Source organism: Puma concolor, chromosome B4, assembly GCF_028749965.1.
Source record: "Puma concolor isolate L17-30 chromosome B4, mPumCon1.1.hap2, whole genome shotgun sequence".
Taxonomy (NCBI): domain Eukaryota; kingdom Metazoa; phylum Chordata; class Mammalia; order Carnivora; family Felidae; genus Puma; species Puma concolor.
Genome location: NC_141673.1, coordinates 67,451,037 through 67,523,125, shown reverse-complemented (window position 1 = coordinate 67,523,125; position 72,089 = coordinate 67,451,037). Strand labels below are relative to the sequence as shown.

General features: G+C 37.3%; 2 protein-coding genes across 2 annotated transcripts; both read right to left on the bottom strand.

Annotated features, from left to right (window-relative positions):
- Window positions 1–47,622: 47,622 nt before the first annotated feature.
- Window positions 47,623–48,720, bottom strand: LOC112867512 (olfactory receptor 8S1-like). The gene has a single exon (XM_025930503.2). The coding sequence runs from the start codon at window positions 48,652–48,654 to the stop codon at window positions 47,623–47,625; it is 1,032 nt and encodes a 343-aa protein (XP_025786288.2). The 5' UTR covers window positions 48,655–48,720.
- A 21,747-nt stretch (window positions 48,721–70,467) lies between these two features.
- LOC112867509 (olfactory receptor 8S1-like) lies at window positions 70,468–71,802 on the bottom strand. The gene has a single exon (XM_086711837.1). The coding sequence runs from the start codon at window positions 71,779–71,781 to the stop codon at window positions 70,846–70,848; it is 936 nt and encodes a 311-aa protein (XP_086567963.1). The 5' UTR covers window positions 71,782–71,802; the 3' UTR covers window positions 70,468–70,845.
- Window positions 71,803–72,089: the final 287 nt, after the last annotated feature.

Genomic DNA, 72,089 nt, shown 5'->3' with positions numbered 1-72,089 from the left:
TTCTCAACAGAAACATGGCAAGCTAGAAGGGAGTAGGATGACATACTCAGAGTGCTGAATGGGAAAAATCTGTAGCCAAGAGTATTATATCCAACAAGTCTATCATTTAGAATAGAAGGAGAGAGAAAGAGCTTCCCAGACAAAAACTAAAGGAGTTCGTGACAACTAAGCCAGCCCTGCAAGAAATATTAAAGGGGACTCTGAGTGCAAAGGAGAGACCACAAGTGACAAAGAATCAGAGAAAATCTCCAGAAACAATGGAAAACAAGTAATAAAATAGCAAAAAGTATATATCTATCAATAATTACTTTGAATGTAAATGGACTAAACACTCAAAAAAAAAGATATAGGATGTCAGAATGGATAAAAAAAAAAAAAAAAAAACAAGACCCATCTATATGCTACCCACAAGAAACTCATTTTAGACCTAAAGACACCTGCATATTGAAAGTGAGGGAATGAAGAACCATCTTTCATGCTAATGGATGTCAAAAGAAAGCCAGAATAGCAATACTTAATATCAGACAAATTAGACTTTAAAACAAAGACTGTAACAAAAGATAAAGAAGGGCACTATGTCCTAATAAAGACACAATCCAACAAGATCTAACAAATGTAAATATTTATGCACCCAACATGGAACACCCAAATATATAAAATAATTAATAACAAACATAAAGGAACCCATTGATAATAATAGTAGGGGACTCTAACACCCCATTTATATCAATGAACAGATTATCTAAACAGAAAACCAATAAGGAAACAATGGTTTTGAATGACACACTGGACCAGATGGACTTAACAGATATATTCAGAACATTCCATCTTCAAAGAGCAGAATACACATTCTTTTCAACTGCACTGGAACACTCTCTAGAATAGATCACATATTAGGTCACAAATCAAGCCTCAACAAATACAGAAAGACTGATATCATACCATGCACCTTTTCTGACCACAACACTATGAAACTTGAAACTAACCACAAGACAAAATTTGGAAAGACCCCAAATATATGGATGTTAACAACATACTACTAAAAAATGAATGGGGCAACCAAGAAATCAAAGAAGAAATTAAAAATATACATGGAAACAAATAAGACTTAAAATACAATGGTCTCAAATCTTTGGGAAGCAGCAAAAGTTGTCCTAAGAGTAAAGTATATAATAGCGACACAAGCTTACCTTAAGAAGCAAGAAAAATCTCAAATAAATAAACTAAACTTACATCTAAAGGAGCTAGGAAAAAAACAACAAACAAAGCCTGAAGCTCACAAAAGGAAGGAAATAATAAAGATTAGAGCAGAAATAAATGATATAGAAACTAAAACAAATAATATAACAAATCAATTAAACCAGGAGCTGATTCTTTGAAAAGGTTGATAAACCTTTAGCCCAACTTACCAAAAGAAGAGAGAAAGGACTCAAATAAATAAAATCACAAATGAGAGACAAGAAATAACAACCAACACTACAGAAATATGAACAATTATAAAGGAGTATTATGAAAAACTACATATGCCAACAAATTGGACAATGTGGAAGAAATGGATAAATTCCTAGAATCATACAAACTATCAAAACTAAAACATGAAGAAATAGAAAGTTTGAACAGACCAATAACCAGCAAAAAAATTGAATCAGTAATCAAAAAACTCTCAACAAACAAAAGTCCAGGGCCGGACGGCTTCACAGGCAATTTCTACCAAACATTTTTTTTAAAGTTTATTTATTTATTTTGAGAGAGGGAGTGCACAAGCAGGGGAGGGGCAGAGAGAGAAGGAGAATCCCAAGCTCTGCACTGTCAGCACTGAGTCCAATGGTGGACGTGATCTCACAAACCCTGAGATCATGACTAGAGCTGAAACCAAGAGTCAGATGCTTAACCAACTGAGCCATCCAGATGTTGCTCTACCAAACATTTAAAGAAGAGTGAATACCTATCCTTCTGAAACTTCTCCAAAAAACAGAAAAGGAAAGAAAACTTCCAAATTCATTCTATGAGGCCAGTATCACCCTGATACTAAAACCAGACAAAGACTCCACTAAAAAAGAGAACTACAGGCCAATATCCCTGATGACCATGGATGCAAAAATTTTCAATAAAATACTAGCAAACAAAATCCAGTAATACATTAAAAATATTATTCACCATGATCAAGTGTGATTTATATCTGGGCTGCAAGGGTAGTTCAATATTTTCAAATCAATCAACATGTACACCACATTAATAAAAGAAAGGATAAGAACCATATGATCATTGAGGCACCTGGGTGGCTCAGTCGGTTGAGCATCCAACTTCAGCTCAGGTCATGATCTCGCCGTCTGTGAGTTTGAGCCCTGCGTCAGGCTCTGTACTGACAGCTCAGAGCCTGGAGCCTGCTTCAGATCCTGTGTCTCCCTCTCTCTCTGCTCCTCTCCCCCTTGCTCTCTGTCTTTATTTCTCAAAAATAAATAAACATTAAAAAAATTTTTTAAAAAACATATGATCATTTCAATAGATGCAGAAAAAGCATTTAATGAAGTACAACACCCATTCATGATAAAAACCCTCAACAAAGTAATTTTTGAGAGAATATACCTCAACATAATAAAGGTCATATACAAAAAACCCACAGCTAATATCATCCTCAATGGGGAAAACCTGAGAGGTTTTCCTCTATGGTCAGGAACAAGACAGGGATGTTCACTCACCATTGTTACTTAACATAGTACTGGAAGTCCTAACCACAGCAATTAGACAAGAACAAACCAAAAAAAAAAAAAAAAAAAGAGAGAGAGAGAGAGAGAGAGACAGAGAGGAAGGAAGGAAGGAAGGACGGAAGGAAGGAAGGAAGGGCATCCAAATTGTCAAGGAAGAAGTCAAACTTGCCCTATTTGCAGATGACATGTTACTCTATGTAGAAAACCTGAAAGACTCCACCAAAAAACTGCTGAACTGATAAATGAATTGGGTAAAGTCACAGGATACAAATTCAACATACAGAAATCTGTTGCATTTGTATATACCAATAATGAAGCAGAAAAAAGAGAAATTAAGGAATCAATTCCATTTACAATTGTACCAAAAACAATAAAATACCTAGGAATAAACTTAACCAAAGATGTTAAAAATCTATGTACTCTTGAAACTATAAAACACTGATGAAAGAAAGTGAACATGACACAAAGAAATGGAAAGACATTCCATGCTCATGGGTTGGAAGAACAAATATTGTTAAAATGTCAATACTACCCAAAGCAATATACACATTTAATGCAATCCCTATCAAAATGCCACAAGAATTTTTCACTGAGGGAGAACAAACAATCCTAAAATGTGTATGAAACCACAAAAGACCCTGAATAGCCAAAGCAATCTTGAAAAAGAAAAGCAAAGCTGGAGGCATCATCATTCTGGACTTCATATTATATTACAAAGCTGTAGTGATCAAGACAGTATGGTACTGGCACAAAAATAGACATATAGATCAATAGAACAGAAAACCCAGAAATGAACCCACAACTGTATGGCCAATTCATCTTCCACAAAGCAGGAAAGAATACCCAGTAGAAAAATGACAGTCTCTTCAACAAATGGTGTTGGGAAAACTGGACAGCGACATGCAGAAGAATGAAACTGGACCACTTTCTAACACCATATACAAAAATAAATTCAAAATGGATGAAAGACTAAATGTAAGACAAGAAACCATCAAACTCCTAGAGGAGAAGACAGGCAGCAACCTCTTTGACCTTGGCTGCAGCGACTTCTTTCTAGATATGTCTCCTGTGGCAAAGGAAACAAAAGCAAAAATAAGCTATTGGGACTTCATCAAAATAAAAAGCTTCTACACAGTGAAGGAAACAATCAGCAAAATGAAAAGTCAACCTATGGAACGGGAGAAGGTAACTGCAAATGAAATATCCGATAAAGGCTTTTTACCCAAAATCTATAAAGAACATCTAAAACTCAACACCCCAAAGAACAATCCAATTGAAAACTGGGCAGAAGACAAGAATAAACACTTTCCAAAGAAGACATACGGATAAAGCAGAAGATGCGCAACATCACTGACCATCAGGGAAATACAAATCAAAACTACAATGAGATACCAATTCACACCTCTAAGAATGGCTAAAATCAACACAGGAAAGAATGGGTGTTGGTGAGGAAACCCTGTTGCACTGTTGGTGAGAATTTAAACTGATGCAGCCACTCTGGAAAACTCTGGAGTATGGTGGCTCCTCAAAAAGTTAAAAATACCAATATTGCACTATATGTTAAATAACTAGAATTTAAATAAAATTTTGAAGAAAAAAATAAATTTCCAGATAGTATTTAAAAAAAGTTAAAAATAGAAGTACCAAACAATCCAGCAAATGCACTACTACTAGGTATTTACCCAAAGGATACAAAAATACTGAATCAAGAGGATACATGGGGATGTGTGTGTGTGTGTGTGTGTGTGTGTGTGTGTATAGATATAGATAGATATAAATAAATATGCATATAGATATATAGGTATATAGATAATATCGTGCTATTTGCAATGACATGTATGGAACTAGAGAGTATTATGTTAAGCGAGATACCTGAGAGAATGGCAAATACCATATGATTTCACTCACATGTGGAATTTAAGAAACAAGCAAAGGGAAGTAAAAAGAGAGAGAGAGGCAAGCAAGAAACAGATTCTTTAACTATGGAGAACAAACTGATAGTTACCAGAAGGGAAGTGGGCAGGGGGATGGGTTAAACAGGTGATGGGCAATAAGCAGTGCACTTTTTGCTATGAGCACTGGGTGTTTTGTAGAAGTGTTGAATGATTATATTGTACACCTTAAACTAATATTACACTGTATATTAACTAACTGGAATTTAAATTTAAATTTAAAACTTTAAGAAATAGAAAAAAAAGTCTGGTTTCTGGTCTTAATTCCAACAGCAATTGGTTTAGCTTAGGAACCTTAGATTAGTCAATTCACCACAGAGAGGTTCTGTTACACTGTTGGAAAAAAATAGGGATAATAACATACTCTTAATGGAATAAAGTTAACTGCAAAACAAAAGTAATTTGGTCATGTATGAATGCTGTATTTCTGATAGGAACTAGACTAACTAGCTTATGATCGTTAACAAGTCAACTGATTTTTCTGGGTCTAGTCTAAACATGGTGCAAAGCACAGGGTAATCTCCCTGATTTCTCCCTAACATATTTTGTTACTCTTTTGTCTCCTCACTATTTTAAAATTTCTCTTTTAATAATCTTCTACAGTATTTACCCTTTGGGATCATCATAAAGCGTTGAATGACTTCAGAAACCTATTAGTGGCCTGTCTGTATGCAAGTTTTCCCCTTCTGTGATGACCTGCAGCTGCTGTAATTCCTTGGGCGAAATTAAAGTGACGGCATGAATGCCTGAAATCCTATGCATATACGATAGATAGATAGATAGATAGATAGATAGATAGACAGATAGATAGGGAAAGATCTCCACTCTACTTATAATCAAAGACTTCCAAACTAAAGCCAGATGATGATACTGCTCAGTATCTATTTATATGGAGATAAACTTTTTAACTAAATAAATAAAACTTGCCAGTGCTGGCAAGATTTGGTGAGACTTCTATGCCCTTGTACATTGTTGGTAGCATTATATGTTGGTACGATACTTTTGGCAATATGAAATATAAAATGTCTCTTTTGGAAATTTATCTTAAACGCATACTTCAAAAGAAGAGAAAAACAACTGCGGGAAAATGTATATTCCAGAATTCTTTTCTTTTTTTCTTTTAGTTTTTTTTAATGTTTATTTATTTTTGAGACAGAGAGAGACAGAGCACGAACGGCGGAGGGTCAGAGAGAGAGGGAGACACAGAATCCGAAACAGGCTCCAGGCTCCGAGCTGTCAGCACAGAGCCCGACACGGGGCTCAAACTCACGGACCACGAGATCATGAACCAAGCCGAAGTTGGATGCCCAACTGACTGAGCCACCCAGGCACCCCAGTATTATTTTCAAGATAGTAGCACTAGGATCAACCTAAAGATCTAATAATTGGAGAACAGCTGCTACATTTTAGTAGAAACACATAACAGGATATTATGTTATGATGAAAATGATAATTACAGAGAGGCAGAAACTATAGTTCAGTAAAAAGATCAGAATATACAATTAGTACAAATTCATATAATGTAAAAATATGCACACAATAGGAGTTTATAAGAAATTAAAAATGGGGAAAAATCGTTAAGCTGGTAACAGAATGGACAACTGTTTTGATTTTACATTTAAAAATATGTTTCTTATACTTTCAATTAAAAATATCTTTTGGGGATAGGTAACATATGAGCCACACTGTACCCTTTGCTTCAAACTCAGCAATGAATTAAATCTAACTCCAATAAAGAGTATGTACCTCTTTCTTTTCCCATTCTGTGTCTGCCCTGCCTGTTCTGTAACAAAATTGAATTTGGTCTAAAAAGCCATTTCTTGAAGGAGTCTTAGTTGCTCAGATGGAGAATGGAAAACTTTTCTTTTAAAAAAAATCTTGTTTTATAACAATAATGCAAAGCAAATTTACAGATTTTGCTTCATCTCTGAAAAATTCTAAGGAGCTGCACAATTAGGCTATGCTTTCTATATATTTGGTCTTGCTTGGAGATGAGGCCAAGAACTAACTGAGCTCTGAAATTAATTTCAGCTTAAGATCTTGGCATTTAGCTAGGAAATTCCCCACCGGAGAAAATGAGAATACTCCAAACTCACTGTCACCCATAAATCAGGAATGCTCCATCCAGCTGCTTACCTGGTAGCTGTAGCTGCACCCTCCCCATTTAATCCCAAAAGAATCTCAACCTTTTGTCTAGAATCTGATGAAGAAAAAGGACAGATTATGGATTAATGACGTGACAAACTACTCAACCTCCTAAATATTTCATCTCAGCCCAGTCATGACCTTCTTTTGTGAAATTGGAAAGGCATTTTTGCTTCTTCCTGGGCTCAGTTCCTCTGCTGTGCAATGAAAGGTTTAGAACAGCTGTCTAGTAAGATTTCTCACACCTGGTGAGATGGGGAAGATTGAGAAGGACTATGAAGTCTAGTTTTCCTTGGAGACCTGATTTGCTGCCTTCTGCCTCCTTTTGAGAGATGAATGATGTGGGGTACTCAAAGAACTCAGGTCTTAGGAAAAACTTATTTTCCCTCCCAACCAGTTGAAAGCTGTGTCCAAGTGCAGTTAAGCAAGTCACCTTATGTTTAGTTTAGATAAAGGATTAAGTGTTGACATGCATGGGCTCTGGTGTGAGCCAGTACCTGTCAAGAGGCTTTGGCCATCCTTTTTTTCTTCCTGTCTTCTTTCTTTATCTCTTCTGGTTCTGAGGAGAGATGCTGGCCAGTTTGTAAGAATTTTATCATTTTTTTTAGTCTTTTTCTACTTGGTACCCATATGGCAGGATCGCCCTTAGAGAGGGCAAGTGAGTAATGAGGGCCCCAGGGAGCCTGGGCTAATCTGTACTTATGGGGGAAGTGATATTAGTCAGTTACCTCGGCCCCTGGCACTCTTGCCTCTATTGTAGTCTGAGGAAGGGTGGGAGAATAAGGAGTGGGCACTGAGGGCCTGTAAATGCTTCTCCTAGCCAGGGACCAGCCTGGGGCTTCCTCAGGTTTGGCAGAACTTGATCTTCGCTATACATTTCCATGCACACACACTCCTACCACACTCTCTCATGTACATGCACACAGTTAAGCCTCCCTTCTAGAATCACGGGATTCTATGGAGCACAAAGGATCACACAGATCATTTTATTTCAATCTCCAACCTGAAGCACGAGCCCTGTAAAGCATCCCCCAAAAGCGTCCGTTCAGCCTGTTGGAACTTCTTCAAGAATTCCCCTCCATCAACTATTATAGAACGGATTTAAGGTTTGTCTCCATCCTGCCTAAAATCTTGATATTATATTATCTACGTGACCATTTCCATGAACACCTAAATAAGCTTTAGTCTTTCTCATCTTAAAAACAAAACAAAACCAAAAACAACAAGCAGAAATAAACAAAAACCCCCTTGACTCCCTTTGCCCTAAACCTGTGGCCCCATTTTCTCAATCTCCTTCACAAGAAAACTTCTCAAAGAAGTTATCTGTGGTTGCTCTTTACTTTTTCACCTGCCACTCTCTCCTCATCTTACTCCAGCTAACTGAAACTTCTCTTGTCAATATTATCAACTACTTCCAAAACCAATGTTGCAAGATCCAATGTAACTTTTCTGTTTCTTCTCACTTGAATTTTCAGTGGATTCAATTCAACACAGCTAACTTCTCTGTCCTCCTTGAAACGCTCTTTTCTTGGCTTTTGTGATACAAAAATTACCCGATTTTCTCCCTTACTCAATGGCTGCTGCTCCTGTTTCTCTTGTTGGATCATCCTCGACTTGAATTAGAAATGCTGAAGTGGGGCGCCTGGGTGGCGCAGTCGGTTAAGCGTCCGACTTCAGCCAGGTCACGATCTCGCGGTCCGTGAGTTTGAGCCCCGCGTCGGGCTCTGGGCTGATGGCTCAGAGCCTGGAGCCTGTTTCCGATTCTGTGTCTCCCTCTCTCTCTGCCCCTCCCCTGTTCATGCTCTGTCTCTCTCTGTCCCAAAAATAAAATAAACGTTGAAAAAAAAAATTAAAAAAAAAAAAATAAATAAAAAATAAAAAAAAAAAAAAGAAATGCTGAAGTGCTCCAGAGCTTATTCCCAGGACTTCTTCCCCACTTCATTTTCCTTAGACGTTCTATGCCAATCATATAATATTTCCTAATACCACATATACCCCAAATACTAGCCCTGACCCCTCCCTAGAACTTCAAAATAATATATAAAACTAGATACTTGACATTTCACTTTGATGTCTAAAAACCATCTTAAACAGTTCAGTTAAAATGCAAATGACCGACCAGCCAATCTAATAAACAAAAATCAAATCCTTAATTTTCACCCTCATAATGTGCATTTCCCCCAAATATGCTGATTTCAGCAAATGATGCCACCATCTCCCATTTGCTCAGGTAAAAATCTGACTTACCCTTGAGCCTTCTCTTTCTTTTCCAGTTTATATCTAATGTGGGAGCAAGTCCTATAATTATACTTCCAAAACATACCCCAAATTTCTCTACTCTTTCTTTCTCTGAGAAACTTTAGTAAAAAAACTGCCATCATATTTCACCTGGAGTACTATAATAGCTATTAGTCTTTTTATCACCAATTTCAATCTTGTCCCTCTATTAGTTCTCCATAGAGTAGCCAGAGTAATCTTTCAAAGCTCTTCTGCTTAAAAATCTAAACATGTAAAAGTTACTAGGGGACCTCTGACAGTCTTCCTAACCCCTCTCACACTGAGCTTCAGGTCTGCAGTTTCTTTCTGTCCCCTGTTAACTCAAGCTCCTTCTACCTTAAGGCTTCTGCACTAACTGTTTCCTCTGCCTGGAACGTCCTTCCTCCTGAGCATGGAGGGCTTCTCTCGTCATTCTATCTCAGTTCAATGACACCTACTCAGAGAGGTCTTCCATAACAACCCAATCTAAAGTAAAGAACCAGACAGTATTTACCATGTAAGCCTAATGTCATTCTCCACACAGAACTTATCATTGTTTGAGATTTAATTATTCATTATCCATCATTTATTTGTTTCTTTTATTGCTGGTTTCACCTCACTAAGCTGTGAATTGTATGAGAGCAAGGACATTGACTATGTCTTTCACCATGAATTCTCCAGTATGAGGAACAAAGCCTAACAATGTGGATTTTGTTAAATAAAGAGTAGGTCGGGAAGCTCTTGCTCTTAGACACACCAGCCCACATTTTTTACGCTAAAATATTACCTTTTAAATACTTAGTACTCAATGATTAGGAGGCCAGAGAAATTTTATCAATTTTGATTTAATATTTCCCATTCTGATGTGTTTTCCTACTGTGTCTTCTAAAAACTCCCAAGTGAAGCAAACAAAGATGATCTCAGTTTACCTGCTTAACTGGTTCAATCTTGTCCATGAAGCTCAGTATTAAAATTTCCTTATCCTACTATTAGAGATTTTTTTTTAAATTGTGGTCTGTCTCTTCAGCAAATGGTGTTGGGAAATCTAGACAGCAACATGCAGAAGAATGAAACTGGATCACTTTCTTACACCATACACAAAAATAAATTCAAAATGGAAGAAAGACCTACATGTAAAATAGGAAACCATCAAAACCCTGGAAAAGAACACAGGCAGCAACCTCTGGACCTCGAATGGAGCAACTTCTTACTAGACATGTCTCCTGAGGCAAGAGAAACAAAAGCAAAAATGAACTACTGGGACCTCATCAAGATAAAAAGCTTCTGTACAGCAAAGGAAACAATCAGCAACACTAAAAGGCAACCAATGGAATGGGAGAAGATATTTGCAAGTGACATATCATATAAAGGGTTAGTATCCAAAATCTATAAAGAAATTATCAAACTCAGTATCCAAAAAACAAATAATCCAGTTAGAAAATGGGCAGAAGACATGAATAGACACTTTTCCAAACAGGACACATGTTTGGACACATGTTAGGTGGCTAACAGACACATGAAAAGATACTAAACAACACTCATCATCAGGGAAATATGAATCAAAACCATGGTGAGATACCACCTCACGCCTGTCAGAATGGATAAAATTAACAACACAAGAAACAACAGACGCTGGCGAGGATGTGGAGAAAGAGGAACCGTCTTACACTGTTGGTAGCAATGAAAACTGGTGCAGCCACTCTGGACAAGAGTACGAAGGTTCCTCAAAAAATTAAAAATAGAACTACCATATGACCCAGCAATAGCACTGCCAGGAATTTGCCCAAGGGATACAGGAGTGCTGATGCATAGGAGCACATGTACCCCAATGTTTATAGCAGCACTTTCAACAATAGCCAAACTATGGAGAGAGCCTAAATGTCCATCACCTGACAAATGGATGAAGAAGATACAGTTTATATATACAGTGGAATAGTACTTGGCAATGAGAAAGAATGAAATCTGGCCTTTTGCAGCAATGTGGATGGAACTGGAGGGTATTATGCTAAGTGAAATAAGTCAGGCAGAGAAAGACAGATACCATATGTTTTCACTCATATGTGGATCCTGAGAAACTTAACAGAAGACCATGGGGGAGGGGAAGGGGGAAAAAAAGTTACAGAGAGGGAGGCAGGCAAACCATAAGAGACTCTTAAGGACTGAGAACAAACTAAGGGTAGATGGGGGGTGAGGGAGAGGAAAAAGTGGGTGATGGGCATTGAGGAGGACACTTGGGATGAGCACTGGGTGTTGTATGGAAACCAATTTGACAATAAATTATATTTTAAAAAAAGATGATGTGGTGTGTGTGTGTGTGTGTGTGTGTGTGTGTGTGTGTATGTGTGTGTGTGTTGGAATATTACTCAGCCATCAAAAAGAATTGCAATTTGCAACATCATGGATAGAACTAGAATGTATCATGCTAAGCAAAATAAGTCAGTCAGAGAAAGACAAATACATGATTTCATTCATATATGTAATTTAAGAAACAAAACAGATGAACATAGGGGAAGGGAAGGAAAAATAAAGTAAGATAAAAACAGAGAGGGAGGCAAACTAAGACTCTTAGATACAGAGAACAAACTGAGGGTTGCTGGAGGGGAGGTGGGTGGATATTGAGCTGAATGAGTGATGGGCATTAAGGAGGGCACTTGTTGGAATGAGCACTGGGTGTACATATAAATGATGAATCGCTAAATTCTATTCGTGAAACCAGTACTACACTATAGGTTAAATAACATGAATTTAAATACATTTTTTAAATGTGGTAAAATACACAGAACATAAAATGTATCATCTTAACCATTTTTAATGTACAGTAGTGTTAAGTACATTCACACTATTATATGACAAGACTCCAGAACTTTCTTCATCTTGCAAAATGGAAACTCTTTACCCATTAAATAACAACTCCCATTCTGCTTTCCTCCCCAGCTCTGGCGAGCACCTTCTACTTTCTGTCTCTATGAATTTCACTATTCCAGGTGCCTCATATAAGTGGAATCCTGCAGTAATTTCTGCACCTGGCTTATTTTACTTAGCATAATTTCCTCATGGTTCATCCATGTTGTAGTGTGTGTCAGAATTTCATTCCTTTTTAAAGCTGAATACTATTCCTATTAGAGATATTTAGCCTTGCATTCGTATAAAAGCCATAGATCACAGAATCTCTTTATCACAAAACTTTATATTTCTTCATTTTTCCTTGACACTTTAAGGTCAAGGTTGTTGACATTTCAAGGTCAATTTTATTTCCATCAAAGCACCATTTCCTGGATGTCCTGAATTGGATGAAAATGTCTTTAATTCACTGAGTATGGCTGCTCTGTTTTCTACCTGAAAATTCCATAGTCTCCTTATTCCTGAAGATGTGTTTGCTCTCTCACCATCCTTTGAATGCATTTCTTCTCAGGCTGCTGGGAAGAATGTTCAGCTTCAGTTTCCACTCAAAGAACAACAGCAATCTGGTGAGGGAACTCTAGGTCAGGAAGCCTCATTGAGATACTACCATTATGTTTACTCAAAACCAACTCTCTTCTGCTCTTTATGTGTTTAAAAGACATATTCCAAGGAAAGATATCCTGAAGCTTAGCTTGGGTCTCATGTATTTATCTTTGGCATTTACTCTGTCACATCAATTGGGTAAATAACTGTCACATCTTCATTTCCTGAATACCAAAGGACACTCTAATGGTACCAGTTGTCCATGTGGACTAGATAAGTGACACTTTTTGAAAGGAAGTATGGATTGCTATAGACGAAGAAACTAGAAAACATACTGTTTAGGAAAAAACAAAATAAAATCCACTACATTGTGAATAGTAAATAAACATTACCTCAAAACAGGGATTATTTGACCATCTTGTTTCTTCTGAGAAAATTAAGACTGTGTCATCACCATAAAATAGTTCTTTAACCTATCCTGGTCCACATGGAGATGATGTTACTTTATTTTTTAATTTATTTTTTATTTTTTGTATTAAATATAATTCATTGTCAAATTGGTTTCCATACAACACCCAGTGCTCATCCCGACAGGTGCCCTCCTCAATGCCCATCACCCACTTTCCCCTCTCCCCCACCCTCCATCAACCTTCAGTTTGTTCTCAGTCCTTAAGAGTCTCTTATGGTTTGTCTACCTCCCTCTCTGTAATTTTTCCCCCTTCCCCTCCCCCATGGTCTTCTGTTAAGTTTCTCAGGATCCACATATGAGTGAAAACATATGGTATCTGTCTTTCTCTGCCTGACTTATTTCACTTAGCATAATACCCTCCAGTTCCATCCACATTGCTGCAAAAGGCCAGATTTCATTCTTTCTCATTGCCAAGTACTATTCCACTGTATATATAAACCGTATCTTCTTCATCCATTTGTCAGGTGATGGACATTTAGGCTCTCTCCATAGTTTGGCTATTGTTGAAAGTGCTGCTTTCAACACATGTGGGGTACACATTGGGGTACATGTGCTCCTATACATCAGCACTCGTGTATCCCTTGGGCAAATTCCTAGCAGTGCTATTGCTGGGTCATATGGTAGTTCTATTTTTAATTTTTTGAGGAACCTCCACACTGTTTTCCAGAGCGGCTGCACAAGTTTGCATTCCCACCAACAGTACAGGAGGGTTCCCATTTCTCCACACTCTCGCCAGCATCTATAGTCTCCTGATTTGTGCATTTTAGCCACTCTGACTGGCATGAGGTGGTATCTCAGTGTGGTTTTGATTTGTATGTCCCTGAAGAGGGGTGACGTTGAGCATCTTTTCATGTGTCTGTTGGCCATCTGGATGTCCTCTGCAAAAGTGTCTATTCATGTCTTCTGCCCATTTTCTAACTGGATTATTTGTTTTTCAGGTGTAGAGTTTGGTAGGTTCTTTATAGATTTTGGATCATAGCCCTTTATCTGATAGGTCATTTGCAAATATCTTTTCCCATTCCGTCGGTTACCTTTTAGTTTTGCTGATTGTTTCCTTTGCTGTGCAGAAGCCTTTTATCTTGATGAGGTCGCAACAGTTCATTTTTGCTTTTAATTCCCTTGCCTTTGGGGATGTGTCAAGTAAGAAATTGCGGCAGCTGAGGTCAAAGAGGTTGTTGCCTGCTCTCTCATCTAGGGTTTTGATGGTTTCCTGTCTCACATTCAGGTCCTTATCCGTTTTGAGCTTATTTTTGTGTATGGTGTAAGAAAGTGGTCTAATTTCATTCTTCTGCATGTTGCTGTCCATTTATCCCAGCACCACTTGTTAAAGAGACTGTCTTTTTTCCATTGGATACTCTTTCCTGCTTTGTCAAAGATTAGTTGGCCATACATTTGTGGGTTCAAATCTGGGGTTTCTATTCTATTCCATTGGTCTAAGTGATTCAATCAAATGGAACAATACCCATATCACAGGAATTCCAGAAGAAGAAGAGAGAGAGAAAGGGGCCGAAGGTGTACTTAAATCATAACTGAGAACTTCCCCAATCTGGGGAAGGAACCTGGCATTAAAATCCAAGAGGCACAGAGAACTCCCTTCAGATGTAACTTGAATTGATCTTCTACACAACATATCATAGTGAAACTGGCAAAATACAAGGATAAAGACAGAATTCTGAAAGCAGCTAGGGATAAACGGGCCTTAACATACAAAGGTAGACACATAAGGGTAGTAGCAGACCTATCTATTGAAACTTGGCAGGCCAGAAAGGAATGGCAGGAAATCTTCAATGTGATGAGCAGGAAAAACATGCAGCAAGAATCCTTTATCTGGCAAGCCTGTCATTCAGAATAGAAGGAGAGATAAAGGTCTTCCCAAACAAATAAAAACCGGAGGAATTCATCACCACTAAACCAGCCCTACAAGAGATCCTAAGTAAGTGAAATGTTGCAAGGACCACAAAGTACCAAAGACATCACTACAAGCATGAAATCTACAGATAACACAATGACTCTAAACCCATATCATTCAATTACAACACTGAATGTAAATTGACTAAATGCTCCAATCAAAAGACATAGGGTATCAGAATGGATAAAAAAAACAAGACCCATCTATTTGCTGTCTACAAGAGACTCATTTCAGACCTGAGGACACCTTCAGATTGAAAGTGAGGGGATGAAGAACTATCTATCATGCTACTGGAAGTCAAAAGAAAGCTGGAGTAGCCATACTTATATCAGACAAACTAGACTTTAAATTAAAGGCTGTAACAAGAGATGAAGAAGGGAATTATGTGATAATTATAGGGTCTATCCATCAGGAAGAGCTAACAATTATAAATGTCTATGCACTGAATTCGAAAGTACCCAAATATATAAAACAATCACAAACATAAGCAACCTTATTGATAAGAATGTGGTCATTGCAGGGGACTTTAATACTCCACTTAGAGTGATACTGTTACTTTAAAAAATCTGGGTACTAGCAAACATTTCTTTAACTGCTATAATCTCCCATCTTAAAAAAAACCCTGGTGGGGCGCCTGGGTGGCGCAGTCGGTTGAGCGTCCGACTTCAGCCAGGTCACGATCTCGCGGTCCGTGAGTTCGAGCCCCGCGTCAGGCTCTGGGCTGATGGCTCAGAGCCTGGAGCCTGTTTCCGACTCTGTGTCTCCCTCTCTCTCTGCCCCTCCCCCGTTCATGCTCTGTCTCTCTCTGTCCCAAAAATAAATAAATGTTGAAAAAAAAAAAAAAAAAAAAAAAGAAAGAAGGTCAACATGGATGGATCTTGAAAGCATTATAAAAAAAAAAAAAAAAAAAAAAAAACCCTGGAAAAGTAGCTGCAGAGAGAATCAAATCAAGAAATCTTTCATCCTAGGCAAAGGGTCCACATGAACCAATTGTGAACAGACAGGTTACACAGGTGGTTTTAAGGATAGCACAAATAAAACCTTCCTCCTAATATCCCAAATATGGATGCACTCACACCCCTGGGTGTACAGAATCTACGAATTGTAGAAAGGTTTCTGACCTTGGAACTGAGGCTCCAAATTGAAAAATATATATATATTGCTAGATTATTTTCTCACAGCCTGTGCTAAGAGTTAATGTCACTAGCCAGAGGCTTGACATCTATAAATGAAACAGTAGGTTTTTGTGTTAGAGCTATTAAAATGATCATGAATGATATCCCTAAAATAAAATATTCACTTCCTTTCTCCTGCAGCTAATGCTGAAAATTTCTTCAATGAGGTTTTATTTATTCAGATTGTGCATGCAAAGTTAAAATTCAAGGAGCTCTTGGAAGCAAGGAACATAATAACAACTGTCACCTCGTATCAACAAGCCATAGCCTGGGTTTGTTGGAACTTGTCTAAAAGAAATGCTACTTGAGAACAGTTCCTTACAGAGTGAGACATACAAGAAGTACTTGGCATACAGACTTGAAGAACCTAGATGACCTGGAAAAGAACAGCGTTTCACTGTTTTTGTAAGACACATGAGGTTAAGTTGATCAGAATGAGTAATTTAGGGCTCTGTACTACCATGAAATCCCTGAGTTTGTGGGAATGTATTGGTCTGGGAAGAAGAGGAGATAACCAAAAAACAAAGGTAGGAAGGTACTAGAGACAAGTTTACCTGGTGTAGAATTTTGCCCAGCAAATGCCTAATCTTGCATCCTTTCCATTTTCTGTAACCTACAGTCTTGATAGGTGGACAGAATTGGAGATTACTGTAAGAGTAGAAAAATTAATGCTCTGGAGATCATAGGAATGGGGTGCTGGTTGAGATGACCTATTGAGAGACGGGAAACTCAAAATATCTTTTTTTTAAAGTTCATTTATTTATTTTGAGGGAGAGAGAGAGAGCATGAGCAGGGGAGGGGTGGAGAGAGGAAGAGAATCCCAAGCAGGCTCCATGCTATCAGCACAGATCCCGAAGATCACTGTGAGACCATGACCTGAGCTGAAATAGATCCTTAACTGACTGAGTCACCCAGGTGCCCCTCAAAATATCTTTTTGGTGAAAATCAAATATCAAAATCAAAAAATATCTTTTTTTTTCCTATCCTTTCCAGATAGCTAGTGCTGGAAGCTAGCTCTGGAAGAGTCAGATCCTTAACCGACTGAGTCACCCAGGTGCCCCTCAAAATATCTTTTTGGTGAAAATCAAATACCAAAATCAAAAAATATTTTTTTCCTATCCTTTCCAGATAGCTAGTGCTACAATGCTAGTATCAGCTTCCCTGAAGTTTCATGCCCCAGAGAAATACAGACTTTGCTCTAGAAGCAAGAGAAGGCAGCAGGATACATGAAAATCAAATATCAAAAATCAAAAAATATCTTTTTTTCTATCCTTTCCAGATAGCTAGTGCTACAATGCTAATATCAGCTTCCCTGACATTTCACGCCCCAGAGAAATACAGACTTTGCTCTAGAAACAAGAGAAGGCAGCAGGATACAAGTAAATTAAGAAAGTCTTGTAGACATATCTGGGGCCAAGTCATCAAGTCCTAGTTCTGTTTCTCACTAGCTTTATAATCTTTTAAAAAGTTTTGGGGCGCCTGGGTGGCGCAGTCGGTTAAGCGTCCGACTTCAGCCAGGTCACGATCTCGTGGTCCGTGAGTTCGAGCCCCGCGTCGGGCTCTGGGCTGATGGCTCAGAGCCTGGAGCCTGTTTCCGATTCTGTGTCTCCCTCTCTCTGCCCCTCCCCCGTTCATGCTCTGTCTCTCTCTGTCCCAAAAATAAATAAACGTTGAAAAAAAAAATTTAAAAAGTTTTAAGGCTTCCTTATCTCAATTCTGATCCACAAAATGGCATCTAATAATACCTCTCTTACATGGTTTTAAGAAGTTATTTAGATAACTTATGTGCCATGCTAAGCACATATTGGCTGTGATTAAACTGTGCTATTCATTGCCTAATTGTAATCCCTTAATGTTCCCAAGGAAGAGAAAAATCCATTCTGAAGGCAGATCAGAACACATTAGTAAAAAGAGAAGTAAAAACTAGATCAAGGTGGGAGAGATGGAGATGGATGAGGGGAGGATGATCCCACTTGTGAGAGCAGAGTCTCAGGAGTGCTCAAACACAAAGAAAGTACAGAGCAAAGGAGACATAGAGAGGAAGAGATGAAGGGAAGTGTGATAAATGGCCCAGGAGCTGATCAGAGATATCAAGGGGGACCTGGCTCTCCTCTTCCCAGATGGCAAAACCCTCTAGGTGCTCTGGCCTGTTAACTGAATGTCCCAATAAACCTTCATGCAGAAGGAAAAAGCAACAACTTTCTTTCCAGGAAGAGGCTTTTGTCTATTTAGGTGCCAGTATTACAAAAAGAAACGCATTAGTGCATGTGCCAGGATCCTTCCAGGCTAATATTTCACAACCCCTTTTTAGATTCTTATAAGTTTGGGCTGCTCTGAATCCAAATAAAGAGAAATTTCGAAAAGTTTTGATTCTTGACATATAAATATTTGACCAATTATTCAGACCATTTCAAACCTGATTACGGTTATTTTTCACTATTTTCTCTTATTGGTCTAAATATTTTTTCCTGAGGGTATTATGCAAATAAAGGTTTTTCAGATCTAACCATTCAGAAGGACAGCTAGATTTAAGTAGCCAATGGCTGGGCAGCTGGGCCAGCAAGCCCAGGAGACAGCTGAATTGATACGCTGAATTCTGTAGAGTTCAGCCAGAAGCAAATTTTTGACCTCATTATCTTAGAAATTTCCTTATGTGTATGTATGTATTGACCAAAATAATCTTAAAGTTCTCCACAACTTGACTAAACTTTAGACAGGTTTCTTCCTGAGTATAGACAGTTCCCTTCTCTGATTTCTCTTTTCTTAGAGCAGTTACTCTAGAAAACTTGAAATTGTAAATTCTTTCTTTGCCTCTTTAAAATGGATATAAATCTTCTCCCAGCCTTTTGCCTGTCTTTCCCAAGGACCTGGGAACTATCTCAGTGAAATGCAAACATTGAAGGAGATAGTACTCCTATTCCTCAGTCTCTGTGGGAGGATAGGAGCCTAATTTAGGTGGACAATTAGCAAATACAGGTGGCCTAATCACAGAGAAGAACATTTGGAAACTCATGAATAATTCAATGTATTTGACACAACGCAATGATCAATATCCTCCCCCACAATCCTCTAGTGCTTTTCAACTAGCTCATACCAGTTTTTTATTTATCTTTATTTAAAGTATAGGTGACATACAATGTTATATTAGTTTCAGATATACGACATAGTGATTTGACAATTCTATACATTACTCAATACCACAATAAGTGCAGTCACCATGTGTCACTATACAATGTTATTATATCATTGAGTATATTCCCTATGCTGTATTTTTCATCTCCATAATTTATTTATTTTATAACTGGAGTTTGTACGTCTGAACTATTTTAATCTATTTTGGTTTATTTAACTACCTTAATTTATTTTATTAATTATTATTAATAATATATTATAATCAATATATTATAATTGTATAATATAATATGTCAATATATTAATTATTATATTAATATAATTATATATTAATACATAATTAATATAAATATATTAATTATAACATATTATATAACATATTATATAATATAAATATAATATAAATATATAATATACTATAATATTAATTATTATATTAATATTATAATTAATTATTAATTATTAATAATAATAAAATATTATTATTTAACTACCTTAATCTATTTTGCCCATCGCCCCATCCATCTCCCTCTGGCAACCACCAGTTTGTTCTCTGTATTTAAGAGTCTAGTTTTTTTGTTTTTGTTTTATTATTCATTGGTTTTGTTTTATAGATTCCACATATAAGTGAAATCATATAGTATTTGTGCTTTAAAACTCTCCTGCCTTTTCTTTCAGTGGAGTTCAGTCTCTCTCCCCTATTGCAGGTTTTTTTTTAATGTTTATTTATTTATTTTGAGAGATAGAGAGAGCACTTGCATGTGCATGCAAACAGGGCAGGGGCAAAGAGAGAGGTAGAGAGAGAATCCCAAGCAGGCTCCAAGCTCAGTGCAGAGCTCAACACAGGGCTGGGCCAAAATCAAGAGTAGAACATTTAACCAACTGAGCCACCCAGACGCCCCTCTCCCCTTTGTAATTTTAAGTCTAGTATAAAAGTTGAAAGAAGAAAACTACACTAACAATAACTTATTAATGGAAACACAATATTAAAAAATGCTCCAGAGATGAGACAAGAGGATCAAGGCATGGGAAATGAAAATGGGCTTAGGTAAAGACATAACAGTTTGATTTCCACTGTTTTCTATGGGTGAATTTGGGAAAGGTTTTGATCCCTCCTTTTTTTCCCCCCAAAGTTACCACAGAGATAATAATATTCTCTGTAAAGTTGTGAGGATTTCATTAGAATGTGAGGATTTAGTTACGAATAGTGCTCAGCACTAATTAAACATATGACCTTCAGTCATATATTTCCAACTTTTTCAACCATTCTAAATTTAAGTACCCAGTATCTCTACAAAGATAAAGAAAACTAAGGGAACAGAGACCTAAGAAGCAGGTCTTGCCTAAGTGAGGCAAGCATCACTACAAGTTAGATGATTAGAGGACACAAAAAAAGAATAAAAAAGAAAAGACATATTCCAAGTGAAATATGCAGAGAGAGAGGGAATTAAGAAAAGTCAGCAACTCTGTGTTAAAAAAAGAAAACTGCAGGCCTAAAATGGCATCACTTAGACCGAATTTCCAAACCAGAGCTTAATACCCAGTCTAGCTGCAGTTTTAACCTCCTCCAGAAATGTGACCTTAACCAATCAGTTAGGAAAATTTTTCTTTCCGTTAGCACCAGTGAGTCTCTCACCTGGGTCCTCTCCATCCCCCAAAGATGAGGTAATCTGAATAAGACACTTTGCTTTTTCCCCTAGCAAACATCCTCCTCTAGAACAATCTTTTTCTTTTGCTAACAATTTTCTTGCATTGTCTATAAAAACCTTCCATTTTGTACAACTTCTCAAAGGGCCTCTACTTGCTAGATGGGGTGCTGCCTGATTCATGAATCATTTAATAAAGCCAATTAGATCTTCAGATTTACTTTGTTGAATTTTGTTATTTAACATCTGGTAGATAGGCAGGAGAATTCAGGATGGTACCTTGCTTCTACCTTCTGAGATAGAAAGATTGACCAGGTTTTCTGCCTTGATGGGCAAACAGGTCTGACTTCAGGAAAACTTTGCATCTGGGGACAAACAGTCTTTTTCCTTTTTCTTTCTGGACATAATTGTGAAAAAAGTGAACCATATTGATTGAGGTTACAGGAATCCCCAATCAAAATATTCAGAAGCATTTCTGAACTTACTAGTGTATTCTGAAGAGAGCCAAGATCAATCAAGAAGTTACAATTCTCGGGGCGTCTGGGTGGCTCAGTTGGTTAAGGGTCCAACTTCGGCTCAGGTCATGATCTCCTGGTTCATGAGTTAGAGCCCCATGTTGGGCTCTGTATTGACATTTCAGAACCTGGAGCCTGCTTTGGATTCTGTGTCTCCCTTTCTCTGCCCCACTCTCACTCTGTCTCTCTTGCACGCTCTTAAAGATAAATAAACATTAAAAAAAAAATTTTAATGTTACAATTCTCTCCAGGTAATTTTTTGAACACCTACCCGCATGCTGTTTCATTCCCAGTCACACATCCACTTTTTTCCTCCCATATAGCTTTCAGACCATTCTAAGTACCTGAGAATATTATCAAAGCAAAGGATTATCAGGTCTAGTCAACCAGAAGTGCCACTAGGTTTAAGTAGCCAATGGGTGAGCAGCTGAATTGGATCTAGAAGATGGCTAAGATGGTAGCTAGCGTTCCTTGGAGGCATAGCCTGAAGCCAAGCTTTCAACTTAATTTTTTGTTGCTGTTGTTTTTTGTTGTGGTGGTGGTGGTGGTGAAGTTTTGTATAATAATAACTTCTAAATTCATAGCATTTTTTCATTATTGGTCTCTGCAATGTACTCTTTATTTTCATGCTCATTGCACAGGCCCATCTCCTTTCATTTGAATGTGTCCTTGTATATTGGTGGTTTGTATAGTTCATGTAAAAGGTATTTATTTATTTAAATGTTTATTCATTTTTTTGAGAGAGAGTGAGAGGGGGAGGGGCAGAGAGAGAGGGAGACACAGATCCACTCAGAGCCTGATGCGGGGCTCAAACTCACACACCACAAGATCATGATCTGAGCTGAAGTCAGACACAACCAACTGAGCCACCCAGGTGGCCCTGTGTAAAAGGTATTTAAATGGCTTACTCTGCCATGTGCAATTTCCAGCATGTGAATTTCCACATAAAATTCAGCAAGATAGTAACAACTCATCTAGCTCGTTTTTTCTAACTACCACATAGTGCCCCATGGTATGCATCCACCAAGACTTTTTCCTTTCTGCTTCTCTGATTGACACCCATTATATAATTCCAAGTTTCCAACTCCATTCTTCCACAATCAATGCCAAAATGTAATTCTTATGTTTTCCTTTAGAGACCGTGTGTGAATGGGGGGGGGGGGAGGGAGAGTTGTAAAAGGAGAAAGAGGAGAGGGGAAAGGAAATATGGGGTGGTAGGAAGAGAGAGAGAAAGAGGACACTGGGTCATAATTTATGCATATATTTAACCACTGTCATATCGCTCTCTACAATAACTACTCTTTCATTATTACCAATTTCTTGTATATCTATACAAAGATATTCTAAGAATTTAGAAACGTTTATAACACATATATAGTCATATATCCTGATTTTACTAATACACATACCCTACTCTACCCTGTGTCTCACTATGTCTCTGTTTCCCTCTTTCTCTATAGTTGTCTATTATGAAAATTGTATTTTCCTGCTTTATGTGAAGAGCTAATTAGTAATGGATGATTCTTTTCTGATCAAATTGTGAACACAATGAATAATGCTCACAGGAATCAGAAACTGTAATAAAAAATTATTGCTGATATAAACTCAACTTAAAACAAAGAATGAATACTGATAAAACAAAGAAATATAACATAAGGAACACACACACACACACACACACACACACACACACACACAAAAGATCTACTGAGTCATGAGTAGCTAACACTCCCCCTGAATTAGATTTATTTACCCATCCCATCATAGATAGCACAAGATAACCATACATGTCTCAACACAGGGCAGAACTTGCTCCACTAATTTTATCACATGAATATTTATTCATGTGAATAAACTAGCATGTACCTTCTCCATGAGCAAATAGGAAAGAGGGGAAAGGTGGGATTGAGCTATGCTTCTCCCTAACTCACCAATCAGGTAACAACTTGCCTCCTGCAGGGGTTGGAGAGATTCAGGCTTAGGGAAGGAATGTCTTAGCTTAGATTCCCTAGAACCACAGACTGAGAAGGATATTTGTATGTAATTTAATAGGAGAATGCTCTCAGGAGAAATCTATAAGGAAGTAAGGGAATCCATTATATCCAGTATAAGGAAGGAGTTGGATAAGAATGTTGTTTTGGTGAAGTCTAACAGCTGTATTCTAAGATGAAATCTACTGGGATGGCTGTAGTTCTGAACTTCAGAAGTTGATTTAATCTCTCATAATAGGCTCCACTTTTGAATAATGTAAAGAGTTACTTGGGACCCATAAAATTATCATAGTACCAGCCATGAAAGAAACAACAAGTAGCATCAAATAAATTATTATGAGCAAATTGAATAAACGTAACTCATTGTTCAATTAAAACTACATTACCATTGTCAAAGACCACAGCAGAGACGTAGAGGGAAGGGAAGGAGATGAAGAAAATTTTTGTTTTAGGGTAACCAGGACACCAGCCAGTCTTTGCTAATTGCCTAAAGGACATAATTTGGTTACTGAAACACAAATGGAAGAAATAATCTATCAAGAAGTCATTTTGACCCCACTTGCTTTGCCATATTTGTTGAGGCAAAGCCATATATGCACGTGGATACATCTTTCAGAGTGTGGTATTTAACACTATCTTATAAAGTGTTAGCACTTGTAATAGTGGTAGTCCCAGTCTCTGATATGGTTATTGAGGTAAGGTATTAAGTAACAATTCAACTGAATGTATTTTAAAGATCTAATTGGCTTTATTAATCATTTCGTGAATTGTGCAGCATCCCATCTAGCTAGGAGAGGAGAGTTCTAAAGGGCTCAGAAATGGAAGGGTCTTTAAAGGCAGTAAGAGAGTGAGAAAAATGGAAATTAGCAAAGAATCCATTGTTTTTTGGCGAGGTCATGCTCCTAGGGGGAACTAAAGGGATCTTTTTTTTTTTTAATACGAAATTTATTGTCAAATTGGTTTCCACACAACACCCAGTGCTCATCCCAACAGGTGCCCTCCTCAATGCCCATCACCCACCCTCCCCTCCCTCCCAACCCCCATCAACCCTCAGTTTATTCTCAGTTTTTAAGAGTCTCTTATGGTTTGGCTCAAAGGGATCAGTAAATTTCCTAGTGCTGATCAGGAAATTCCTGTGTTGACTGGTTATAAGCTACATTTCTGGGGGGTTGAAACTGTAGTTAGATCCTTCTCAGTCTCTGGTTCTAGGGAATCCAACCTAAGACACTTCCTAAGCTTCAATCAATCTCTCCAACCTCCCACAGGAGGCAAGTTGTTACCTGATTGGTGAGTTAGGGAGAAGAAGCATTAAGTCTTGGTTTACTGACTTGGGGCCGTAATATAAGTGACACCATTTGGGGCCTATGGTTTTCTTAATAGTACTTTCTTTCCCTTTCAGAGTATTCAAAAATTTTGAATACATTTTGGTTCTACCATTTGTTTTTGATACCACAGGTTACATAAATGTGGGCTCTATCAGGACAGCCTGTACCTCAATGGTAAGGTAAAATGTAAGGGGTTATGAGTAGGGCACCAACAATATCTGCTTTCTCTTATTCCTGATTATCTCATCTTCCTTTATTTTTTAAATTGCATTTTCCTCTTATTTTGATAATAAGACAAAAGCAAATTTATTAAAAAAAAATTTTTTTGCTTTTGATTTTAGGAGGAAAGATTTCAGAAGACAGTGTTCTAAGCATAGTTGTTATTCGTTGTTGTTTTTTAATTACCTTAAGCTTGTAACTATTTTATACCAAGACTGAGAAGATGGTATAATCATTTCATAGTGAAGTATTCAGTCTTTTTCTTTTGTTTATTAATAAAATATTCTTAGGGTAAAGATTCAATGGGGTAATTTGGGGACTATTAATATCTTCACAATATTGAGACTTCCAGTACTTGAACATAGACTATTCTTTCATTTTAGGTTTTCTTTATCTTTCAATAATTTTTGTGACTTTGTTTTTTTAGTTTTAGCTTCACAGCAAAATTGAAAGGAAGTAATAGAGATTTCCCAAAACCCCTGCTCTCACACGTGTATAGCGCCTCCCATTATCAACATCCCCCACAAGAATCATATATTTGTTACAATTGATGAACCCGCACTGACACATCATAATCAACCAAAGTCCACAGTTTCCTTTAAGGTTTACTCTGCGGTTGTACATTCCATGGATTTGAACAAATGTATAATGACAAAACAGAGTAGTTTTATTGCCCTAAAAATCCTCTGTACTCCACCACCTATTCATCCTTCCACCACACCAAGCTCTGGCAACCACTTACATTTATACTGTCTCTAGTTTTGCCTTTTCCACAATGTCACATAGTTGGAATCAAAGTATGTAACCGTTTCAGGTTGGTTCTGTTCACTTAGTAATATGCATTTAAGGTTCCTTCATGTATTTTCATGACTTGATAGCTTATTTCTTTTTAGCACTGAATAATATTTCATTGTTTGGATGTACCTCTGTTTATTCTTTCCCATACTGAAGGACATCTTGGTTACTTCTAAGTCTGGGGAATTATTAATGAAGCTGCTAGAAATATCGATGTGTAGGTTTTTGTGTGGACATAACTTTTTAAATCCTTTGGATAAATTCCAAGGAGCATAACTGCTGAATCAAATGGTAAGAGTATTTTTAGTTTTGTAAGAAATGTCAAGCTGTCTTCCAAAATGGCTATACCATTTTGCATTTGCACCAGCAATGAATGAGTTGCTCTATATTCTTATAACAACATTTGATGTTGACAATGTCCACATTTTAGTCATTCTAAAGGATGGGTAGTGGTATGTCATTGTTACTTTAATTTGCATTTCCCTGATGCCATATGATGCGGAGCACCTTTTCATATGCTTATTTGCTATCTGTGTATCTTTTTTGGTAAAATGTTGAGGTATTTGGCCTGTTTTTTAAATCAGGTTGTTTGTTTTCTAATTTTTGTCTTATGAGTATTCCTTGTATATTTTGCATAACAGTCCTATATCCAATTTGCCTTTTACAAATATGTTCTCCTAATCTATGACTTGTCTTTTCATTCTATTGACACTGTTCACAAAGCAGTTTTTAATTTCAATGAAGTTCAGCTTATCAATGATTTCTTTCATGAATCCTGTCCTTGATATTTTTAAAGTCATTGCTATACCCAAGTTTTTCTAAGTTTTCTCCTGTGTTAACTTCCAGGACTTTCATAGCTTGCGTTTCACATCTAGGTCTGTATTCATTTTGAGTTAATCTTTGTGAAGGGTAGAAGGTCTGTGTCTAGATTCTTTTTTTGCATGCCAATGTCCAGCTGTCCAGCACCATTTGTTGAAAAGATTGTGTTTGTTCCATTGTATTGCCCTTACTCCTTTGTCAAAGACCAGTTACTATATCTATGTGTGTCTATTTCTGGGCTTTCTACTCTGTTCTATTGATCTATTTGTCTATTCTTTCACCAATACTATCTTGATTACTGCAGCTTTATAATAAGCCTTGAATACAGGTAATGTCAGTCACCCAACTTTGTTCTTTTCATTCAGTATTTTGTTGGCTATTCTGAGTCTTTTGACTTTCTATATCAACTTTAGAATCAGTTTGTCAACATCTACAAAATAACTTGGTGGGATTTTGATTGGGATTGCATTGAATCTATAGATCAAGCTGAGAAGTACTAACATCTTGACAATATTGAGTCTTCCTATCCGTAAACATGGAATATCTCTCCATTAATTTTTCTTTGATTTTGTTGATCTGAGTTACTTTCCTCATATAGATCTTGTACATATTTTGTTAAATTTATTCCTAAGTATTTCATTTTTTTCTGTTGCTAATGTAAATGGTATTGTGTTTTTAATTTTAAATACCAATTGTTCATTGCTGGTATATGGGGAAGTGATGGACTTGTACTTGTGTATATTAACCTTTTACCCTGAAACTTTGCTATAAATGCCTATTAGTTCCAGGAGTTTTTTTGTTTGTCTTTTGTCTTTTTTATCGTTTTTGTTTTTGTTTTGGTCAGTTATTTTGGATTTTCTACATAGATAATCATGTCATCTGTGAACAATGTTTTATTTCTTCATTCCCAATTTATATGCTTTTAATTTATTTTTCTTGCCTTAATTGCATTAGCTAGAACTTTCAGTATGATGTTGAAAAGGACCAGTAAAACGGGACATCTTTGCCTTATATCTGATCTTCATAGGAAATTTTGAGTTTCTTAGCATTATGATGTTAGGTGTATCTTTAACTTATCAGAGTCTACCTATATATAATATGCAGCTTCATATATAGGGTTAGAACCATACAATACTATGCTTCCATGTCTCTCTTTCTGTCTTATGTATTATTGTTATCATACATTTTAATTCTACATATATTATAACCCCAATATGCTGTTATTATACTTGCTTTAAACTGTCAACTACGCTTTAAGATTAATAAACGAGATAAATGCCTTTTATATTTACCCACATGTTTGCCATTGTAGGAAAAATTGTATACATCCAAATTTCCATCTGCTATCATTTGCCTACTGCTTAAAGAATTTACTTTAACATCCTTGTAGTTTTACTGATGGTGAATTCTTTCATTCTCCGCATCCTCACCAACATCTGTTGTTTCCTGTATTGTTAATTTTAGCCATTCTGATAAGTGTGAGGTGATATCTCATTGTGGTTTTGATTTGCATTTCCCCGATGATGAGTGATGTCGAGCAACTTTTCATGTGTCTGTCAGCCATCTGTATGTCTTCTTTGGAAAAATATCTATTCACGTCTTCTTGCCCATCAGTTGACTGGATTATTTTGGGGGGTGTTGAGTTTGATAAGTTCTTTATAGGTTTTGGACATTAACTCTTTATCAGATATATCATTTGTGTATCTCTGCACCCATTCAGTAGTTTGCCTTTTAGTTTTGTTGATTGTTTCCTTCACTATGCAGAAGATTTTCATTTTGATGAAGTGCCAACAGTTTATTTTTGCTTTTGTTTTCCTTGCCTCAGGAGACATATCTAGAAAGAAGTTGCTACAAATGACGTCAAAGAGGTTACTGCCTCTGTTCTCCTCTAGGATGTTGATGGTTTCTTGTCTCACATATAGGTTTGTAGTCCATTTTGAATTTGTTTTTGTGTATGGTATAAGAAAGTTGTCCAGTTTCATTCTTTTGAAGGTTGCTGTCCAGTTTTCCCAACTCCATTTGTTGAAGACACTGTCTTTTTTCCACTGGATATTCTTTCCTACTTTGTTGAAGATGAGTTGACCATACAGTTGGGGGTTCATTTCTAGCTTTACTATTCTGTTCTATTGATTTATTTGTCTGTTTTTGTGCCAGTACCATATTGTCTTGATCACTACAGCTTTGTAATATAATATGAAGTCCAGAATTGTGATGCCTCCAGCTTTGCTTTGCTTTTTCAAGACTGCTTTGGCTATTCAGGGTCTTTTGTGGTTCCATATAAATTTAGGATTATTTGTTCTAGCTCTGTGAAAAATGCTGGTGGTAATTTGATAGGGATTTCATTAAATATGTAGTTTGCTTTGGATAATATAGACATTTTGGCTATATTTGTTTTTCCAATCTATGAGCATGGAATGTCTTTCCATTTCTTTGTGTCATCAATTTCTTTCATAAGTGTTCTACAGTGTTCAGAGTATTGATCTTTCACCTTTGCTTAGATTTATTCCTAGGTATCTTATTGTTTTTGGTGCAATTTAAAAGTGATTTATTTCTTAATTTCTCTTTTGGCTACTTCATTATTGGTGTATAGAAATGCAACAGATTTCTGTATGTTGATTTTTGTATCCTGGGACTTTACTAAATTCATGTATCAGGTCTAGAAATTTTTTCATGGAGTCTTTTGGGTTTTCTACATAGAGTATCATGTCATGTGTGAATAGTGAAAGTTTGACTTCTTGCCAATTTGGATGCCTTTTATTTCTTTTTGTTGTCTGATTGCTGAGGCTAGGACTTCAAGTACTATGTTAAAGACAGTTGTGAGAGTGGACACCACTGTCTTCTTCCTGACCATAGAGGAAAATCTCTCAGGTTTTCCCCATTGAGGATGATATTGGCTGTGGCTTTTATATATATAAAGGCCATATATGGCCTTTATTATGTTGAGGTATGTTCCCTCTAAACCTCTATGTTTTGGAATAGTTTCAGAAGAATAGGTATTAACTCTTCTTTAAATAGTTGCTAGAATTCCCCTGGGAAACCATCTGGCCCTGGAATTTTGTTTGTTAGGAGTTTTTTTGATTACGGATTCAATTTCTTTGCTGGTTATCAGTCTGTTCAAATTTTCTATTTCTTTGTGTTTCAGTTTTGGTAGTTTATATGTTTCTAGGAATTTATCCATTTCTTCCACATTGCCCAATTTGTTAACATATACTTTTTCATAATTTTCTAATTGTTTTTATTTCCATGGTGTTGATTATTTCTCCTCTTTCATTTGTAATTTTGAGTCCTTTCTTTTTTCTTTTTGATAAGGCGGGCTAGAGGTTTATGTATTTTGTTAATTCTTACAAAGAGCCAGCTCCTGTTTTCATTGGTTTGTTCTATTGGTTTTTTTAGTTTCTATATCATTTATTTCTGCTCTAATCTTTATTATTTCCTTCCTTCTGCTGGCCTTAGGCTTTGTTTATTGTTGTTTTTATTCTTCTTTTTGTTTGTTGCTTTTTTACACTTTTAGTTTTAAGTTTAGGTTGTTTATTTGAGATGTTTCTTATTTCTTAATGTTGTTTTTTTTTTAATTTATTTTTGAGGGAGAGAGAGAAAGCATGAGCAGGGGAGGGGCCAAGAGAGAGGGAGACACAGAATCCAAAGCAGGCTCCAGGCTCCGAGCTGTCAGCACAGAGCCCAACATGGGGCTCAAACAAACAAACGCGAGATCATGACCTAAGCTGAAGTCAGATGCTCAACCGACTGAGCCACCCAGACACCCCATAGATTTTTCTTATTCCTTTATTTTTTTTTAATTTTTTTTTAACATTTATTTATTTTTGAGACAGAGAGAGACAGAGCATGAACGGGGAAGGGGCAGAGAGAGAGGGAGACACAGAATCGGAAGCAGGCTCCAGGCTCTGAGCCATCAGCCCAGAGCCTGATGCGGGGCTTGAACTCACGGACTGCGAGATCGTGACCTGAGCTGAAGTCAGACGCTCAACCGACTGAGCCACCCAGGCGCCCCTAGATTTTTCTTATTTCTTAAGTAGGCCTGTAGTGCAATATGCTTCTCTCTTAGGACCACTTTTAGTGCATCCCAAAAGTTTTGGACAATCATGTTTTCATTTTCATTTTACCCCATGTATTTTTTAATTTTTTCTCTGATTTCCTGGTCGACCTATTTGTTATTTAGTGGAATGTTGTTTAACATTCATGTATTTGTGGTCTTTCGAAATTTTGTCTTGTGGTTGACTTTAAGTTTCAGAGTGTTGTTGTCAGAAAAGATGTATGGTATGATCTCAATTTTTTTGTACTTGTTGAGGCCTGATTTGTGACCTAGGATGTGCTCTATTCTGGAGAATGTTCCATCTGCACTTGAAAAACATGTTTGTTTTGCTGCTTTAGGATGAAATGATATGAATATGTCTTTTAAGTCCATCTGGTCCAGCGTGTCATTCAAAGGCATTGTTTCCTTGTTGATTTTCTGTTTAGATGATCTGTCCATTGATGTAAGTGGGGTGTTAAAATCCCCTACTATTATTGTATAATTATCAATGATTTCCTTTATGTTTGCTATTAATTTATATATTTGGGTGTTCCATGTTGGGTGCATAAATATTTACATTTGTTAGATATTCTTGTTGGATTGTCCCCCTTACTATGGTGTAGTGCCCTTCTTCATATCTTATTGCAGTCTTTGGTTTAAAATCTAGTTTGTCTGATAATAAGTATTGCTACTCTGGCTTTCTTTTGATTTGCATTTACATGATAAATATTTCTCCATCCCCTCACTTTCAATCTGCAAGTGTCTTTAGGTATAAAATGAGTCTCTTGTAGGCAGCATATACATGGGTCTTGTTTTTTTTAATCCATTCTGACACACTCTGTCTTTTGATTAGAGCATTTAGTCCATTTACATTCAGAGTAATTATTTACAGATAAATATTTATTGCCATTTTATTACTTTTTTTGTTGTTTCTGGAGATTTTCTATGATCCTTTCTAGTCTTTGTCACTTTTGATATTTTCTTCACATATTTAATATATTTAATGTTTCTTGCAGGACTGATTAAGTAGTCATGACTCCTTTAGTTTTTGTTTGGGAAACTCTTTATTTCTCCTTCTATTCTGAATGATAGCCTTTATGGATAGAGTATTCTTGGCTGTAGATTTTTCCCACTCAGCACGTTGAATATATCATGCCATTCCCTTCTGGTTTGCCAAGTTTCTGTGGAAAGAACTGTAGCTAGACTTATGGATCTTCTTTTGTAAGTTGGGGACTTCTTTTGTCTTGCTGCTTTTATGATTTTTTTATCACTATATTTTTCAAATTTGACTACTGTATGTCTTGGTGTTGGCCTGCTTTTATTGGCTTTGATGGGACTTCTCTGTGCCTCCTGGATTTGGGTGTCTGTTTCCATCCCCAGATTATGGAAGTTTTCAGCTATTATTTACTCAACTAATCTTCTGCCCCCTTTCTCTGTCTTCTTCTCCTGGGACTCCTATGATATGAATACCATTACACTGATGGAGTTACTGAGTTCCCTAAGTCTATTCTCATGATCCATAATTCTTCTTTCTCTCTTTTGTTTAGCTTCATTATTTTCCATTATTCTACCTTCTATACTACTTATTCATTCCTATGATTCGTCTATCCTTGTGGTCATTACATCCAGTCTGTTTTGAATCTCAGTTCCTGCATTTTTCATTCTGTCTTTTAACTCTTTTCTCTCTGCGGTCCCCCTGATGTCTATGCTTTTCTCAATCCCAGTGAGTATCTTTATGATTGTTGTTTTAAATTCTCCATCAGGCATATTATTTATACTTTTTTCCATTAGATCTCTGGCCATGACCTTTTCTTGTTCTTTCTTTGGGGATGAATTCCTCTGTTGGCATTTTGTCTAAGTCTTTGTCTTCTGTATGTTGGAAAAGCCTGTTTTTTTTTTTTCCTTCTTTGAGAGTAACGGCTTTAGAAAAAGAGGTCATGTAAGTGTCCAGGGCCTCATGCTTCAGTGAGTGTCTCTGGTGTGTGTGCTGCATGCACTCTGTTTCTGTGCTCTATCCTTCAGGCCAGTCATTTGCAGAGGCTTTCCTTGCCAGCAGTGAACAGTGTTTGGATCTTGGTTAGAGTATGGCAAGTTTTAACTAGGTATGCTCTGGTCTGCTTGTTAAATGAGACCTGATGCTGCTTCCACTAGAAGTGAAGCCTTGCAGAACTCTCTGGTTGGTAGACATGGTATGTGAAGGCGTTTTCTGCTGGTCTTCTGAGGAAGGGTCCCCTGAGCTGGGATTTAAGCATACTTGCCTGAAAAAAGAAGTACCAGCAGATCAGAGAGGTGGGACTCGGTGTAAGCAGGTTAGGCAGCCAGTGTCAGAGCTGTGCTGTTAATTGCAAGTGGTTCTGTACTTATGCTGAGGGGTCGGGGAGGGAAATGGTGCCAGCCAGCTCCTTTGTCTTTGCTGCTCTCAGGGAAGCATTCCCAGAAAAGCGAATAATTTCCCTCCATGCATCCCAGACATTTTTCAGATTGCTGTTTTCATGCTATCTGTCTTTGTATTGCTTGCCTGCCTGGTGCAGTGCAGTGCACTTTGGACTGTATCCCAGCCAAGCCTGCTGACTTTTAAAACTCTCAACTTTAAGGTTGTGCTGTGGTGGGGGCCTATGCTGGTCTTCTGGGCAAGGGTCTCGCTGCCCTGGGACTGATGCAGGTTTGACTGAGAAGAGCAGTTGCACCAGAGCACAGGGGCATGGGATCTGGAGTAAGTAGGCTAAACAGCCAGTGTACAGGTTAGTCGTCCTCAACAGGTATCTCTTCCGAGGAGCAGGGAGGGAAATGGTGCCTGCCAGCTCTTTTTTCCTGGAGAGGTGCCTCTGTGAATGCCACCTCTCACAGATGTGCTCCAAGAAGAGTGAACAGTCTCTCCCCCATGGGTCTTAGGTGATCCCCAGACTGTGCCACCTGCCCTAGGGTTGTTTGCCTGCCTTCTCTCCAGAAGTAGGGCAGCACCCTCAGGGCTCTATCCCAGCCAAGCCCATGTACCTCTAAAACTCCAGTCTTGAGCTCTGGTGGTTCCAAAAACTCACAAAAAAACAGGCCCTCTCATTTTCCCAGCCAATGGCTTTGGGGAAGTGTTCTCCTTGTACATATCCCTGTGCACTCCACTCTCTCACCTCTTTCCATGACCAGGGCTTCCTCCCCTCTGCAGCACCTATGATCCATTTCTCCCCCAAACCACATCTCTGCACTTCTTCTCCTACTCGTTGTGGCCTCTTCTCTCCCTCTAGTTGCAGTTTGTTCTGTTAGTCCTTGGGTTGATTTCTTGGGTATTCAGAATGATTTGATAGTTATCTAGCAGTGTTTAAGAGATGAGACAAACTACTACACTGCCATCTTAGCGCCTCCCTTCCTGATTGGTTTTCTTAATTCTTTTATTTTTTTAGCCTGGTTTCCTAAGGGTTACTCCTGATCCACCATAGCTTTGTGGTCAATTATTGGTCAAAGGCGGTGCTTCCTCTTAGGTGGTGGAATCCACTCTTTGTCAGTGAATTTGTGTGTGACTTAAAGAATGCATTTAAAGTTCAAGAAGTTTGCGAGTCTTTCCTAGCCTTTGGTATCTATCTTTTCAAGGGCTCAGTTTAGCCAGGGATGAGTAGGTCACTAGGACACTCACTGGCCTCCCTTGAATGTGTGTGAACACTTGTGAACACACTTATCCCTCCAGGTTACCAATGGTATGTGGCAGCTTAGCAAAGCCCTCTTTGACTATCTCCTTCAGAACTCCCTTTTAAATTTCTTTATAATCTACAGTCTATTGCTTGTTCTAACCAGTATCAGTGCATCAGATAGCTGTATTATTGACTGTGTTGTTTTTGCCAATTCCCCTGGGCATGGAATTTTAAATGCTTTACTCCAAATAAAGTCATCTCACTCTGCTATCATTTGAGGCTGGGTTGCAATCATAGTAAGGCTTGGTCTACCTCCTGTTCACCTGAAATATGAGAAAGACTGATGGGTCATTAAGGCCAAGGGTTATTTGAGAACTAGCTGAACTTTGAATGCCCTCCCCAATGCACACATAGATCCATCCATTGGCAAAGAGTGGAAAGCTTATGGGCTTAAAGTATTTGATCACAACCTCTTCCCAAGTTATTGGTTAATCATCACATTATAAACACTGGAACAACCCTTAGGAAGCTAGGCAGAAATATAAAAAATAAGAATAAAACAGCTTTATTGAGATATCAGTAGGCATGTACCACGAGAGAGACAAGTTATGTAGATTAAATCAATAGAAAAGTACTTAAATACAAAGCAGAACATTAGTCAGAATCTAGAATATACTATATTGTTTTTCAACCAGTATTGAGACTCAGACTAGCTGCAACATTGTTGGTTACTGATATCATTACTGCTTTTGACAATGCCCATAGAGATGGAATTTTTCATAATCTGCCCCAAATAAATTTAGTCCCCTCAGTTTTAAAGTTTATTTATTTATTTTGAGATAGAGAGAGAGAGCACGTGAGCAGAGGAGGGGCAGAGAGAAAGGGAGAGAGAGAGAATCCCAAGCAGGCTCTGCTCTGTCAGCACATAGCACAATGTGGGGCTCAAACTCACAAACTATGAGATCATGACCTAAGCCGAAACCAAGAGTCAGATGCTTAACCAACTGAACCACCCAGGCACCTTAGTCCCCTCAGTTTTTAGTTGAAATTATAATTACATTATTGAAAATGTTCCATTTTCAACAAAAAAAAATTACAAGTCATACAAAGAAACAGAAGAGTGTGGTCTACATACAGGAATAATAGTTGACAGACACTGTCTTGAGTGAACCCAGATATTAGATTTAGCAGGCAAGATACTCAAAGGAGCTATTATAAATGGAAAGAAAACTAAAGAAAACTATGTATAAAGAATTAAAGGAAGGCATGACAAAAATGACACATCAAAGAGAATAGCAATTTTGAGAGAATTGATGAGAAAGAACTAAATGATAATTCGGGAATTGGAAAATATAGTAACTGGAATGAAAAATTCACTAGAAGGCTCAACATCAGATTTGAGCTGGCAGAAGTAAGAATCAGATAACGTAAAAAAAGAACAGTAGAGATTAACCAAACTTAAGAATAGAAACAAAAATGATCAGAGCCTCAGAGACCTATGGGTCACTATCAAGTGTTCCAATGTTTGCATAATGGGAGCCCCATAAAAAGGAGTAAGAGAGGGGCAGAAAGAATATTTTTAAAAAACAGGGGCACCTGGGTGGCTCAGTTGGTTAGACATCTGACTTTATTTCAGCTTAGGTCATGATCTCATGGTTCATGAGTTTGAGCCCTGTATCAGGCTCCTAACTGGGAGTACAGAGCCTGCTTGGGATTTTCTCTCTCTCCCTCTCTCTCTCTCTCTCCCCCTCTCCCCCTCTCTGCCCCTCCCCTGCACACACACATTCTCTCTCTAAAAAAAAAAGTATATTTGAAAAAATAATGACCAAAAATGTCCCAGATTTGATGATAAACAATTTGGACATATCCAAAAGACTCAAGAAATTTCAACTAGGGTAAAAACTTAAAGATCTACATGTAGAAACATCATCAGTAAACTGCTAAAAGCCAAGGCAAAGAGAAAATCTTGAAATAAGCAACTAAAATGACTTACCATATACAAAAGAACCACAATAATAGTAACAGCTAATTTTTGCAACAGAAACAATGGAAGGCAGCAGGTAGTGGGACAAAATAATAAAAGTACTGAAAAAAAACTGTTCAACCAAGAATTCTGTATCTAGCAAAACTGTCCTTCAAAAATTATGAGAGTAAAATAGAAACAATCAGTATTAGTGAGGATGTGGAGAAAAAGAAACCCTGGTACACTGATGGTGCAAAGGCAAACTGGTGTAGCCACTATGGAAAATAGTAGGGAGGTTCCTTAAAAACATAACAACAGAATTACCATATGATCTAGTAAGTCCACTATTGGATATTTCCCCAAAGAAAATGAAAATATTAATTTAAAAAGACATATGCATCTTTATTTATTATTTATTGCAACATTATTTATAATAGCCAAGACATGGAAGCAATCCAATTATCCATCCACAGATGAATGGATAAAGATGTGACATATATATATGTATATATATACACACATATATATACATATATGTATATACATATACATATATATACACATACACACACATATATATACATATATACATATATACATATTACATATACATATATACATAATACATATACATATATATGTATATATACACATATATACATATATATACATATGTATATAGGATGGGATCCTATATGTACTATTTACATATGTATATGTACACATATATGTACACATATATGTATACATATGTATACATATGTACTATATACATATGTATATAGGATATATATGTGTGTATATATACATATATACATATACATTACATATACATATATATACATATACATATATACATACACACATATATATGTATATATACATACACACACACACATATATATGTCACACACACACACATTATCTATCGAATATTACTAGAATAATGCTAAGTGAAATAAACCAGAGAAAGACAAATGCCATATGATTTTACTCATATGTTGAAATGAAACAAAGAAAAAAACAAAACAACAACAACAACAAAAAACCAGAAAACCAGACTCTTAACTATAGAGTTAGAGTTGCAACTGGTGGTTGCCAGAGGGGAGGTGTAGAGGGAAATGGGTGAAATAGGTGAAGGGTATAAAGAGTATACTTGTGATAAGCACCAAGTAATGTAGAAAATTATGGAACTGAAACTAATATAACACTGTATGTTAATTATACTAGAATTAAAAAACAACAACAACATGAAGGTAAAGCAAATGAAATTCAGCAGCATATTAAAAAGATTATACATCATTATCAAGTGGCATTCATTTCTAGGATACAAGGATGATTCAACATATAATAATCAATCAGTGTAATACACCACATTAACAAATGAAGAAAAAAAAATGATGATCATTTCAATTGTTGCAGAAAAAGCATTTGACAAAATTCAACACGCTTTTATGATGAAAACAATTAACAAACTAGGGAATAGAAGGAAACTATCTCAAATAATAAAAGCCATGTATGCAAAATCCACAGCAAATATCATCCTCAATGGTGAAAGATTAAAATCTTTTCCTCTAAGATCAGGAACAAGAAAAGGATGCCAATGTCACCAATTCTACTTAATAGTACTGGAAGTTCTAGCCAAATCAATTCGGCAAGAAAAAGAAATAAAAGGCATCCATATTAGAAAGGAAGGAGTATGGGGTGCCTGGGTGGCTCAGTCAGTTAAGCATCCAAGTTTGGCTCAGGTCATGATCTCACAGTTCGTTAGTTCAAGCCCTGCATCGGGCTCTATGCTGACAACTCAGAGCCTGGAGCCTGCTTCCGGATTCTGTGTCTCCCCCTCTCTCTGGCCCACCCCCAGTCGTGCTCTGTCTCTGTCTCTCAAAAATAAATAAACGTTAAAAAAAATTTTTAAAAAAGAAATAAAGGAGTAAAATTATCTCTAATGGTGGGTAATATGATCCTATGTAGAAACCCTAAAGATTCCACACAAAAAGCTGTTAGAACTAATCATGAATTCAGCAAAGTAGCAGGATACAAGGTCAACACACAGAAACCAGTTGCATTTTTATACACTGACAATGAATAATCTGAAAAGGGAAATTAAGAAAACAATTCCATTTACAACAGTATCAAATAAAAAAAAAAAAAAAAAAAAAAAAAAAAAAAAGATTTGTACACTAAAAACTATAAAACGTCGCTCAAGGAAATTAAAGAAGACATAAATGGAAACATGTCTTACGTTCTTGTATTCGAAAACTTGATATTGTTAAGATGTCAGTACTACCCAAATGATCTATAGACACATGAAGTGTCTATCAAAATCCCAATTATGTTTTTTTGCAGAAGTAGAAAAACCCATCCTAAAATTCAAATGGATTCTCAAAGAACCTAAAATAGCTAGAAAAATCTTGAAGAACAACAAATGTGGAGAAGTCACACTTGCTGATTTCAAAACTTACTATAAAGCTACAGATATCAAAACAGTGTGATACTGGCATAAAGACAGACAAATAAACCAATGGAATAGGATAGAGAGCCCAGAAATTAACCCTCATGTATATGGTCAAATGGTTTTTGACAAGTATGCTAATACCATTCAATGAAAAAGGGATAGTCTTTTCAACAAATGTGCTGGGAAAACTGGTTATCTCAGTGCAAAAGAATGAAGTTGGACCCTTACCTAATGCCATATGCAAAAATTAACTCAACATGGATCAAAGACATAAATGTAAGACCTAAAACTATAAAATTCTTAGAAGAAAACATAAAGCAAAAGCTTTGTAACACTGGACTTGGAAATTATTTATTGGATAAAATCTCAAAGGCACAGGTAACAAAAGAAAAAAATGCACAAAATGCACTCATGAAAACTTAAAAATGTTATGCACCAATAGACATTATTGACAGAGTAAAAAGGCAACCCACAAAATGGGAGAAAATATTTGCAAGTCTGATAAGTGATTAATAACCAAGATGTGTAGAACTTCTAAAACTCTACAACAAAAAAAGCAAACAACCCAATTCAAAAATGGGCAAGGAATAGATATTTCTCCAAAGATATACAAATGACAAGTAAGCACATGAAAAGATGCTCAATACCACTAATCATTAGGTAAATGCAAAATAACACTACAATGAGATACTATCTCACACCCATTAGGATGGCTACTATCAAAACAACTCAGAAAATAGTAAGTATTGGCAAGGATATAGAGTAATTGTCTTGTGCACTATTGGTGGAAATGTAAACTGGGATAGCCACTGTGGAAAACAGTATACTGGTTCCTCAAATAGTAAATAAAAGGATTATCATATGAGCCGAAAGAATTAAAAACAGAGTTTCAAGGAGTACACCCATGTTCACAGCAGTATTATTCATAATAGCTAAAACATGGAAGCAACCCAAGTGTTCATTGAGAGATGGATAAGCAAAATGTGGTACATACATACAATGGAATATTATCTAGTCTTAAAAAGGAAGAAAATTCTATGATATGATAGAACACGTATGAACATTGAAGACATGATACTAAATGAAATAAACCAGTCACAAAAAGAAAAATACTGTGTGATTCCACATATATGAGGTACTTAGTCAAAAGTATAGCGACAGAGTGTAGAATGGTGGTTGCCCAGGGCTGGAGGAAGGGAGGAATGGGGAGTTATTGTTTCATAGGTATAGAGTTTCAGTTTTAAAGATTAAAAGAGTTCTGGAGATGGATGGTGATGATGACTGCAAAACACTATAAATATACTTAATACCATTGAACTGTGGTATTCTTAACATTCTTAAAAATGGTTAAGATGGTAAATTTTATGTTTATATGCATTTTATCACAATAAAAAAAATTGGAACAAAATTAAGGTAAAATAAAGACATTCCCAGAGTAACAACGGCTGAGAGATTTATTGCTATCAGAACTGCTTTACAAGAACGAAAGGAAGTTCTTTGAAAAAGAAGGAAGTGATAGAATATGGTAACTCAATCCACATGAAGAAATACAGAACACCAGTAAAGGTAATTACACAGTGTTTAAAAAACAAAATTCAACTGAGTAAATTTGAAGACAGAATTGGCTTTATTAAATGATTCACTAAATGAATCAGGCAGCAAGTAGAGGGGAGCTCCAAAGGAGTTGTATAAAATGGTAGGTTTTTACAGGAAGAAGGGTGGGGCAAGAAAGTTATTGGCAAAATAAAGGGATTGTTCCAGGTAAGGTTGTTTTCCCTTAGTGGAAGGACTAAGAGGTGTTATCATGCAGATTACCTCATCCTCCATAGAGATAACACAGAGAGGGTCCATGTGACTGGTGCTGATCAGAAAATTCCTTACTGATCCTTAAGACTTATTTCTGAGGGAGGTTGAAACTGTAATTAGGTTCGGTATGGAGCCTTGGTTTGGTGACTTGGCCTAAGTGATGCCATTTTGGGCCTGTGGTTTTAATTACAATAGGTAATTATAAAAGACAATACACAATATGTTTCCTTTTTGGTTTTAAAACTAATTTAAAAGGCCAAGGCATAAAATAAAAATTATAAAGTTATATTGTTGATGTTGTCACATATAAGGATAAAATAATTATGACAGTAATAGCACAAAGAGACTATGAGGAAGTGAAGCAATACATTGGAGCAAGGAATTAGGACCAGATGCAGACTCAAACCCACAGGATAAAATGAGTATTAAAATGTTAAAAAGAAAACCACAGACCTAAAATAAAGTGACTTAGGTTAAAGCCCCAGGTCAGTAAACCAAGACTTAATACCTAATCTGATTGCAGTTTCAACCGCCCCCCCCCCCCCCACCCAGGAATGTAATCTTTAACCAGTCAACAAGGAAATTCCTTATTAATACTAGGAAATTTACTGATAGACCCCTTCCACTCCCTTTAGGACAATCTTGTCTAAACAATGCATTCCTTACTAATAAATTCCTTTCTTTTTTTTTCTTCTTAGGCCTTTTCTCTGCCTTTAAACAAACCTTTTGTTTAGCTCAGCGAGGTGGGATGTTGCCCAATTCATGAATCATTTAATAAAGCCGATTAGATCTTTAAATTTACTCAGTTGAATTTTGTTTTCTTAACAATAATAAATATATTGGTTAATATAAAAGATTATAATTATAATTCCTCCTTTCTCCTCTTCTTTAAAAACGAGATTTTGTAAAGCAATAACTCTAACACTGCATTTTGGATTCATAACAAATATAGACATTACATGATAATAATAGCACAAAGAGAAAGAAGGAATTGAGTCATACTGGAACAAAGCTTCTCTATTTCACTAAAATTTAGTATTACTCTGAAGCAGATAGTTATAAATTAAGATTAATACTGTAATCCTTAGAGCAGGGTTTCTCAATCTCAGTACTATTGATACTTTGGGCTGGAAAGTCCCTTTATTGTGGACAGCTGTCTTGAATGTAGCAGGACATTTAGCAGCAACTCTTGCCTTTATCCAACAGATACCATTAACACTCTTAATTGTAACAAACAAAAATGTTTCCAGACATTATCAAATGTTTCCTTGGGGGAAGAATTATTTTCTTTTGAGAACAACTACCCTAGACCAATAACTAAGAAAATAACCCAAAAAATAAGTAAGAAAACTCAACAGAAAAATAAAGTGGAGCACTAAAAAATATCTACCTAATACAAAAGAAGGTGGTAAATGAAGAACACAAAACAAAAAAGACATGAGATACGGAAAATAGCAAAATGGCAGACTTAAGTCTAACCACCTTGAAAATTATTAAATGTAAATCGATTAAACTGCAATCAAAAGTCAGATATGGTCAGACTGGATTTAAAAAATCAGGTTCATCTATATGCTATCTATAAAAGAAATATTTCAGATTAAAATACACAACTAGATTGAACGTTTAAAAAATGGAGAATGGGGGCGCCTGGGTGGCGCAGTCGGTTAAGCGTCCGACTTCAGCCAGGTCACGATCTCGCGGTCCGTGAGTTCGAGCCCCGCGTCAGGCTCTGGGCTGATGGCTCAGAGCCTGGAGCCTGTTTCCAATTCTGTGTCTTCCTCTCTCTCTGCCCCTCCCCCGTTCATGCTCTGTCTCTCTCTGTCCCAAAAATAAAATAAACGTTGAAAAAAAAAAATTTTAAAAATGGAGAATGATACAGCATGCAAATAGTAACCATATGAGGACTAGAAAGAAGTACTGATACATGCTACTGATGTGGAAAACAAAGGCAGAAGAAAAAAAAATTAAATTTCTTTACTGCCTACAGCCCATTAATAAGTCCTTGAAACGGGCAGACTAACCTTCCTCTGGGAGCTCAGCTGCCTCAGTGATGACACTTTGCTAAAAGCAAAAGGGAATCTTTGCTTAACATTATCCCAACATCCAGGATCCTGTAAGTCAGCTTTGATATATAAAAAAAAACCTTTGGAAACGTCCTTTATCTCTACCCAACAAGATATAGGTTGGCAATCATACTCCAAGCTTTTGGCTCACTGACACACATCTGAAGGGTCTCATGACTCAGTTTTTACTAAACAATAATAAATGACCTTTTCCTAACAGCAGCTCCTGGAAACCTTGTTTCCAAAATATGTTAGAGACTTACACTATCCCTGACCCCCTCCCAACCTGAAGGTATATAGTCAATCACTCTTCACAACCCCAATGCAGCTTTTTCTGCCCATGGGACCTGTCCCGTGCTTTAATAAAACCACCTTTTTACACTATAAACGTCTCAAGAATTCTTTCTTGCCCATTGGCTCCAAACCCCTACACTCCACGCCACATCACTACCACGTAGATAAACCTCAAAAACATATGCTAAGTGAAATAAGCCAGGCATAAAAGACCACATATTGTATAGTTCCATTTAAATGAAATGTCCAGAAAAGGCAAATCTGGATCTGAGAGTGCCTGGGTCTGTGGACACAGATAAGAACAAGGAATTTTGAGGATTATAAAAATGTTCTAAAATTGGATTGTGGTGATGATTGCACAATTCTGTAAATGTACTAAAAATCACAGAATTTACACTTAAAATGAGTGAATGTTATGGTATGTAAATCATACCTCAATAAAGTTATTAAGAAAAGATAAATGAGAGACGTATGAGCCTTGCCTTATGATACTTCAGAATAACCAACATAAGATTATAATAGAAAAAGACAGATAATAGATAAAAGAAATCTCAGATATAAGTCCTAGAATTTAATTATGATTCATATATTTCTACATGGTAGGAAAGAAAGTAATGTTGAATACATATTGTTGTCTCTTTAAACCAATAAAGTAATATATTTAGACATCCATATTACACCAAAATATAAATTCCAAATGATTAAATAATTCAAGATAAAATAATACAAACTAAGGAAAACTAAGAGATAATATGTACAGTAATTAGAGCATTTGTCCAATCAAAACTGGACATTTACATGATATCAGGAAAAAGGCAGACATATTTGACTATATAAATATTCAAACTTTTTTATGATAAAATAAAAACAAAATAAAGAAAAGTAACGAATCTGGATCAATATTTGCAACACAGTTTGCAAACTACTGTTAATATTGCTAACAGACAAAATATTGCTAATGGACAAGAAAAACAACACAGAAGAAGATAAATAGACAAAAGATATGAATGAGCAACTAATTTGCTGGAGAGAAAATCCAAATTATTAACAGACACTTGAAAAGATAGTAACACTCACTGGTAGTAAGGTAAATGCAGAATAAGCTAAATACAGAAAACATTTGTACCCATCAGTCCAAATGATATATAACATGTATATCTAGAGAGTATACAGGGGAAAACCACACTTATTCATTACTTAGGATATGTGAACTTTCCAGAAAGCAAACTAACAACATATATTCAAATTAAAATTATATCCACTTTGATATTAGAATCCTGTTACCGAGAATCACCTCCATATAAATAAAAGCATCCAAACTGAACGATTTATAAACAAGTTTGTTTACTGAAACATTATTCATTGTGTCAATATCTGGAAGCAAAGGTAATGCCTGTATAAAAGACAGTTGTATATATTAAGGCACATCCTCACCATGGAATATTAGGTTGTAATTTGAAAGAAATAAATTAGACCTAAGCCATTTGACCAAGATTAGTATGTCCATGGTATTGCTGAGTGAGGGAGAAACAAGATAAAACTTGATATTTAAAGGGAGTTTTTAGGGGCGCCTGGGTGGCTCAGTCGGTTGGGCGACCGACTTCGGCTCAGGTCATGATCTCACACTCCGTGAGTTCGAGCCCCGCATCGGGCTCTGTGCTGACAGCCTGGAGCCTGTTTCAGATTCTGTGTCTCCCTCTCTCTCTCTGACCCTCCCCCGTTCATGCTCTGTCTCTCTATGTCTCAAAAATAAATAAACGTCAAATAAAAAAAAATTTTTTTTAAATAAATAAATAAAGGGAGTTTTTAGAAGACAGAATAACCATGAATGTGTAAAATACGTATGTGTATCTGCACACATATGCATAAGCACTTATATGTGATTCTATGAGTATGAGAAAGCTATGAAAGAAAATGTTTTCAGTTACTGGGTTTCTGGAGAGGGAGGTGATGTGGTTGAAGGGAAAATAAAAACTGGGGAAAGGAGAGGTAGGTAAAGAAAAAAAAAAGAAAAAAATAAGACTGGACCACCATGAAGCACCATGCATAAAAAAATCTCATTTCCACATTCTCATAAAATTATATATGTGTCTTTATGTGTAAAAATATTTTAAAATTACTTTCAAAATGTCAAGTTCATACTTCGTGGTTGAACATACTTAAAATCATTTCCCACAAATGATCTCCAGAGTTTTGAAATAGAAATTAATGGACTACTGTTTTAAATGCAAATCTCCTAATATCTTTTCTGATTCTTCATTTCACCCCAAGTCATGTTAATTTGGATCCTGGAAATTGACATAGATTTGTGTGCTTTTTCCATTAAGGGAGGAAGAACTTGACTGAGGACAAAGTGCAGTGGGGGGTACTTTGTTTTAAGATTTTATTATTTTTTAAAGTAATCTCTACACTTGATATGGGGCTCAAACTCACAACCCCGAGATCAAGAGTCTCATGCTCCATTGACTGAGCCAGCCAGAAGCCCGTGTGGGGGGTACTTCTGAGTGGCTTGGAGGTTTGGTACTCTGTAATCTCAAACCCTACCATGTATCACTGTTGAACTCTTGATCAATTCCCTAATTTTACACATGCAGTCCAATATAATAGTTAATTCTAGTAGGGCTGTAATTCAGCAAGCCAGAGAATGAACTTCTGGGTTTGACTTTAGAACATCTCTAAGCCGTAAGTAAGGTTAGAATTTCCAGATTTGAATTTGTCTTGCTTGAAATTATCCTTAAGTATTAATATTTTTATCTCCACATACTAGATGACTGCAGCAGCTTCTTACTCATCATAATTTCATTATCAATGGACACATGATTTCAGGTGATCAAGGTGGTAAGTACATTTGCTATTGAATACCATAGTGAGAATATAAGAGAATTAGAATATAAATAGATTTGCTGTCTTTTGCACCTCCATCTATATTAATTTTAAATGTTTATTTATTTTGGGGAGAGAGAGAGTGCGAGCAGGGGAGGGGCAGATAGAGGGAGACAGAGGATCCAAAGCAGGTTCTGTGCTGACAGCAGAGAGCCTGATGTGGGGCTTGAACACACGAATTGTGAGATCATGACCTGAGCCAAAGATGGATGCTTAACTGACTGGGCCACACAGGCACCCCAACCCTCCTTTAAAAACCCACACATTTTACTGGGGGTCAAGTGAAGAACAAAATTCACTTTTTAGTGCCAATTTGAATACCAGTTTGGATTCTTTTTTTTTTTTAATATGAAATTTATTGTCAAACTGGTTTCCATACCACACCCAGTGCTCATCCCAACAGGTGCCCTCCTCAATGCCCATCATCCACCATCCCCTCCCTCCCACCCCCCATCAGCCCTCAGTTTATTCTCAGTTTTTAAGAGTCTCTTATACTTTGGCTCTCTCCCTCTCTCTCTTTTTTCCTTCCCCTCCCCCATGGTCTTCTGTTAAATTTCTCAGGATCCACATAAGAGTGAAAAACATATGGTATCTGTCTTTCTCTGTATGACTTATTTCACTTAGCATAACAGGCACATGAAAAGATGCTCAACATCACTCCTCATCAGGGAAATACAAATCAAAACCACACTGAGATACCACCTCATGCCGGTCAGAGTGGCTAAAATGAACAAATCAGGAGACTATAGATGCTGGTGAGGATGTGGAGAAACGGGAATCCTCCTGCACTGCTGGTGGGAATGCAAACTGGCGCAGCCGCTCTGGAAAACAGTGTGGAGGTTCCTCAAAAAATTAAAAATAGATCTACCCTATGACCCAGCAATAGCACTGCTAGGAATTTACCCAAGGGATACAGGAATACTGATGCATAGGGGCACTTGTACCCCAATGTTTATACCAGTTTGCATTCTTTGGTTCCAACCAACATAATTTGAATTTGGTTCACACTAGTTAAGAAAAGGATGTTTTGCAAAGGATACCAGATTAAAAGAGCATTTGTGAAAATGGACTCTGGATTCAGAGTGACTGGCTTGAAATTCCAGCTTCATTTGTAAAACAGGAATAATAGTACTTAGGTCATATAAAGTTGTTGAGATAATTTAAGAGAATTATATGTGTAAAACACTTAACTTACGGTGAGCGTCTTTATTAAAAGTCTAAAGTCTGCTATTGTTATTTTGCTTGTTGAAAAACTTCCTGTGAGGAAACCCAGTAAGCAAGGTATCACTGGAGATTCTCAACAGCAGGAGAACCTGGACAGTATCTTGTTAGGAGACAGGGGTAGAATGACTGGCCTTTTGTGGTTCACATGATCTCCTTGTGGCAAGGGGAGACAAGGGGCCACCATGGAGAGCCCCAGTGAGGTGCATAAAATGGGGAAGGGTTAATATCTCTAACCAAGAGTAGTGTGCAGTTACTGGAGGAAGGGTAAAAGGATGTTGGGCAGGGAAAAAAAACAGATGTTATCCACAAAATAAATATATATGTTTATTTACTGTAAAACAATACCCTGGAAAATTATCTGACCCATTTTTCTTCCTCTAAATAGGGCTGACCATTAAGCATCCTAAGAATAGAGCTTGCTGCCTTCTTCTTGAACATGTATTTAGATGCTGACACATACATATCTTTCAACAGCTGACATGATGCTCAATCAATAAATAATCCCTTGTTTCTAAAAACATTTCTTACAAGCTGCATTCAGACCAGTGTTCTATCAGTGAAGGAAGTGATCCCTATTCCGTAATTTCATATAGTGAAGTTTTTAAGAACACTTCTAATAAAGATGTTGCTAAGAATGCTAGAATAAGAAAGGAGGAAAGGAAAAGGAAAAGGAAAAGGAAAAGGAAAAGGAAAAGGAAAGGGAGAAACCTTAATTTTTCAGTTATAAGATATCTTGTGGCAAAATGGTTTAGCTTCTCTATGGTCCTGTTTCTCTGGTCCACTATGTGAAAGAATTAACATATCTTCTTAATATTCTTCTCATAGCTGTCTTCACCTCCTTGTTCTGTAGGCTGTAGACAAGGGGGTTCAGCATGGGAGTGACCACGCTGTATTTCAAGAACACCATCTCCAGACGGGAGCCTGAAGTTGGCAAGAGATAGCTGAGGAAACCTGAGCCATAGAACAAGATCACAGTAGTGAGGTGAGAAGAGCAAGTAGAGAAGGCCTTGCTTCTGCCTGACGTGGAGCTGATGCTCAGGATGGTGGAGACAATGCGAACATAGGAAAAAACAATCATAACGAAGGTTCCAAAGAAATGCAAGACAGAGGCGCACAGCAGGAGTGTGAAGTTGGTCGAGGTATCAGAACAAGACAGAGGGAAGAGAGAAGACAGCTCACAGCTGAAGTGGGGAAGAGTCTGGTCCTCGCAATAGTCTAAATTGACAGCCAAGAGGATATTAATGAGAGCATCAACAAAGGCCAGGCCCCAGGAACCCCACACCATCCCAACACAGAGCTGGTTGCTCATCACCTGGCCATAGAGCAGAGGGGAGCTGATGGCTACATAGCGGTCATAGGCCATCACAGCCAGCAGACAGGCCTCCGTGCCCCCGGTGGCAAACACAAAGAAGGCCTGAGCCAGGCAGCTCTCTACAAAGATGGTTTTACTTTCAGAAAGTAGATTCTCCAGCATCTTGGGGACTGTGACAGATGAGTGGCAGAGGTCCAGGAAGGACAGTTGTCTCAAAAAGAAGTACATGGGCATGTGAAGGTGAGAATCAGTCCTAATCACCAGCAGCATCACCAGGTTCCCCATCAGAGTCAGGACGTAAATCACCAGAAACAACATGAAGAGCAGAATTTGAGTCTGAGGGTCAGCAGATAACATAAGGAGGATGAACTCACTGACAATGCTGTGGTTTCTCATGGTGATAAAAATATTTACCCTGGGAATCCAAGAAAGAAAGACATCAGATCTCCTTTTGTGCCTCCAATTTACCCCTAATGCTTTAGCCTTCCTGTTCATGTACATTATTTCACAAATGTACTGGAAACCATGTTGAAATATTTCTAAGCTGACTTCCTAATCATGACAATAAATTTGATATTCTTGGATGACAGCCCACCATCCCTCTATCAGTTCCTTACGTAATTTTGTAGGCCCTCATGTTATGCCCCTAGAGGTCCCCTTCTTTTATTTTTAAGATAGGTATTAACACAAAGAACATTTTGTATATTCAGTGGGAATAGAGAAATTTTGTTGGTGTGGCAGAATAAAAGGTTAATAACAGAAGTAAAATCCTTGAGAAAGGGACAATGACCCAGGAGCACAAGTAATTTTGTCTATAGGTAGGAGAAGGGGGCCTTTATCTGTTGAAAATAAGAGGTAAGGTAAAGAGAGTGGGGACTAAGGCAGCTAGCTTGGTAGACTGTATGGCTAAAATATGAGAGAATTTCCAACTGTTTGCAAAGTTTTTGATAAAATGTGAGATGAAATTATGAACACGGTCTGTTTATCTATCTATCTATCTATCTATCTATCTATCTATCTATCTATCATCCATCTTATCTATTTGTGTGTGTATATGGTGTGTGTTTTTAGTGCTGAGGGATTTTGATGATCTAAGAACACAAAACTCAGGTACATCAAGTGGAAGACTTACTAAGGAAATGCAGTAGGATTCACTGGTAATATATTTGCCTATTTGATATTTGGAGACTAATATGAACAAGTATGTGATTATCTCAGTAATATTTAGCTGCTTAAGCACATGTATAGAACAGAAAGAGATGTGATATTAAATGGGCTTTGTTTTTTTCCAGGAATATGCAGTGACAAAGAAAAAAAAGGTAAGGAACTCATGCATGTTTGCAAAGTGAAATGAATCACAGAAACAAGGCTCTATAAGGAATTAAATGGGGAACATGCAGAGGATTATGGCTACGGCAGTCACATATCCCATGCCCAGCTTAAATCACACTCTGCTCCTGTCAATGTCTCAGCCAGCTTTGGAAGTCCACAAGACAACCAACCTACGTTTTCACATTCTAAAACTTGTCCATGTTCTTCTGCTTTGTTCTGACACACATGACTTGCAACCTCAGACTCAGGATAACTACTCTGTAATGCTGTCCAAGTCCATCCCATTATGGCTTTTCCTTCTAACTCAAGACAACTGATCAAAGACTGATCTCTCTTCCCTTGACTGTTAACCAAGCACTGGATGACTAAATTCAATTACCTATTTAAATAACCAGCAGCACCAGGTGGTGGCAACTATACTTTGAGATCCCCTGACAAACTGCTCATATCCCAGGAAAATTATTCATTTTGTCCACGTAGCATTGAGAATCTTGTATTAGGACACACCTGGGAAGAATTCTATTGAAAATTAATATTTGTAATGAGATATATGCTGGCAATAAGAAACGATGAGTTGGGGTGCCTGGGTGGCTCAGTCGGTTAAGCGTCCGACATCAGCACAGGTCATGATCTCACAGTCCATGAGTTCGAGCCCCGCATAGGGCTCTGTGCTGACAGCTCAGAGCCTGGAGCCTGCTTCAGATTCTGTGTTTCCCTCTCTCTCTGACCCTCCCCTGCTCGTGTTCTGTCTCTGTCTCAAAAATAAATAAAAATATTTTTAAAAATTTTTAAAAAAAGAAATGATGTTATGTATATTATTTTTCCAACATATGTATATTTATTTCCAGTTATTTGAGGGGTGGGTTATGAAAATAATGGCTAAAATTTTCATATTTCACTCATTAATTTAGATCTAATCAGAGTGTCCATTTGGGTTTCTGCTGCCCAGATCACATTATCTCCAACCATCATATGGATAAATCAGCTGGTACAGAATTGAAGCATGAAATCCTTTATGTTAGGCAAAAGGCCCATGATACCCAGGGTGTGGAAAAGAAGGAGGTACTATGCCTCTGTGACATGATTTTAGGGCAATACAAAGAAAAACCCTTTTCTATCTTCCACCTCCAAATAGTCCTGACTTATTAACTGCAAAATATTCTATGAATTATGGGATGAAGTTTATCCTTGAAACAAAATGAAAATGGGATAACCTTGCATGTGTATTTGCACACATAAAATACAATGACAGGAAGAAAAGTTGCCATCGGGGCCTGACTTCCACAGAAGTGAAATGTCAGATTTCTTTTTAGGGTATTCGTAAAGTGTCAAAGACATTTCCTTAAAATAAGTAAATAAGTAAAATAATAAAAACAAATCTTTTTACTATGGCTAATGACCAAAAGGTACTATTAGTGATTTCTTTCTTCTGCTGCTTTTTAAAAATATTTTATTTTTTCTTTATTTTATTTTATTTTTTTTTCAAAGTTTATTTTTTTGGGACAGAGAGAGACAGAGCATGAACGGGGGAGGGGCAGAGAGAGAGGGAGACACAGAATCGGAAACAGGCTCCAGGCTCTGAGCCATCAGCCCAGAGCCCGACGCGGGGCTCGAACTCACGGACCGCGAGATCGTGACCTGGCTGAAGTCGGACGCTTAACCGACTGCGCCACCCAGGCGCCCCTATTTTTTCTTTTTTAAAGTTTATTTCTTTTGAGAGGGGCAGAGAGAGAAGGAGAGAGAATCCCAAGCAGGCTCCACACTGTCAGCACAGAGCCCAACGTGACACTCTAACCCACTGTGAGATCATGAGCTCAGCCAAAATCAAGAGTCGGATGCTTAACTGACTGAGCCACCCTGACACCCCTTCTTCTACTGTTTCTAAACATAAAATGTCAATAACTTTGGAAAACATGATATAGTAGTTTTGTTGCCAGATATTAACATAATTAGAGGGAGAGAGTTAATTGGATCCCATCCAAGGGAAAAACAGCTAAGGACTGGTCAGTGCAGAATGAAATATGAAATGACTTTATTTCATAATGTTGACCTGAAAGTATTAGCTGAGAACATTAATAAGTGTCTTAATGATGAGGAAGCAGGAGAAACAGGTTTAGCATTTTATCGATTTTGAAAGACAAGCGTGGCCACAAAGGAGCTTAAAGCCCTGGTTTTATGAAGAGGTATCTTGTATGAGGAAAAAAAAAATACTAAAACCAGAGTTAAGCAGGTATTGGAGATAAGCATCACCTAGTTCATTTTTGCCCAGATTGTGCCTCAATCTTGCCCCAATTGTGCCTCAATCTTGCCCCACATGTCTCAGGGGTAGTCCATCTGAAGATTATTATAATGCAGGTAAAGTAATTCTCTGAAGCTCATAAGACTGGTTGAGGAGGAGGCAGTTTAAAGCATGAAGAGTGGAAAACATGCTCCTAATGTCCTACCATATCCCTATCTGCAGTGCTTTCAGATGGTGGACTCAGCTTCTCCAACATAAAATAAGGACTTTATGCCTGAGGTTCAGGAAGTGTAGCACAATGTTGCCAACACCCTGCAATTTAGACAGATGTGTGGTATAGCGGGATCATGTCACTTAGCAGCTGTTTAGCTTTGGAGATATTGTTTGATATTGTAAATTATAATTGTTCCACCCATAAACTGAGTACATTTGGGGGAAATAATATATGTCTTATATTTGATTGAATTAGCCTATACATAAAGAGCTGGAAACAGGACTTCCGATCTATTAATGTAAATGTTAATGCATCCCAGGAAAAGGAAGAAGAGTATATCAGAGTAGTAGACTGAAGCATGTTAGGGAAGAGATAATATGAGACCATATTGCAAAAGAGCTGTCTCTAAATGTAGGGATAGTGTCTAGACTTGAGAACAGTAAGAAGATGACAGAATTCAAGGGAAAGGTAAGTCTCCTAGAAAGCAGTAAGAAAGGAAGGAAAGGAAGGAAAAAAGGAAGCACCTCAAGGAGTAGGTTGGGAGAAGACAAAATCATCAGAGGACTCAGAGGAACATTTTCGTCCTCGAATTCTCTTAGGGGAGACATTATCCCGGAGTTTTGAATCAATAGGTAGAGGGATCAGGTGATATTCATTAAAAGAAGATGTAACACAACTTTCCAGCTCTGGGAATAGACATTTTCATACATTTTCCTCTGTAACTCTAAATATTTTGCTGACAGAATTTTCTGAACAAAGGATTCTGATACTCTAACAATCAAAAGACCAGTTGGTTTAGGCTGAACTAAGGATCCCAAGGGACTGGCTCAATAATCTATATTCCCAGGAGTTATAGCGGAAGCCTACAGTGTAGACTCAGTTGCTAAGAAGCTTGAAGTTTTAAAAAGACACTGGGGTTTTTCTCATGTGTGACCGTTGCAACTTATAAACCGAAGCAATCAACCTGAACTCCTAGATGTACTCTCCAGCTAGTCTGGAAACTGAAGAGAGGCAGGGTTGGAAAAGAGAATTTGGAATCTTTTCCCTCAGGACCAGGTCATATGGACCCTCAGAGAATTTGTTTGGGATCTGAAAAGAGATTCACAGCTAACCTCCAGATTATCTTCTCATATGTGTATGAGATTATTTATTCAATTTGGTTTAATATTAATATTAATATTAATCAAGTGAAGTAATATTTAAACATTTTTAAATAATTTAAATACTAATCTGTATCTTATTATACAACAAATACATACTCATGGCAAAGAATATAAGCAGAATGCAATTTTCAATAGCTTTCCTATAATCTCTCCTATTCTTACCTTACCTCAAAGATCAGGAGTCAGAAGGGGAGAAGTTTCCAGTTGTTAAAGATACCTCGTCTAATTATATCCAATAACTAGGAAAATATCCATAGGAATCAGTATGGTGTTAGCTATATATGTGTATTATATATATTTATATATAAAACAAATTATACTTATGGATATGTATATATATAATTTGGCTTTCAAAAAAGAAATGTTTAAGTATACAATAAAAACTAATAAAATGATTACATATAGAAGGATGGAGAAAATAAACAGGATGGGGAAAACAAAACAGGGAAGAAATTTATGTTATTTTTAATGTTATTTGTTATATAGTATTGACTTCTGAATAACCTATTTTACCAAACAGAAACAGGTTAAATTCAAAATTCTAAAACTAAAAACCAAAACAAATAAGCCTAGCTATACATCAAAGAAATGATATAACCACTAAAGAAAAAAATGGTTTCAAATGACCTGAGATTATAAGATTTTAAGTGGACTGTTTCAGTGAGAGAGACAATCTAATCAGTAGTCTTATTGATAGGAATAATATTGGTATGGTTTTTGAAACTATTATTTGTACATTTGAAAGATAAAGCAAATATTATGCTACTGTTCTTAGGAATACTTACTTATTCAGCACAAGAGCAAAGTGACACAATATAGAATCAAAGAAATAAGAATTTTGCTATCTTAAATTTTAATTTGAAATATTTATATTATTAAAATGTCAATACTACCCAAAGCAATCTACACATTCAATAAATTTGAATTTGAAATATTTATATTATTACAATGTCAATACTACACAAAGCAATCTACACATTCAATGCAATCCCAGTCAAAATTGCACCAGCATTCTTCTCAAAGCTAGAACAAACAATCCTAAAATTAGTATGGAACCACAAGAGACCCCAAATAGCCAAAGTAATACTGAAGAAGAAAACCAAAGCAGAAGGCATCACAATCCCAGAATTTAACCTCTACTACAAACCTGTAATCATCAAGACAGTATGGTATTGGCACCAGAACAGACACATTAGACCAATGGAATAGAATAGAGAACCCAGAATTGGACCCACAAATGTATGGCCAACTAATCTTTGACAAAGCAGGAAAGAGTATCCACTGGAAAAAAAAAGTCTCTTTAACAAGTGGTGCTGGGAGAAATGGACAGCAACATGCAGAAGAATGAAACTAGACCACTTTCTTACACCATACACAAAAATAAACTCAAAATGGATGAAGGACCTGAATGTGAGACAGGAAACCATCAAAACCCTAGAGGAGAAAGCAGGCAAAAACCTCTTTGACCTCAGCCGCAGCAATTTCTTACTCAGCACATCTCCAAAGGCAAGGGAATTAAAAGTAAAAATAACTACTGGGACCTCATCAAGATAAAAAGCTTTTGCACAGCAAAGGAAACAATCAGCAAAACTAAAAGGCAACCAACGAAATGGGAAAATATATTTGCAAATGACATATTGGATAAAGGGCTATGATCCAAAATCTATAAAGAACTCACCAAACTCTACACCCGAAAAACAAATAATCCAGTTAGAAAATGGGCAGAAGACATGAATAGACACTTTTGCAAAGAAGACATCCAGATGGCCAACAGACACATGAAAAGATGCTCAATGTCACTCCTCTTCAGGGAAATACAAATCAAAACCACAGTGAGATGCCACCTCATGCCAGTCAGAGTGGATAAAATGAACAAATCAGGAGACTATAGATGCTGGCAAGAATGTGGAGAAATGGGAACCCTCCTGCACTGCTGGTGGGAATGCAAACTTGTGCAGCCGCTCTGGAAAACAGTATGGAGGTTCCTCAAAAAATTAAAAATAGAACTACCATATGACCCAGCAATAGCACTGCTAGGAATTTGCCCAAGGGATACAGGAGTGTTGATGCATAGGAGCACATGTACCCCAAGGTTTACAGCAGTGCTTTCAACAACAGCCAACGTATGGAAAGAGCCTAAATGTCCATCACCTGACAAATGGATAAAGAAGATGTGGTTTATATATATGATGGAATACTACTTGGCAATAAGAAAGAATGAAATCTAGCCTTTTGCAGCAACGTGGATGGAACTGGAGGGTATGATGCTAAGTGAAATAAGTTAGGCAGAGAAAGACAGATACCATATGTTTTCACTCATATGTGGATCCTGAGAAACTTAACAGAAGACCATGGGGGAAGGGATGGGGGCAAAAAGTTACAAACAGAGAGGAAGGTAGGCAAACCATAAGAGACTCTTAAATACAGAGAACAAACTGAGGGTTGATGGGGGTTGGGGGGAGAGGGGAAAGTGGGTGATGTGCATTGAGGAAGGCACTTGTTGAGATGAGCACTGGGTGTTGTATGGAAGCCAATGTGACAATATATTATATTAAAATCATAAATTAAAAAACTAGAGTAAATGAAGAAAAAAATAAAATAAAATAAAATAAACAGAAATATTTGTGAACTTGTTACCTTTTGTTTTGCTTTAAATGGCTCTATTGAAAAAGCCTAGAAGTATTGATAAAGTAGTAATGATCACCTATGGTACCCTGATTTTGGCTTCTAAATACCATTAAAGGAAGCAGAATTCCTTAGAAAAATGGCTGATTACAGGTTTAGGGCAAAATGTACACGTAAAAAAAATCTGATTTTTTTTTTTTTTTTTTTTGGTGCCAGAAAGTAAAGGAGGCATCAAACCTATTATGATCATCAGAAGGATACAGCAACAAGACCACAGGCCAAGAACAGAATATTTTAGTGAAAAATAATTACTGAAATTGATTAAAACACACTGCATATATAAAAAGACATGATTTAATGGCAATGCACAATCAATTATTCAACCAATCAATTGATAAAGCACTGAAAGGGGACCTTCTGGGAAGATGGAGGCGTAGGAGGACGCTGGGCTCACCGCGTCCTGTGGATCACTTAGATTCCATACACACCTGCCTAAATAACCCAGCAAATCGCCAGAAGACTAGCAGAATGGATTCTCTGGAGCCAAGCATAGACAAGAGGTCCATGGAAGAGGGTAGGAAGAGCAGAGAGGCGGTGTGCACTATATGGACTGGCAGGAGGGAGCCCGGAGGGAGGGGCAGTCTGCCCGCTGGCAAAGCAGAGCCCCCGAGTCTGGCTTGCAAAAACGGAGGGGCCGGACAGAGTGTGTTCTGACAGCAAGAGGAACTTAACTTCTGGAAGGTTATAAGTTAACAGATCTGCTTGGAGAACGGGAGGGCTGGAGGACAACAGGAGGGAGAGTTGTTGAGCCCCGGACAAGAGAGCGCAGCTTGGCAGGGAACAAAGGCAATGGCCAGCAACATCTCCCTCGGCCATCCCCCAGCCAAAATCCCAAAGGGAACCGGTTCCTGCCAGGGAACTTGCTGGCACCACACAAACACCCAACGCTGTGCTTCTGAGGATCCATCCCTCCGGCGGGTCTGACTCCCTCCCGGTGCCACAGGGCCCCTCCTGAAGCAGATTTCCAAAGGAAAAGGGAACTGAGCCTGCCTCTCCTGCCCCTGTGCACCTTCCCTATCCACCCCAGCTAATACGCCAGATCCCCAGCACCACAAGCCTGGCAGTGTGCAAGTAGCCCAGACGGGCCACGCCACCCCGCAGTGAATCCCACTCCTAGGAGAGGGGAAGAGAAGATACACACCAGTGTGACTGTGGCCCCAGCGGCGGCCTGGGGCAGACATCAGGTCTGACTGCGGCCCCACCCAGCAAGGCAAGTTATTCAAGACAGCACAGGGGAAGTGCCCTGCAGTTCCACACCACTCCAGGGACTATCCAAAATGACCAAACGGAAGAATTCCCCTCAAAAGAATCTCCAGGAAATAACGACAGCTAATGAACTAATCAAAAAGGATTTAAACAATATAACAGAAAGTGAATTTAGAATAATAGTCATAAAATTAATCGCTGGGCTTGAAAACAGTATAAAGAACAGCAGAGAATCTATTGCTACAGAGATCAAGGGACTAAGGAACAGCCAGGAGGAGCTAAAAATGCTATTAATGAGCTGCAAAATAAAATGGAGACAACCACAGCTCAGATTGAAGAGGCAGAGGAGAGAATAGGTGAACTAGAAGATAAAATTATGGAAAAAGAGGAAACTGAGAAAAAGAGAGATAAAAAAATCCAGGAGTATGAGGGGAAAATTAGAGAACTAAGTGATGCACTAAAGAGAAAGAATCTACACATAATTGGTATTCCAGAGGAGGAAGAGAGAGGGAAAGGTGCTGACGGTGTACTTGAAGAAGTAATAGCTGAGAACTTCCTGGATCTGGGGAAGGAAAAAGGCATTGAAACCCAAGAGGCACAGAGAACTCCCTTCAGACGTCACTTGAATTGATCTTCCGCACGACATATCATAGTGAAACTGGCAAAATACAAGGATAAAGAGAAAATTCTGAAAGCAGCTAGGGATAAACGTGCTATAACATATAAAGGGAGACCGATAAGACTCGTGACAGATCTCTCTACTGAAACTTGGCAGGCCAGAAAGGAATGGCAGGAAATCTTCAATGTGATGAACAGAAAAAAATACGCAGCCGAGAATCCTCTATCCAGCAAATCTGTCATTTAGAATAGAAGAAGAGATAAAGGTCTTCCCAAACAAACAAAAACTGAAGGAATTCATCACCACTAAACCAGCCCTACAAGAGATCCTAAGGGGGATCCTGTGAGACAAAGTACCAGAGACATCGCTACAAGCATGAAACCTACAGACATCACAATGACTCTAAACCCATATCTTTCTATAATAACACTGAATGTAAATGGACTAAATGCGCCAACCAAAAGACATAGGATATCAGAATGGATAAAAAAACAAGACCCATCTATTTGCTGTCTACAAGAGACTCATTTTAGACCTGAGGACACCTTCAGATTGAAAGTGAGGGGATAGAGAACTATTTATCATGCTACTCGAAGTCAAAAGAGAGCTAGAGTAGCCATACTTACATCAGACAAACTAGACTTTAAATTAAAGGCTGTAATAAGAGATAAAGAAGTGCATTATATAATAATTACAGGGTCTATCCATCAAGAAGAACAATTATAAATGTCTATGTGCCGAATATGGGAGCCCCCAAATATATAAAACAATTACTCACAAACATAAGCAACCTTATTGATAAGAATGTGGTAATTGCAGGGGACTTTAATACCCCACTTACGACAATGGATAGATCATCTAGACACATGGTCAATAAAGAAACAAGGGACCTGAATGATACATTGGATCAGATGGACTTGACAGATATATTTAGAACTCTGCATCCCAAAGCAACAGAATAGACCTTCTTCTCGAGTGCACATGGAACATTCTCCAAGATAGATCATATACTGGGTCACAAAACAGCCCTTCATAAGTATACAATAATTGAGATCATACCATGCATACTTTCGGACCACAATGCTATGAAGCTTGAAATCAACCACAGGAAAAAGTCTGGAAAACCTCCACAAGCATGGAGGTTAAAGAACACTCTACTAAAGAATGAGTGGGTCAACCAGGCAACTAGAGAAGAAATTAAAAAATATATGGAAACAAACGAAAATAAAAATACAACAATCCAAACGCTTTGGGACGCAGCAAAGGCAGTCCTGAGAGGAAAATACATTGCAATCCAGGCCTATCTCCAGAAACAAGAAAAATCCCAAATGCAAAATCTAACAGCACACCTAAAGGAAATAGAAGCAGAGCAGCAAAGACACCCCAGACACAGCAGAAGAGAAATAATAAAGATCAGAGCAGAAAGAAACAATATAGATTCTAAAAAAACTATAGAGAAGATCAATGAAACCAAGAGTTGGTTTTTTGAAAAAATAAACAAAATTGATAAACCTCTAGCCAGGCTTCTCAAAAAGAAAAGGGAGATGACCCAAATGATAAAATCATGAATGAAAATGGAATTATTACAACCAATCCCTCAGAAATACAAGCAATTATCAGGGAATACTATGCAAAACTATATGCCAACAAACTGGACAACCTGGAAGAAATGGACAAATTCCTAAACACCCACACACTTCCAAAACTCAAACAGGAGGAAATAGAAAGCTTAAACAGACCCATAACCAACGAAGAAATTAAATCAGGTATCAAAAATCTCCCAACAAATAAGAGTCCAGGACCAGATGGCTTCCCTGGGGAATTCTACCAGACATTTAAAGCAGAGATAATACCTATCCTTCTCAAGCTATTCCAAAAAATAGAAAGGGAAGGAAAACTTCCAGACTCATTCTATGAAGCCAGTATTACTTTGATTCCTAAACCAGACAGAGACCCAGTAAAAAAAGAGAACTACAGGCCAATATCCCTGATGAATATGGATGCAAAAATTCTCAATAAGATACTAGCAAATCGAATTCAACAGCTTATAAAAAGAATTATTCACCATGATCAAGTGGGATTCATTCCTGGGATGCAGGGCTGGTTCAACATTCGCAAATCAATCAACATGATACATCACGTTAATAAAAGAAAAGAAAAGAACCATATGATCCTGTCTATCGATGCAGAAAAAGCATTTGACAAAATTCAGCACCCTTTCTTAATAAAAACCTTCAAGAAAGTCGGGATAGAAGGAACATACTTAAACATCACAAAAGCCATTTATGAAAAGCCCACAGCTAATATCATCCTCAATGGGGAAAAACTGAGAGCTTTCCCCCTGAGATAAGGAACATGACAGGGATGTTCACTCTCACTGCTGTTGTTTAACATAGTATTGGAAGTGCTAGTATCAGCAATCAGACAACAAAAGGAAATCAAAGGCATCAAAATTGGCAAAGATGAAGTAAAGCTTTCACTTTTTGCAGATGACATGATATTATACACGGAAAACCCGATAGACTCCACCAAAAGTCTGCTAGAACTGACACATGAATTTAGCAAAGTTGCAGGATACAAAATCAATGTACAGAAATCAGTTGCATTCGTATACACTAATAATGAAGCAACAGAAAGACAAATAAAGACCGGATCCATTCACAATTGCACCAAGAAGCATAAAATACCGAGGAATAAACCTAACCAAAGATGTAAAAGATCTGTATGCTGAAATCTATAGAAAGCTTATGAAGGAAATTGAAGAAGATATAAAGAAATGGAAAAACATTCCATGCTCATGGGTTGGAAGAATAAATATTGTCAAAATGTCAATACTACACAAAGCTATCTACACATTCAATGCAATCCCAATCAAAATTGCACCAGCATTCTTCTTGAAGCTAGAACAAGCAATCCTAAAATTCATATGGAACCACAAAAGGCCCCGAATAGCCAAAGTAATTTTGAAGAAGAAGACCAAAGCAGGACGTATCACAATCCCAGACTTTAGCCTCTACTACAAAACTGTCATCATCAAGACAGCATGGTATTGGCACAAAAACAGACACATAGACCAATGGAATAGAATAGAAACCCCAGAACTAGACCCACAAAAGTATAGCCAACTAATCTTTGACAAAGCAGGAAAGAATATCCAATGGAAAAAAGACAGTCTCTTTAACAAATGGTGCTGGGAGAACTGGACAGCAACATGCAGAAGATTGAAACTAGACCACTTTCTCACACCATTCACAAAAATAAACTCAAAATGGATAAAGGACCTGAATGTGAGACAGGATACATCAAAACACTAGAGGAGAAAGCAGGAAAAGACCTCTCTGACCTCAGCTGTAGCAATTTCTTACTTGACACATCCCCAAAGGCAAGGGAATTAAAAGCAAAAATGAACTATTGGGACCTCATGAAGATAAAAAGCTTCTGCACAGGAAAGGAAACAATCAACAAAACTAAAAGGCAACCAACGGAATGGGAAAATATATTTGCAAATGACATATCGGACAAAGGGCTAGTATCCAAAATCTATAAAGAGCTCACCAAACTCCACACCCAAAAAACAAATAATCCAGTGAAGAAATGGGCAGAAAACATGAATAGACACTTCTCTAAAGAAGACATCCAGATGGCCAACAGGCACATGAAAAGATGCTCAACGTCGCTCCTCATCAGGGAAATACAAATCAAAACCACACTCAGATATCACCTCACGCCAGTCAGAGTGGCCAAAATGAACAAATCAGGAGACTATAGATGCTGGAGAAACAGGAACCCTCTTGCACTGTTGGTGGGAATGCAAATTGGTGCAGCCACTCTGGAAAGCAGTGTGGAGGTTCCTCAAAAAATTAAAAATAGACCTACCCTATGACCCAGCAGTAGCACTGCTAGGAATTTACCCAAGGGATATAGGAGTACTGATGCATAGGGGCACTTGTACCCCAATGTTTATAGTAGCACTCTCAACAATAGCCAAATTATGGGAAGAGCCTAAATGTCCATCAACTGATGAATGGATAAAGAAATTATGGTTTATATACACAATGGAGTATTACGTGGCAATGAGAAAGAATGAAATATGGCCCTTTGTAGCAACATGGATGGAACTGGAGAGTGTGATGCTCAGTGAAATAAGCTATACAGAGAAAGACAGATACCATATGTTTTCACTCTTATGTGGATCCTGAGAAACTTAACAGAAACCCACGGGGGAGGGGAAGGAAAAAAAAAAGAGGTTAGAGTGGGAGAGAGCCAAAGCATAAGAGACTCCTAAAAACTGAGAACAAACTGAGGGTTGATGGGGGGGGGGGTGGGAGGGAGGGGAGGGTGAGGTGATGGGCATTGAAGAGGGCATCTTTTGGGATGAGCTCTGGGTGTTGTATGGAAACCAGTTTGACAATAAATTTCATATATAAAAAAAATAAGAAATAAATTAAAAAAAGATAAAGCACTGAAAGAAAAAGCTCAATGGACATTAACAGAGGTTATACTGAAAATTTATAATTAAAGGGAATGAAATAAAGTAGTTCTCATGACTTCTCGTATGTATTTCAGGTTAATCAAAGAAACCCTAATTGATATGAGAACTTAATTTTATTCAGATTAATTCCAGCTAATAAACGCAGAAGGAATAAGAAAATAAGAAAATTACCCGTTTGGAAACTCGAATGAAATAACTACTTCAAGCAATTGTCATCAGTGGTTTGTAAACATCTTTAAGTAAAAGAAGGTTGGAGAACTTTACAGTGAAGGGATACAAGCATCATCACTTGCACCCACTGATCTATCTTGTCATCAAAAAAGTGGGATAACCAAACATCATATCTCTCTTGATGTAATGCAACATGAAGTTCACAACTCACTTATGAAGATTTTCAGAAAGGACTCAAGTCTTTTCTTATGACAAAATGTGGGCTCAATGGACAAGGTAAGTAACACAACTAGGAAGAAAACTAGCTAAATCCAGAATGCAGATATTCCACAGGAAAACTGTACAGACTTCAACAACTTAACAGCAGTCACAACTTCCAGATATGCTCAGGAGCTGTGACGTCTCCTGCCTTGGCAGTGGAGTAAGCTTGCTGTAGCACACGACAGCCCTAGTTCCCCTCTTGAGTAGGATGATCTGAATCCATCAATTTTTCTATCATTTAGCTCTGCTCTCAGGAATATTCCTTGTTCCACTACCTTGCATGGCCACATCTGAGATGAGTACTGGAGAAAATGTCCTTCTTAGTATCTTCATAGCTTTCACTGCCTGCTTTTCATTGGGCTTCAACATGTAGAATTTTCTTTAGGGATCAATCAAACATTGATTTTTACAGGGCAGGCTTCCAGTCGGTTCTCTGTGTAGGTAATCGTAGTTATAAATCTTGAATAGCCTTGATTTTTAAATCTGAAGACACTATTATCTTAATCTTACCGAGCAAGGCTGCTCTGCTTTTCCGTCACTCCCCTTATTAATTAGGCCACTCGGAGGCTACCTGAAGCAGTGGGTTTGAATGAGAAAGCAACACTCAAAATCTTGTTTTTCCAGTATGTTTTTGTCTTTTTGTGTGGAAGAAATTTAATTTTATCTCCTATCATGGCTGTTGCATCAAAGCCAGTGTTTATAACTGTATCAGTTTCAGATATGAACCAGTCAACATTTCACTCCTGTAAGACTCTAAATTACACAACTCTCAGGTAATATAGATTGTTAACTGCAGGCAAAAATTAACTTGGTAGACTGTATTACCTTCAATTACTGCTTGTTGGCAGGAGTTCTAGCCAGAATTGATCTCTCATAAGACTTGGCTGAAATGGGAAGAAGGCAGTCAACACCCACCAATATCCTGTGTTTTTACTATCATTTCCTCTAATGTTATGGTGACAGTAAGCATGTGGGCTGCCTTTCAAGGTACCATGGATGCAACTTTGATCAAATAATTTATTACAACTTAACTAGGGTATTGGATTTTCTAACATTCATTTTCTAAATCCTTACTGCCTGTTGCTTGACTGCCTGCACCAAACCCCACACATTATAGGTTTTGCTAAATGGAGCACTCTACTTCCTGGAATCAAATTCTATATTCTTTGAGATAAAATTTATTTGCAAGTATCTGAGACCAAAACGAGAACAGCATAAGCAACACAGAATTTTATTTCTGTCACATAAAAGTCTGGAAGTATTCAGGGTTGCTATTATGGCTCTATTGCCAAAAGTCTTCAGCATCCCAGCAACTTATATTTGTACTTACATGAATGGCCTCCATTCCCAAAGTCATGTAGTAGACAACACGGGTATTCCAGTCCCTGCATTAAAAATGCACTCTTGCAAGCAATAAGAAGAAAGGGATAAGAAGGAAGTGGAAAAAGGCAAGAAACAATACTCTTTCAGGGATGACTTCTTAAAACTTTAACGTTTTACCTCACTGGTCTGAGTTTAATCACATGGTCACACATGGCTGCAAGAAAGACTGGTTGAAGAACTATTCTGCATATAGATGTGCTTAGATAAAGAACTGTAGTAATTCTGTGGTGAGGCAACAAAGGATAATAGATACTTGGTGACAATGAGCAATCTCTGTAGCACTGTTAATGTAAAATGAGAAACGAGAATGAGAAAACTATAGAAAAATATCTATATTAATATTGATGCAAAAATTCTGAGTAAATTATAAGTGAATTGAATGTAGCAATGTATAAAACTAAAATTCAGTATGATCAAACAAGGATTAATGCCAAAATATAAGGATGGCTTCATATCAGTAAGTTTACTATCAAAAACATTATAACAAGATGACTTAATGTTTCCCTAGTTTGACTAATCTTTAGATGGGCTTTTTCCTGACTCTAGGCCCCTGACTTTTCTTTTCTTGGAGCTTTTACGAGAGAAAAATTGTCATCATAAATCATTTCTCTACATCTTTGAGATGTAATCTTTTTAAAGGCCTGTTGCCAATTTTACAACTCAGGAATGTCTTTCCCAAAGACCTGGGAACTGTCTCTTTGAAATGTAATCATTAAGGAAGATAAGCACCTGATCTCCCAAGATTCTGTGGGAGGGTAGGAGCCTAACTTCAAGGACACATTGGTCTTAAGTTGTAAAACTACCTCCTGTCATGAAGACACATGAAAGTTTACTTTTCCTATGGGTAAAGCCAATTAGCAAACACAGATGGCCCAGGATCTCCCCCCTTCACCCTAGTTCTTAAAACCCTACCCCTACTGTCTTTTGTTTCACTGGAGTTGAGTTCAGACTCAGTTCTTTTCTATTGCAATAGCCTTGAATACAGTCTTCTTTGCTTCTTTATTTTATCTAGTGCAATTTTTGCTTTGATAATATCAAAGAATAAAAGAAGTAAAACTGTGGCAATAGTAGTGGGTGCTGAAATGTAATTGTAAAATTATGTACCCACTGCTAATAAATAGGAATAGAAACCACTAAAATGAAATATCATAGGAAATATTATCTCAGAAGTGAAATACTAAAAAAATTTCAGTTAAATTCAAGAATAAGCTAGGGATTCTCATTGACACCATTATTAAATGTTATTTTAGAAGTTTTCACAAAATGAAAAAAAGAAATGAAATTACTATATGGATATTAGAAACAAACACTATAAAATATTTTGTTCTTTGATGTATACTTGCATGTCTAGGAAATTTAAGAGATTATAGTAAAAGAAAAAAGAGTTAAGAGATTTTGGGACAGTGGCTCATTGCATCTGCCTGGGTTCAGCTGCAATCACAGGAATTTGATAGAGGTCTCAGTTGCTTATGAAAATTTTTAAGAAGGGCTGGAGAAGCAGGCACTAGAATGATCTCCTAGTTAACAATGTATGCAGATCCCAGAACCACTCCTTTGTCACAATAGGAAAAGCTGCTGCCACTGGTGCAGAAAGCCTAGGAATTTGGAAAGTTCTATTGCTGGAGCTGATCACAGAGCCATGCTACTTTCAACCTGGTCAAAAGATGTCTCTACTATTGTAGAAGCTACTAAATCAGGGCATCTTCACCACAGCTGCTATCTGCAGAGCCATGCCATCTCTGCCATGATCTAGGTTGGAAAAAAGGATACCCCACATCTTGTCATTGTCCCTTGAGGGTTCAGGCCCAAATTATCATTTCATATGAATATATCTGAAACCTAAGAAAGCTTCTTAAAACTAGATCCAATGGAGTTTGCAAATATAGCTGTTACTCTTCTAGTTTCTGCACACTAGAATAGGATTGGAAGAGACGCACACAAATGCAATCCATGGTATCTTCTATACTGGGTACAACAGTAATTATTTAAAACTTGCCATCTTTTCTCTGTACTAACAGTAAGAGCTTATAAACAAAAATGGGGGGAAAACCCATTTATAATAGTGACAGAAAAAATTTTAAATTATGGGTATATCTAAGAAGAATGGCACAGGACCTATATAATGATAATCTGTGAAATTTTATTTAGGGATATAAACAATGAACAAAATGAAAGACATATTCTTATTGGGATGGTATTCTTATTGGGATGAATTAACATCATTAACATGTCTATTATCCCCAAACTATTTTTTAAGTTTGATGCCAGTTCAGTTGTAATCCCAAAATTGTATTTCTTTGAAGTTGGATAAAGGATATATAATAGAATGAGAAGGAATAATATCGGGGGGAGGATGATACTGAAGAAACATTATCTTGCCAAATATCAATATAATATTTTAAAAAGAGATAAATAGAACATCATTAAAATAAAAACCCATAAATTTACCTCAGATTTTAATGTGTGACTCAATTGCTATTTTAGTTCAGTTGAAAAAGAATGAGTCATTTATTAATGTTGCTGTCACAAGTTGTTATCCATCATATCCTAATGTAGTTAGACATCTATTTCACAACAAACACAAACACGAATTTCAAATGATTACAGACTTAAATGAAAAATATAAAAAATTACAGTCTAAGAAAGACATCTAGGAAACCGTTTTTAAGAGGTAGATCTTTACCTAGATGGGTAAAGAGACTTAATGTTTAAAGAAAATAAATTACGTATGAATATATAAGAACTAAAAACTTTGGCATGGGAAAGGATACCATAAAAAAAAAGACAAAAGCAAATAACAGAGCTGAAAAGACACTTGCTGCATAGAAGACAAATGGTTAATGTACCTGAAATGTGAAATGCTCTAAAACATTAATAAAAACAGCAAACAAGCCAAAAGTAAAATGGGCTATGGATATGATCTTCACAAAAAATCATATGCAAATTGTCGACTAATATGTGAAAAGATGTTAATATTGCCTAGTAATAAGAATGCACAGTGAAATAAAAATATCATTATATAATAAACTATAACACATTGCAGGCTCAGTAGGGCTTAAAGGGCACTCTTGCTTTGCTGGTAGAGATGTGGAGTATACCTGGTAAACAATTTGGCAACATCAATTAAAATGAGATATACATATACACTTTACAATTCTATCTCTGGGAATTAATCCCAGGTAAATAAAAACATTAAATTTCATGTTAACCACTACAAAAATGTAGTGGTTAAAAAATGGAAGCAAAGTTGCTTCCATATTTTGGCTAAGCAATATACGTCAGACTGAGAAAGACAAATACCATATGATTTCACTCATACATGAAATCTAAAAACCAAAACAAATGAATAAAAAAATAAACAAAAAGCAGAATCAGACCTGTAAATAAAGAAGAATTGATGGTTGCCAGAGGGGAAGGAGTCAGGAGATGGGCAAAAGGGGTGAAGAGGAATGGGAGACACAGACTTCCAATTATGAAAGGAATAAATCACAGGAATAAAAGGCACAGCATAAGGAATATGTCAATGATATTGTAATAGTGTTGTATGGTGACAGGTGGCAGCTACACTTGTGGTGAGCACAGCATAAGGTATAGAGAAGCTGAATCACTATGTTGCACACTTGAAACTAATGTAGCATCATATGTCAACTATACTCAAATTTAAAAAAAAATTTAATGGAAGCAAAGTGAGCCCATATGTAAGAGAATGGTTTGAGAAACTGACACATTGATAAGATGGAATTTAATGCTGACACGAAAAAATGAATTAGAGTTATGCCATTTGATAGGTAGTAAGTTTTGTAAATTATTAATGCGAAAAGACAAATGTGTATCATATTATGCATACTTTTTAAAACAGAGATGGAAAAGCTTCTCTATATATACATATGTGAACAGAATATGTGTACAGAAATTTGAACATGATTATATAAGCCAAAGAAAACTAAGAAAGATATATATTCTGTGGCTAACACGGATTACCTTGAGTGGAGAAAAAATAGGAAAAGATGTTGAAAGGATGGCAAGCCAAAAATAAAGAAAAAATCACCAAGAAAAAAATTGTATGATATGATCCATTCAGGTATTTATGTAAGATGAAGTCTAAATAAATTAATATTATTCAAAAAATAACACTACACAGAAATTAAACATACACTCCTTAGTTAAGAGAAAAAAAAATTCATTCCAAAAATGTTCCCTAGATTATTGGAGATAAAAACTCATCTATTACTATAGATGAATTTCTTCTGTGTATAATTTTTTCCTTCTCTGATTCTGATTTCACCTCTCAGGCCATGTTGATTTGAATTCTAGGCCTCAACAGAAGCATCATGAAAGAATATATAAGATAGGAGGAGTTACTAGCTTTCTTCCTTTAGGAAGACATTGCAGCTTTAGAGAGATTGGAGGTTCAGTTTTCCAGGTCCTCCAAATTCTTCACGATGTCATTACTCCAATTATTGAGATGATACAATTCCTTGATAAACATCCAATTCTCCCATAAGTAACCTAGTGTGATAGTGAATTCACTGAATCAATCTCTGAGTTATTTTGTATAGCTTCTGCTCTATGTCTATAAAATGAAAGATATCCCCTGAAGTTCATTCTGTACCTTAAGGCCAAAAATCAAGAAATGAAATAATTATCTTGACAGCAGAAGACCTGTGGTCTTGGCATTCCTCCTTCTCTTGGACTTGCTTAATTTTAGCACTTCCTCCTTATTCAGAGGTTTAGCACAATCTCCACAGTCTCAGGCAATCATGGGTCTTAAGAGTGGCAATTACATATCATGAGAAGAAAAAATGAAAGGACAACTCACTTCATTGTGCACATCTTAGCACAATAACTAATTCTACATATCCTCACTTCCCTGAGGGTTGTTGTCTACAAATCAATCTCCATTCCAATTTCAAAACTAGTTTGCTTTCTTTGAAAGAAACAAAAACTGACTGTGGATAACCTGATGAAAGGCAGAAAAAGAAGTTTTGGAAAAAACAAAGAAGGATGATTCACAAAATAGAAGAGGAAGGGTATCATAATAATCATTTTCTTCTTTCAAATTTTAACCAAATATCTAATTCTAAACACTTTGCATTTCACTAAAGTTCAGTTGATTTAATCTCGCCTTTGAAACCGGTGTGAGTTACCATTCTTTGGTTATAAGCAATTGAATCTGGTAGTAAATAATTGTGAAAAGGATCGGTGAGTCTTATAGACCGAATGGAAGGGGAAGTCAGTGACTGAGAACATGGACTCTGTTCAAGCTACAGAGTTTAAATTCCAGCTCCACCATTTCCTTGCTATGAATCCCTGGACAGGCAAGTATCCTCATTTCCTCACTGGTAAAGGAAAACTAAATAAAACTATCTCATACCTGTTGAGATGATTAAGTAGGATAATAAAGGTAAGGTAATATATATAAAGTTTTCTATTGCTGCTAATAACAAATTATCACAAACTTAGTATCTTAAAATGACAGAAATATATTATCTCACAGTTCTGGTCAGAATCTCAATGGGCTCAATTGATTCCACTGGTCACACAAGGCCAAAATCAAGCCAACAGACATTACCTGAAGGATCTGGAGGAGACATCATTCAGTTTGTTGGCAGAAGTCAATTCTATGAATTCCATGAAATGAGGTTCCTATTTCTTTGCTGGCTCTTGGCTGGTAGTTGTTCTCAGTTTTTAGAAGCCACATACAATCTCTGGCTCATAGTCTGCATCCATGAGTAAAGCCAGCAATGCTAGGCTGAGTTTATCTTATGCTTGTATTATCTCTGACCTTCCCTTCTGCTGCATTGTTCCTGCCTACAGCTGGAGAAGCTTCTCTGCTTTTAAGGATTCATGTGATTAGACTGAGCCTACCTGCATTATCCAAGATACCCTCCCTATTTTAAAGTCCATAACTTTATACATCTGTCCAATCCCTTTTGCCATTTAACATATTAATAGTTTCCAGGGATTAGGAGGATCTCTTTGGGGGACTAGTCTGCCTATCACAGGAACTTAGCACACTTCTTGGCTTGAGTTAAGAAATGTAACAAATTAGGGGGTGCCTGGGTGGTTCAGTTGGTTAAACATCTGACTCTTGATTTCAGGTCATGATCTCACAGTTCACGGGATCAAGCCCCGCATGCTGAGAGCATGGAGCCAGCTTGGGATTCTCTCTCTCTCTCTCTCTCTCTCTCTCTCTGCCCCTCCCACACTCACAAATGCTCTGCTCTCACAAAATAAATAAATAAACTAAAAAAAAAAAGAAAGAAATGTAATGAATTAGCTATTGTCACTATATTTGTTTAAAATATGACTTCAGGAAGGACAACCGTTAAGGGAGCCAGATTTCATGGACTCTTTAGGCACTATAGTCAGATCGACTCTTCCAAATGCTGTCTTTTCTTGTTGTTTATTCCTGCTAAGTACTTGAATTTCCTAGAGTTAGATTCTAAACAACTTCACTTGGGTCTTGGTTTTACTCCTTGCCTCAATGCACTGTCAGGAGAAAGGGGTAGAAAAGTTAGCCTATTCTAGATTATAGGACCACCCCACTTTACAGACCCATATCAATTTGAGAAAACTAGTCTTCCTGAGGATTTGGGTGTAATCATTTGAAGAAGTGTGAAAGAGTAATGATTAACCAATAGCAATAGATGTCCACCTAGAAATGAAAAATAAATCAACATTTTTATAAAGTGACCCCTCAAAAAGAAGACTGATTCATTTCTCCTTTCCTGAATAAGACTGAACCTGAGTCATCCTGAGATAACAGTTTTCTGTCCTCTTCACAAGCATTTTCAAGGAAATAAATGCCACTGTATTCCCTAAAGCATCTAGCATCATGGACAATCAAGAAACCCTCCTTAAAATCCATTATCTGATCATGTAGCATAATAGTTCAGTCTCCCTTTAGTCATAATCTTCTGTCTACTACATGAGAGAATGAAAATATTTTCCGAACATTCTTCCCATAGCTGCCTTCACCTCTTTGTTCTGTAGGCTGTAGACAAGGGGGTTCAGCATGGGAGTGACCACGCTGTACTGCAAGGAGAGCATCATCGCCAGATGGGAGCCTGAAGTTGGCAAGAGATAGCTGAGGAAACCTGAGCCATAGAACAAGATCACAGTAGTGAGGTGAGAAGAGCAAGTAGAGAAGGCCTTGCTTCTGCCTGACGTGGAGCTGATGCTCAGGATGGTGGAGACAATGCGAACATAGGAAAAAACAATCATAACGAAGGTTCCAAAGAAATGCAAGACAGAGGCGCACAGCAGGAGTGTGAAGTTGGTCGAGGTATCAGAACAAGACAGAGGGAAGAGAGAAGACAGCTCACAGCTGAAGTGGGGAAGAGTCTGGTCCTCGCAATAGTCTAAATTGACAGCCAAGAGGATATTAATGAGAGCATCAACAAAGGCCAGGCCCCAGGAACCCCACACCATCCCAACACAGAGCTGGTTGCTCATCACCTGGCCATAGAGCAGAGGGGAGCTGATGGCTACATAGCGGTCATAGGCCATCACAGCCAGCAGACAGGCCTCCGTGCCCCCGGTGGCAAACACAAAGAAGGCCTGAGCCAGGCAGCTCTCTACAAAGATGGTTTTGCTTTCAGAAAGTAGATTCTCCAGCATCTTGGGGACTGTGACAGATGAGTGGCAGAGGTCCAGGAAGGACAGTTGTCTCAAAAAGAAGTACATGGGCATGTGAAGGTGAGAATCAGCCCTAATCACCAGCAGCATCAAGAAATTTCCCATCAGAGTGAAGAGATAAATCAGAAAGAACAGCACAAAGAGTATGGCCTGAATATTGGGGTCAAGAGATAGTCCAAGGAGAATGAACTCACTGATAGCACTGTAGTTTTTCATTGCCATATACAGAAGTGTTCTCTCTGGAAAACAAGAAGATCCACCAAAAGTCTCTCAGTGCCTCTTACTTACCCCAGCACCTAGATCTTATTCTACATGAATATCTTTTCACTAAAGTCCCACAATCCACATCCATGTATTTAAAAGTTAACATCTTGGCCGTCATTTTGCCATTGATATTTTAAATAAGCCATGGTCCTATTTTTTATTATAGTCTTTTCTGGAGCTATAATGATTTTATGTGGTTTAGATGGTACATTTGAAAAGAAGTTTCCTGACATGAGAAGAAGGTGGAAAAGAAGATTGCAGGAGTG

Excerpts from the sequence above, each read along its gene's own strand:
- LOC112867512 (XM_025930503.2), bottom strand. The coding sequence starts at position 48,654 with ATGTACATGAACAGGAAGGCTAAAGCATTAGGGGTAAATTGGAGGCAC.
- LOC112867509 (XM_086711837.1), bottom strand. The coding sequence starts at position 71,781 with ATGGCAATGAAAAACTACAGTGCTATCAGTGAGTTCATTCTCCTTGGA.